At 43.9% G+C, this 72,089-nt stretch overlaps 2 protein-coding genes across 2 annotated transcripts; both read right to left on the bottom strand.

Moving 5' to 3' along the window:
- Positions 1–13,450: 13,450 nt before the first annotated feature.
- Positions 13,451–48,461, bottom strand: SCG5 (secretogranin V). The gene is made up of 5 exons (XM_066626719.1): positions 48,233–48,461; positions 34,385–34,534; positions 30,133–30,245; positions 24,575–24,628; positions 13,451–14,074 (listed from the first exon to the last, which is right to left on the bottom strand). Exons 1-5 carry the CDS (start codon positions 48,444–48,446, stop codon positions 13,907–13,909), a joined length of 699 nt encoding a protein of 232 aa, XP_066482816.1. The 5' UTR covers positions 48,447–48,461; the 3' UTR covers positions 13,451–13,906.
- Positions 48,462–61,285: 12,824 nt separating this feature from the next.
- ARHGAP11A (Rho GTPase activating protein 11A) lies at positions 61,286–70,755 on the bottom strand. Its single transcript, XM_066626718.1, has 8 exons — positions 70,596–70,755; positions 70,359–70,505; positions 68,918–68,992; positions 67,289–67,456; positions 66,848–66,977; positions 66,321–66,426; positions 65,515–65,662; positions 61,286–63,079 (listed from the first exon to the last, which is right to left on the bottom strand). Exons 1-8 carry the CDS (start codon positions 70,738–70,740, stop codon positions 61,620–61,622), a joined length of 2,379 nt encoding a protein of 792 aa, XP_066482815.1. The 5' UTR covers positions 70,741–70,755; the 3' UTR covers positions 61,286–61,619.
- Positions 70,756–72,089: the final 1,334 nt, after the last annotated feature.

The raw sequence follows: 72,089 nt of genomic DNA, 5'->3' as shown, positions 1-72,089 counted from the left end.
CGGCCTCTTCAAGATTCTCCCCAAGATTGGATGTCCACCCAGGCTCCTCAGCATCATCAGATCTTTCCACAAGGACATGAAGGGCACTGTTGTCTTCGATGGCTCCACATCAGACCCTTTTGACATCCGAAGCGGAGTGAAGCAGGGCTGTGTTCTTGCACCAACCTTGTTTGGGATTTTCTTCGCTGTCCTGCTGAAGCAGGCCTTTGGAACTGCAACAGAAGGCATCTATCTCCGGACCAGATCAGACAGAAAGCTCTTCAACCTCTCCAGACTGAGAGCAAAATCCAAAGTCCAGCTGAAATGTCTGCGTGACTTCCTCTTTGCCGACGATGCAGCTGTCACTACCCACTCTGCCAAAGATCTCCAGCAGCTCATGGATCGTTTTAGCAAGGCCTGCCAAGATTTTGGACTGACAATCAGCCTGAAGAAAACACAGGTCATGGTTCAGGATGTGGACTCACCTCCCTGCATTACAATCTCTGAGCATGAACTGGAGGTTGTCCATGACTTTGTGTACCTTGGCTCAACGATCTCCGACACTCATTCTCTCGATACCGAGCTAAACAAGCGCATCGGTAAAGCAGCTACCACGTTTTCCAGACTCACAAAGAGAGTCTGGTCCAACAAGAAGCTGACGGAACATACCAAGATCCAGGTCTACAGAGCTTGCGTCCTGAGTACACTTCTGTACTGCAGCGAGTCATGGACTCTCCGCTCACAACAGGAGAGGAAACTGAGCGCTTTCCACATGCGCTGCCTCCGACGCATCCTCGGCATCACCTGGCAGGACAAAGTTCCAAACAACACAGTCCTGGAACGTGCTGGAATCCCTAGCATGTATTCACTGCTGAAACAGAGACGCCTGTGTTGGCTTGGTCATGTCGTGAGAATGGATGATGGCCGGATCCCAAAGGATCTCCTCTATGGAGAACTCGTGCAAGGAAAGCGCCCTACAGGTAGACCACAGCTGCGATACAAGGACATCTGCAAGAGGGATCTGAAGGCCTTAGGGATGGACCTCAACAAGTGGGAAACCCTGGCCTCTGAGCGGCCCGCTTGGAGGCAGGCTGTGCAGCATGGCCTTTCCCAGTTTGAAGAGACACTTTGCCAACAGTCTGAGGCTAAGAGGCAAAGAAGGAAGGCCCATAGCCAGGGAGACAGACCAGGGACAGACTGCACTTGCTCCCGGTGTGGAAGGGATTGTCACTCCCGGATTGGCCTTTTCAGCCACACTAGACGCTGTGCCAGAACCACCTTTCAGAGCGCGATACCATAGTCTTTCGAGACTGAAGGTTGCCAATACAATTGAACTTTATTCCTAGATCCTAATGGGACAGAGAGATTTTTAAGTATAAGTGATAAAATACAAATGATGTAATAGGAGAGATAATATGTCTTATATTTAGCAAGGAGAGAGCAACTGTCCCTGTTCATCCCAGCATATTGTCACTTTTAGCAGCTTTTGCTAGTGCTTTTTTGGGGGGGATGGGACGTTGTGTCCCCATGGACCAGGAAACATCTTCTTGGCTATCTAGCCAAGAACAGTGGTCTCCCAGTAAGAACAATAGTTAATGGAATTGGGCAGGAGGTCTGGTCTAGAGGGTAGAGCCTCCATTTGCCTGAAGATAACATCCACAAGGTCGCCAGTTCGAGGCCACCGTGTGACCTTGAAGTAGCTGACAAGCTGAGCCGAGCTATTGCCATCTGGGAGGATGGAGGCCAGATCAGAATGAAACATCTGTATTTGTTGTGGCTGTTGAAAGAGAGAGCCTTCTTTCAATTGTAAAAATCCCTCCAGGGATTTAAATTAGCCTGCCTATGTAAACCGTCTTGAATAAAGACCAAGAAAGGCGGTATATAAATACCTGTATTATTATTATTATTATTAGAATTGGGAGGAGGGCTCAGCAGGTGAACTAACTGGTAAGGATTGCATCAGCTAGTTCTGGGCAGCATGGCAAGGGAGCCAAGTGCACTTTCCAAGGGCAGGATTCTCAAAGACCAACTCAGCAGGGACTGAGCCATGGCTTGTTTTCCTCAGAGGCACAGGGAAGGGAGCAAAGAAAAGAAAGGAAACCAAAAGGGAAAAACAAGAGTTATAGTACTGGACTGGGTGCCTAATGGCACAGTGGTTCTTGGTTGTTGAAGGGAGTGGGTTGCTTGATGTGGCACCAGTTGGCAACTCTCGGACAGGTGCCACAGCATTTTTCGGAATATTTTTGTGTGCTATGGTCCATGATGATTCCAATTTTTGCCTTAGTGGTCCGCAGCCTCCTAAAGTTTGGGAACCACTGTTTTAAACCATAGCAACTGACAACGTATTACATGTGCATAAAGAATATCGCTTATGCATTTTATATCCCACACCATCTAAACAACTCTCAGGACAAGTTTGACAATGTCATTGACCTGAAAAGATACTAGTGAATTCTAATGATTAGTTTTATTGTTTGCACATGATCACTGATTGTTATGTTTCCGTTTCAGGCCTGAGTCATGGCATTGAAAATAGGGTCTAGGCTCAGCTCTAGCGGGCCCTGGCTCAGACCAAAACCTTCTCCTTGTCCCTGTGGCTGAAATAATTAGTGCTTTCAATTTTAGGGAAATAAGTGGTTTGTTTTTTGTGAAATTGAATAAATTTTGGTCAAAAAAGTTGCATGCAATCTGGAACAAGTGTTCTTTGCCGTTGTATAAGCGATGACGCATTTGTTGTTTTGGTTTTGGACAGCCGCTATGTTGTATGTTCCCCTAAAATGGATTCAAGAACTAAGGTCATGTGCTACAGATTACTGTACTTTCCAAATGAGAGGTGCTACCTGGGTTTTGCCCTGTCACATGACAGGTATTCTCTCTATCAATGGACATGTAGCTGATTTTTCTCAGCGGGGAGATCATGGCATTTGTACCATGCATAAAGGCGCTCTTCCAAGCTCTTTACAAGCTATGTATGTATAAGTCCTGTTGTGTGAAAGGGAGGGGAATTTAAAAAATGCAGCCTTACCAGCTCAAAAGGTTATCAGCTTCCACTGCCTTTGCCTCTCACCTTGATTACTGATGTCATTTTGATATAGGTGTATTCAAATACTTTAGGTCTTATGGCGTGAGACTGAAGGGGGTGCATCACCATACCATTGATCTTCGGACCACTTCTGGCCAAGCTGCCTTGGTCCTCACCACGGATTGCGTTTTCACTGCTCGCATGTGGCGGCTGGGCCCGAAGCGGTCCAGAGATAGCAGAAGGGAGGCTGGCTTTTTGCATCTATATCAATGTGACAGCCCAGAAATTCCGAAGCATGATGTCATTACATCAGCCCTGAATGTCTGTAATGCCGAACTCATGTAGGTAAGTGCCACCACCCCAGGTGAGATCAGCGGTAGGGACACCTCTGATGTTCTATAATATACTACAGTATATTGTCAAAAATAAGTGTGTCCAGATCAAACTCTAGGATTTTGGATAGCTTTGGTTGGTGGATGGGTCATGATATATAGTCCAGCATAGAACTTGAAAGTGAGGGGTAGAGCATGGCTGGGACTAGGAAATCAAAGCATAAATGATCTCAAAATATATATATATATATTTAGTCTAAGCCAGTTTCACACATGGAACTCTTTAATAAGGCTAGATGACAAGAAGGCTGGTGGGCAGTTTACACGTAAATTCCCGTATATCTGTGTTGTACACACTTTGTCCTTGGTGCTGAGCAACTGAATATAATTAGGATCCCAATTCAGCAATTGCCAGGAATGTCACTGATGTTTTTCTGTGTGGTTTGGCATCTTTATGGAGAAGACATGCTCTATTAAACTTGGGAAGATTTACGGTGGATGTCCTTGAAAATTCAAATGGGACAATTCTGGGCTTTGTAGCGCCAAGTGAAGATAGGAGTTGTTGAAAGCATCACATTTCTGGCTTGCTATAACTACTACCCATCTGCAGTGGAGTAGCTAGAGGGCGTGTGCATACACCTCCATTTTGCTCCCCCTGCCCAGAATGGCTCCAAAGGGGGGGAGGGGCCCCTTGCACACCGCAGTGAGGTGCCCTGCAGAACTTAGCGCTTTGCACCCCCTCTAGCTATGCCACTGCCCTTCTGCAGAAGACAGCATGAAGACAGCTAGCCTCCAGAGGGCTCGCTGGAAATGTCGCCATTTATAACACGGATCTGACTTGCAGAGAAATGCCTATAGAGTTAATTCAGAAATCTACATTATGCGAATAATCACAGTACATACCTACCTTTCAGTTGTATTATTATCCCATAAAACTTCTTTAAGAAACCCGCCAACACTTTTACTATTTCTGGGAAGTACTACCGCAATTCTGTGGCCAAATCTTTTGTCTTTCTTCTTCCAAATGTTCTGTTTTCCTTCATATGATTTTTTTTCCCTATCAGAACTGCTCTCCTGGTCTGTCCTACTTTAGCTGAGGGCAATAGGAAGTTTACTTCTTGATCGCTGCCTCCGCTATAATATCTTGCAACGCAATTTCCACTTGTATTTTATTCCCTGACCGCATCCACATCAAGGATTGTTCTTCTTGCAAAGCCAAGCTGCTTAAAGCCAAGAATAGGGGAAAGACAGATATTTTATTTTCCACAGACAGTTGGATTGCCTGTTCGCATTTTTTTTTAGCAGTTGATGTATTTGATTGAAACAATGAACAACAACTTTAAAAACAATGTGAAAATCCACTTGATGGTAAGTGGAGATTTGTGAGCAGTTTGACCAAGATCCTGATTTTTGTAATGAGTCATGCTGCTTAAGGACTAAGAAGAACTTTTGACAAGCCATAATGTGTAATCAGTGTTTTGCCAAAGAACCTCAAAACCACTACCATTTGCTGGCAGAGGTCAGTTGCAGTGATGTAGCTAAGGGAGACAGGGGGGTACATTGCCCTGGATATTATGCCTTGAGTGTGTACCAACCCACTTCTCCCAGTGGTGGATCCTGAGGTGTCCAGGAGGAATTCTGAGGCTCGGGGAGGCTGTGTGCAACCCCAACCCCCAGGTCTCAGGAGCCCTCCTTTGAAAGGCACTTCCGTTTTTCACAAAAACCAGGAGTACCTTTATAAGGCCTCCAGGAGGCATTCTGAGAGTGGCTAAGTGGCGCCTCCAGGAGCCTCAGACCACCTCTCAGATGCTCCATGGGTGTTCTGGGCATCTGGCTTTGGTGGGGGGTATTAAAAAATTTTGTGCCCTCGGTTGCCAGATCCCTTAGCTACTGCACCAGTTAGTTGTACCATGGTATGAAGCATGAGAAAGACTAGGCCATCAAAGGCATATGCCCAAATGTGACACCTTGTAGTATGCCCTAAGCTTGGCCAAACATCCCTGAGCAGTCTGTAGAGGGTCGGCAGCACTGTTATTTCCTTACTACATTTTATCCTCAGGTAGCCCTGTGATCGTAAAGCACCTCCGGGAAACTGCAAGTGCTTTGTGCTTGCTTTTTTTTCTAATGTTCTAAACCTTGGGGAGACCTGCTTCCATTCACTTGCCTTCTCCACCACTCCTCATTCTGCCTGGATTCAGAAAGAAAGAGAGTGGAAGAGGAAATGTAGAGGAGAGTAGTGGACTAGTGGGTCGCTGAAGCTTTGATGAGGGACGGCCAAGGCGATTAGCATGCTGCTGGAGAAAAAGGGGTTGCACTAGGCTGTGTCCTTCCAGTGCCAGGAGGTCTTGGGCCAGCCTGGTGTTGTAGGCTCTCCAAAAGCTGGAGTACCTTTTCCCAAAGTGGGTGCAAGGAAAAACACTGGCCTGTTTTAGATTTCTAAAAAAGAAAAATAACAGTATATTTGACATTAGTGGCACCATTGCAAACGCAGGTTGAAATGAGTACGCCAGAAATTGTACAATGTTTGATGTTAAAGAAAAGTATGTGAAAAATGCTTTCCTTCAAATAACTACAGGGGCTCCAGCAATGGGGCGACTTGGGCAAGGGGGCAAGTTACTCATCTGAAGGGGTGCTTGCCCTCCCTCACCCTCCTCTGGCACCTCCTACTGTCTTTCAGTGCTCAGTGCACAAACAGCCCCAGGTTTTGGGAATCCAGAATAAACCAAGTGTCCCTACAAAATTGAGGGGGAAAGGGTAGCAGTGAGCGAATGGGAGCAAAAGTGGTTATGCAGGATAATGCTTTGTTTTGTTTTGATAAGGGATGGAGCCTAAGGGCCTGCCAAAACCTTTGTGGAGAGGGCTGCCAACTCTCCTGCTATTCCTGGAGGTGTTTTTTTTTTTTTTTTCCCAGCCTGATGCAATTTTGGAAATGTGCACATTTATTTATTTATATTTAAAGATTTATATCCTGCCGTTCCCCTTTACTGGAAAGGAACCAGGGCAGCTTACAACATCAGTTTAAAAAAGAAAAAAAACAAAACACGTTAACACAATCAATATAAAACACACAACAGTAAAACAGCCACATGCAAAGTCGTCAAGAAACTAACAGGCATCTGAAAAAATAGCAGAGAGCAAACACAGTATGGAATAAAAAAACTTTTAAGCATCCAACAGAAGTCTAGTAGGGAGAGTACAAGTCTTAATTCAATAGGGAGGGAGGTGCTACTACCGGGAATACCCTTCCTCTTGTCACCACCAAACAAACCTCAGAGACAGGTGGCACCCAGATTATGCTCCCCCCCCCATGACTTCAGGGGATGGGCCATCACATACGGAAGAAGGCACTCCTTGTGATACCTTGGCCATAAGCTAAAGGTCAAAACCAGCACTTTGAATTTGCCTGGAAGTGAATTGGCAGCCAGTGCAGATGGGCTTGAAGCTGCCCAACAGAGACAGGCTGCTTCACCACATGGGTCACCATTACTCTGAAGACCCTGTTAAATTCTCCAAGGCGGCTTTCAGTAGTCACCTGGAGATGGATGCGGTCAAGGAAGGAATTGCCAAGGAGCCACAAGATGACCGAGGGGCGTAGTGTATAGTGGTTAGCACTTGCGCATGCCTCCCTACTCTTCATTTCCCCCTTTTTACTGGGTCAGCAGTTGAACAAGGGAGGGAAACTGGTAATTCTGTCCACTTCTACCATATCTGGCTAAAGAGACAAAGCAGAGGAGCTGGGCACCCCGCCCTGGAAAGCACAGAACTCCAGTTGGCATCCTTCAGTCTTGGAAGACTATGGTATCGCACTAAGAATGGTGGTTCTGGAACAGAGTGTCCTCTCCAATGCACGAAGCCTGGGTAAAGTAGATATGGAGGATAGACTGTTACCCATGCAGCAAATCCCCCCTCTCCACGTCTCTGAAATGGTCCAATGGAAAGGCAGAAACCAATACGGTTGGTTCCAGTGGTGTTGCAAGAGTTGCCAGAACGTGACTGTGTTCAGCCATGAACTGCCTCAGGGACTCCAGCTCCGGATTTTGCCTCGAGGTTGACTCCTGAAGCCTTTTCCATAACTGGATGTAGCCACAAGGCAGTGGAGGTTTTGGATCAGAGTTTTCCTTCTCTCAGATAAGCTGCCTTCCCAGGCTGACGAGTCCCATCTACCCGGTGGCTGTTTAGTCACCTCTTACGACAAGTACAGCCAAACTGAGGGCCTATTCTTATCCCCAGCCCCCAGGGGAACCAGAACTCCAGAGGTTCTTATTTAAAAGCCGATTGCACTAGAAACCACAAGTGTTCAGACATGATAGCCCACTGAATTACTCATGCATATAGATGAGGCAGGCAAGGAGTCAAATACAACTAGTTTATTTAAAATGTAGAAGAGAAAGGAATTAAACCAAATGAGGAAAGGGGGGAATGGAGAAATGTACAACAAGCAGGCTGATGGAAAATTGGGTGGAAGAACCAACGGAAATACAGTACCTTGACCAAGCTGGATGCAGTAACTAGTAATACCCCAGCAGAGGGAGTCTGGATGCTACTCAAGAGCAAAGTGCACAAAAACCCAACGTCTTGCTAAGAAGTTTGCTGGCTGGCTTGGAAGAAAAATAGTAAACAAAGTTAATTCCCTAAACATACCTAGTTAGAAATGCAAGCCCTGTTGCTAGTTGCTTATGTTTGCCCCAGGAATCCCAGTTCCTGCACTTACTGGAGAATACGTGGGCATGCCTTCCATGATCCAGCATGGGTTCCAGCAGCAGACCTGGCAGAACAACACACCCAAGCATCTTTGTGCTTGATTTTAAGAAACCCAGGCAGCAACTGTTACCCTGCACATGCCTGATCTTGTCTGATCTTGGAAGCTAAGCAGGGTCAGGCCTGGTTAGTACTTGGATGGGAGACCACCTGGGAATATCGGGTGCTGTAGGCTTATACCATAGTCTTTCGAGACTGAAGGTTGCGAACCAGGCTTTATGAGGTCATAGCATTACCTGATTGGATTAGAGAAAAACTTCTGGTCACCTCTTTATCTAGATCACAGTGTTCTGGCACACCATATGGCTGGGAGGGATTCACACACACACACGCACCCCACTGACCCTACTAATAAATGACTGTTCCCCAAACCTCTGCAGCACACCTGCAAATCGTTTGTGGCTTGGGTGGCCCAATCAGCAGGCATGTGCCAGTCTCAGGAGGAACATGAGTCTCAGGAGAAGTGAGGACTCAGGAACTAGTTTGGACATGGAGAAGGAACAAGGTCACTGTTTGTTTGTTTGTTTGTTTATACCCTGTCTTTCTCCCCAAGGTCACTATTTTATTTATTTATTTATTTATTTATTTATTTATTTATTTATACCCTGTCTTTCTCCCCAAGGAGGGCTCCCTGCAAAATATATTGCCTTGCACCCCCTCTAGCTATGCTACTGCATACCAGATTGTGCCAGACTGGTTAAGTAGTTATGGAGAAAAAGCTGTGGAGTTGTCACTGGTTTGTTGTACAGCCTCAGCCAAGTCTCTTAAAGCACAGTTTTATAACAGTCAAATGAAGTGGCCTTGTTTTTGTTGGTGTGTCACTGGAGATGCAGTACATTTTTTTAAGAGTGGGAGATGACAGACTCTGCAAGAGCATCTGCTTACAATTTCTTTGTTCGTTTGACGGGGGGTGGGGGGTGGAATCTGTCATGAATACAGAAGGCTAGGTTAACAAGGAGAGTGATAATGATTTGTGGTAAGAAACAAAAATCACCCTTTTGTTGCCTCCCATTTAACAAATAAATCCAAATTTCATTGTACAGGGAATGCAGTGCCACTGATTTCCACCCTTGTTTTTCTTGGAAGGGAGGAGAGGATGAGGAAATAATATTGCAATAAAAATATCCATGTTTCTGTAGAAAGCAATTACTCTCTTTGTGGTGGAAAAATGATTTTGGTGAACCCAGCCTTTCAAGATTGGAACCACCTTTAGCCCTGCCTATTTCCCCTCGTGCCCCCCAAAAGCCGAGAACGAGATATTGCTGGCTGCGCATGAGCTTCAAAGTTCTGTCGGCTGTAATTGCTTATGTTTCTGCCATGGCATTTACTATCATTGAAGATTTGCAATGCTCCCATGTGTTCAACACATGGCCACCAGATAGTTCTAACGTGAGGAACCACATAGTCACTGGAAAGCAGTAACTGTCATAAATAAAACAAGCATGAGCAGTTACTACAGCCTTCCTTCTCATGGTGAATTAGGGGAAAGCGCAGGAATTTCAAGCTGATTCTTCAACTAATGTCAGAAAGCTTCAATATGGAAGGGCTGAGTACTTTTTCCAATGATTGCCAGAGATTCAAGAAAATGAACAGTGACTATTTTATTCCTGCGGGATTACAGAACAACTTCTTCTAGTCTCTCCAAGAAACAAATTTGTCTGGTCGCATTCCAAAGAGCTTGAGAACTGGAGGAATTGAAATAGTGCCTGCCTGGCACATGGGCTCCAAGTTTGATCTTCTACACTTTACATCTTCCATATCTGCCTACAATACTCGCTCCCTAAAGTTGGCAATCACTTATAAATAATTTGATGCAGATATAAAGAATGCTCATCAATTCTAAAGTTCAATCGCTTTGGCTTCACGGGTTCACAGTCTCCAGATTCTCTTGGCTGCATTGTTATGCCTTGGTTGTTGTACTGCAGTGATACCCAGGATAGTTCTTCATGCCATTCACAGTCCAATCCACTACAAAGCCTTCCACGATGATGCAGTGGCACCAGTGCAACATCCACTGGATCCCATGGGGGAGTTTTGGCCTCTGGAGGCCTCCTTGAGGTAACATTTGTTCCCTTGCCCTGGGGTAAGCCCCTGCGAGCCCAGTGGGTCAACATGAACCTGTGCCAGTGATATCACTGGCACAACTCTGCATTGACCCATGAAGTAAATCAAGTTTTGGAAGGGGGGTCAGGATTTGGCAGGTGCCACTGCTGCTGAATCTGCCTACTTCCTGGGCCTAATCCACCCTCCTCCCCATACTGTCACCACCATGTTCCTCCCACTGCCCATCCCATTCTGTCCTCCCCACCTCCTTTCAACCCCATATGCAGCCTTAAATGAGGCAGATTACAAATCCAATAAATAAAATAATAAAGAAGATATATTTCTCTCCAGGCAGTGCTCCCATGCAACTTGGATTCAGATAACTGGTGTTGTTGAAGAAAAAGCGACACAGCTTCTGCTGAGAAGCGTCTTTAAGAATGTAATGGGATAAGAGGACAGATCCTCTGATGGATTTGTAATGGGCTAAACCAGTGGTTCTCAAACTTTTAGCACCAGGACCCACTTTAGCACCAGGGCAGGAGGTCTGGTCTAGAGGGTTGAGCCTCCATTTGCCTGAAGATAACATCCAAAGGTTGCCAGTTCGAGGCCACCGGCACCGTGCGACCTTGAAGCAGCTGAGAAGCTGAGCCGAGCTATTCCATCTGCTCTGAGCGTGGGAGGATGGAGGCCAGAATGTTGCGACCAGATCAGAAAGAAACATCTGAATGTTGTGGTTTCTTGAAAGATAGAAACCTTCTTTCAAATTGTAAAAATCCCTACGGGGATTTAAATTGCCTGCCTATGTAAACTGCCTTGAATAAAGTCTAAGGAGAAATCCGAGGACCAAGAAAGGCGGTATAGAAATACCTGTATTATTATTATTATTATTATTATTATTATTTTAAATGAGAAGCTGTCAGGACTGACCAGAAGTGACATCATCAAGCAGGAAGAGTTTTGACAATCCTATCCACACTTACCCAGGAGTATTTACTATTTACGATCATTGTTCAAAGCATATACTTAGTGACCTGTTAAAAGTACAGATCTATAACGTTTCCCCAAATGCAGTCACATGCCATAGTAGCATCAAGTCTAATACATGAAAAATAAAATACTGAAATGAATGGGAACCCACCTGAAATTGGCTCGTGACCCACCTAGTGGGTCCCAACCTACAGTTTGAGAAACACTGGGCTAAACAACAGGAAGCTGAGGGTAGAGTAAATGAAGAGTTCTCCTAATGGAGGGATGTAGTAGGGTCCCTTCTCCCACCCCCCCTCCCAAGTATCTGTATTGGGACTTGTTCATATGTTAAGAGGAATCAGATGAAAAAGCAAGATTCATATCAAAGATAAAACAGGACTGATCAAGTTGGGTGGTTGGCAAAATGTTGGCACAGAGCTAAAAAACAAAAAAAGAAGGCAGGAAATAAAATGAAGTCCTTGAATGTGAATTATTGAATACTTTCCCCAATCCTTAATTACTCTTCCTGCCCAGAACATGGGGGAGGGTGTCTGGTTCCTTCAGTTCTACAAGGAGAGGGCGAGTCCTCGTAAATGCAGACATGTTACATTAGTCCTCATTCTAGGGTTGAGGATGTCACCATCATCCAATTGAATGAGGTCGGACCACCTGGGCATCCCATTCCATCACTTTACATAACCAGATGAGTTTGGCTGCCCAGTCAATTGGCACATGCCAAGCTCAACAGGAGGTTTGACTGGAATCCTTTGAAATAAATCCAGCCAAGAAGACAGAGAATCCACATAAGGCTCCTTTTGCAATAGTGCTGAATGCAGAAAGGACAAGGATCTCATTGCAGGAGGACATCTCAGCAGCCTTTAGGATGCTGAGACATCCTAAAAGCCTTTGAGAAAAAGAGGGTTAGAAGTGTCCAAAAGAAATGTAAGCCAAAAACAAGGGCGAATGCAAGGACTGTTACTGCCATAGCCTTCAGTGACACTCCTCAACTTGAGCTCTCCAGATGCAATACAGGAATAATACTTGCCTTTCAGGGTTGCTATAAGGATTACAAGACAACACATGTGAATGTTCTAAAGTAGCAAATAAAAGCTCAGGATCATTAATACATGGCAGTATAGCAAGGACTGTTTTCAGCTATGGAAATAAAAATACTGATTGCACTTGATCATGTGTAACCTGTGCACTTGAGGATAATGATAACGACTTCACAATATACGGAGGCGTGTTATCTTTTGTACATATATCTTGTACAAAGGCTTGTATTCTCATCTGCAAACAGAAGGAACTTCCATTCGCATAAGAGGTGGATTTTTGCCAGCCTACATTTAATTCTGTAGCCAACTGTGCCCTATGCAGTCCTGTTCTTGGGGGTCCCCCAATTCCCTGGAGTGGATTTCTGGTAGGCCCAGAAGGATGTTGTGTGGTGAAGATGGTGAGGATGTTTGCTTCCAGACCTTTGTCCTGCAAACACTCCTTAGGAAACAACTAATGTTGGCTCTAACAGAGGGATGTCAAACTTGTTTCATACAGAGGGCCAAAGTTCGCATTCATGGTACTTGCAGAGGGCCGGATGTGAAGCCATTAAGCGGCAAGTGACATCATTAAGCAGATGATAGCCAGAAATAAACACTTTGTTCACATGCAGAAACTAACATACATTGAAGAGAAAATGTGCAAATCTTCTTTTTTTTTCCTTCAAGATATGACAGAGCACAATTATCAAGCTGGGAGAACAAAATTATAACAGGGGCCTGCTAAATTGTTTCCAGGGGCCATATTTGGCCCACGGGCCTTATGTTTCACACCCTGCCTCTAACAGGATGCAGAATTTGTTTGACATGTCAGCCTTCGGACTGTCTCTGCGTGCTTGTGTGTCTGCAGACAAGTCTGGGTCACTGGAATACATATGAAACATCAAAATGTGGACCTTCAGTCATACCTGTTAATCCTGAAATGGGTTTTCTGCTGTATAAAGAAAATATGTGTACTTTATTATTGTTTACCAGAGCATGATAAGAGAGGCAGGTTTCACTTCAGAGGTAACGGAAAGTCAAAATCCTTCATAGTGCCATCTCCCATTCATAGCAAAATGTGTAGTTGCCCCCCAGAAATTAAGACAAGCCTTTTTCTCAAAAACGTCCTGAAACACACTGGTATCTCTGTGCAAATACTGAAGCTTATTTTCAGCGTTTATTAGAATAAACAGCAAATATCTGGACATTTAATATGAATTTGGCTATTTATGAATAAAACTTGGTAAAATAATTATTTCAGAAGTCAATTATACAACTAAAATAGCCATAATAGGAATTTTTTTAAAATCCTCCTCGTTCATGATGTTTCTGAAAAGTCATTTAACTTACATGGATGAATAAAATGATTTATTTTTAAAGACTTATCCAGGTCTAAAGCAAAAACAACAAGAAGAGCCTATTGCCACAACTTAACAGAAGCAGAACTGGGTTTTTGTATCTAGGAGGAAAATGCTGTAAATACTGCTGGTTTTCAGCAACCATTATATTAGTAATAACCATGCAGCCACAACGTGGACTTGAATCACTGATTATATATAAGCATTAGGGATTGAAAAGAAACCTTAGTGCAGAAAGTGAACATTTACAGCACAATCTTAACTAACGCTGGCGCAGAGGGGCCACAAGGCCGCCACCATATCCAGCGCTCATTAGGAGCAGGCTTGAGATCTCCTGGGGGTTGGTTCTTCTGGATGCAACGTTGGTGGGGCAATGCAAGCCTCCCTTCCAGCACTGCCTATTCACACGGTACTTTATGGCACATTTGCGACACCTATTGCCGGTGCAGGGACCGCTGCGCCAGCAGAGCGGGTAAGTAGGATTTCGTTATCAGCCTCTTTATCTTCATCTGAAAAATGTGGAACAGATTTCTTTGCCACAACGTTGTCCAGTCGCTGCCCTTGGAGATAAGGATTCAAACTCTGAAATGAGATTATTTTTATGAGGTAAGAATAGGAAAGAATCAATGGAAATGAGAAGGAACAGTACTCTGTAGCCAGGAGTTAGGGCAGTGGCTCCCAAACATTTTCGACTGGTAGCTCCCTTGATCTACTGGACCATTGTCTGCAGCTGCCCATTAGGGCTACAATCCTATACATTGGTGTTTCTCAAATTGTGGCTCGGGACCCACTAAGTGGGTCCCCATTCATTTCAATATTTTATTTTTAATATATTAGACTTGATGCTACCATGGCATGTGACTGCATTTGGGGAAATGTTACAGACAATCTTGTCTGATCTCGGAAGCTAAGCAAGGTCAGGCCTGGTTAGTACTTGGATGGGAGACCGCCTTGGAATACCGGGTGCTGTAGGCTTATACCATAGTCTTTCGAGACTGAAGGTTGCCAACCATTTATAGACCTGTACTTTTAGTAAGCTACTATGTATAATCTTTAATTACTATGCTACTAAGCTACTATGTATAATCTATGTATAATGTGTTGTCAGCAACACATTCTTCAACACAAAGCCCCAACATAGAGTCTCTTGGAGACATCCAAGATCAAAGCACTGGCACCAGCTCGACCTGATCCTCGCCAGACGCTCCAGCCTTCCCAGCATCAAGATCACACGCAGTTATCATGGTGCTGCCTGCGACACTGACCACTCCCTGGTGTGCAGCAGAGTGAAACTGCAAACAAAGCGACTGTATCACACGAAAAAGGAAGGAAGACCTCGCATTGATACCAGCAAGACCCGGGATCAGAGAAAAGTGGAGGAATTTGCACAAGCGCTTGAGGAATCTCTTCCAGGCCCGGCCGACGCAAACGCATCCAACAGATGGGAACATTTCAAGAATACCGTTTACAACACCGCCTTGTCCATATTCGGCAAGAAGACCAACAAGGTGGCAGACTGGTTTGAAGCCCACTCTGAGGAGTTGACACCAGTCATTGAGGAAAAGAGGAGAGCTCAAGCAGCATACAAGGCCTGTCCCAGTGAGCGCAACCTGCAGGTCCTCCGAACTGCTCGCAGCAAAGTCCAACAGACTGCCAGGAGATGTGCTAACGACTACTGGCTCCAGCTCTGTTCCGAGATACAGATAGCAGCTGACACGGGCAACATCAAGGGGATGTATGATGGTATCAAGCAGGCCCTAGGTCCAACACAGAAGAAAATTGCCCCTCTGAAGTCTGCCACAGGCGAGGTCATCCAGGATCGGGCGCAGCAGATGGACCGCTGGGTGCAGCACTACTCTGAGCTATATTCCAGAGAAAATGTAGTCACCGAAGAAGCACTGAACAACATTGAGTGCCTGCCTGTGCTGGAAGAGCTTGACAGTGAACCAACCCTAGAAGAACTTCACGTGGCCCTGGACTCCCTTGCCTTTGGCAAGGCACCTGGAAAAGACAGCATCCCTGCTGAAGTCCTAAAATGCTGCAAAGAGATCATCGTCACTGAGCTGCATGAAATCCTCTGTCTCTGCTGGAGAGAAGGTGGAGTACCTCAAGACATGAGGGATGCAAACATCATCACGCTGTACAAGAACAAAGGTGACAGGGGTGACTGCAACAACTACCGCGGCATCTCTCTCCTTAGCGTTGTAGGAAAGCTGTTTGCCCGAGTTGTACTAAAGAGGCTCCAGGTACTTGCAGAGAGCGTCTATCCAGAATCGCAGTGTGGATTCCGAGCCAACAGGTCCACCACTGATATGGTATTCTCCCTTAGACAACTGCAGGAGAAATGCAGGGAACAACGACAGCCACTCTTTATAGCCTTCATAGATCTCACAAAGGCTTTCGACCTGGTCAGCAGAGACGGCCTCTTCAAGATTCTCCCCAAGATTGGATGTCCACCCAGGCTCCTCAGCATCATCAGATCTTTCCACAATGACATGAAGGGCACTGTTGTCTTCGATGGCTCCACATCAGACCCTTTTGACATCCGAAGCGGAGTGAAGCAGGGCTGTGTTCTTGCACCAACCTTGTTTGGGATTTTCTTCGCTGTCCTGCTGAAGCAGGCCTTTGGAACTGCAACAGAAGGCATCTATCTCCGGACCAGATCTGACGGAAAGCTCTTCAACCTCTCCAGACTGAGAGCAAAATCCAAAGTCCAGCTGAAATGTCTGCGTGACTTCCTCTTTGCCGACGATGCAGCTGTCACTACCCACTCTGCCAAAGATCTCCAGCAGCTCATGGATCGTTTTAGCAAGGCCTGCCAAGATTTTGGACTGACAATCAGCCTGAAGAAAACACAGGTCATGGTTCAGGATGTGGACTCACCTCCCTGCATTACAATCTCTGAGCATGAACTGGAGGTTGTCCATGACTTTGTGTACCTTGGCTCAACGATCTCCGACACTCATTCTCTCGATACCGAGCTAAACAAGCGCATCGGTAAAGCAGCTACCACGTTTTCCAGACTCACAAAGAGAGTCTGGTCCAACAAGAAGCTGACGGAACATACCAAGATCCAGGTCTACAGAGCTTGCGTCCTGAGTACACTTCTGTACTGCAGCGAGTCATGGACTCTTCGCTTACAACAGGAGAGGAAACTGAGCGCTTTCCACATGCGCTGCCTCCGACGCATCCTCGGCATCACCTGGCAGGACAAAGTTCCAAACAACACAGTCCTGGAACGTGCTGGAATCCCTAGCATGTATTCACTGCTGAAACAGAGACGCCTGCGTTGGCTTGGTCATGTCGTGAGAATGGATGATGGCCGGATCCCAAAGGATCTCCTCTATGGAGAACTCGTGCAAGGAAAGCGCCCTACAGGTAGACCACAGCTGCGATACAAGGACATCTGCAAGAGGGATCTGAAGGCCTTAGGGATGGACCTCAACAAGTGGGAAACCCTGGCCTCTGAGCGGCCCGCTTGGAGGCAGGCTGTGCAGCATGGCCTTTCCCAGTTTGAAGAGACACTTTGCCAACAGTCTGAGGCTAAGAGGCAAAGAAGGAAGGCCCATAGCCAGGGAGACAGACCAGGGACAGACTGCACTTGCTCCCGGTGTGGAAGGGATTGTCACTCCCGGATTGGCCTTTTCAGCCACACTAGACGCTGTGCCAGAACCACCTTTCAGAGCGCGATACCATAGTCTTTCGAGACTGAAGGTTGCCAATATATGTATAATCTTTTAACAATATAGTAAATGGGACTTATTCCTGGGTAAGTGTGGGTAGGATTGCAGCCTAGGATTATTAAAAATTTTACTGCTGGATGATGTCACTTCCGGTTGCGACATCACTTCCAGTGGGTCCTGACAGATTCTCATTCTAAAAAGTGGGTTCCGGTGTTGAATGTGTGAGAACCACTGCTATACATTGTATAGGGCAGTGGGTTTTTTCAAAGATTTCACAGCTTGTTTCCATAGCTCTCCAGGACGCCACAGACAGTTTGGGAACCACTGTCTTATGTTAGGTTACAACTTATGCAACACAAATCACAACATACTATTAAAGCTTCACAAAAATGTAATTTTAGGTTATTACATGTTGTTAAGATGGAAACTGTGTAACATGATAAACTCAGGGCGCAATCCTAACCAACTTTCCAACACGTACTGCATGTGGCACGCACTGCATCCTGCAGTGGGGAGACAGTCAAGGGGGCCTCCTCAAGATAAGGGCATGTTTGTTACCTTACCTTGGGGTTGCACTGTGGCTAGGCCAGTGCTGGAAAGTTGGTTAGGATTGCAACCTCAGAGATCTAACTAGTAATAAAATATGCATATGCCATTTTACAAAACAACTGCATGTAAAATTTCCAGCGTACAAGTCTCATCACCAACTTGTTTATGCACAGAAGTCTCCAATTGCCTGTCATCCCTCATTTGCAACTCTACTTCAGCAGCATAAAACTGAAAGTGTATATACAAGATAGGTTCCAGTAAAGTAAATCATCCAACTTCCAGGCTCAAGGGGCAGACAAAGTCCTAATTACCAAGTCCTAAAATATCTCAGATTTTTCTCCTCTTCTTTTTTTTAATTAACCATAATACCAAATGTTACCAGAAGGCACCAATCATCTGTGTTCTTTTTAGAGCAAGTCACCCAGGAGAAGACAAGTGTCACCTATTCAGTTTCGTGCTCTTCTTAACGAATGTCTAACATATTTTCCTCTGCCTGTAAAAATGTGTATGTATACATCTAAAAAGAAACCTTCATTCTGAGCATGCCTGACATTTTTCCCCCACAGGGCAAAAAGGTGCACACAAAATATTTGATCTCATTCCAAAAGCCAGAATTTTCCTGCCCTAATGCCAGCCCGGAAAATGCCTCTCAGAAAGGGATGGGAGCAGTCCCATATGGTACTCATACATAATAGCAGAGGGCTATTGAAATGTTAACCTTTCCAGCTCTTCTCAAGTACTTTCTGGTAATTGGTTTGTTTTTTTTAAAATCTGGTCCCTCCAAGATAGGACACTGACAGTAAGAAATACTGTAGCAATCTCATTGAAAGCTTATAAAAGCTGCCTTCTACTATCAACTCTGTGAGATTAAATACTGTGAGTCATCAGAGCAGTATCTCTATAGAGGGGCACTGCCGCCCCCAGTAAGTAAACAAATCCTTTTTCACAGCAGCAGCACAATCCTGGGGCTGCCACTGCCCTGCCCTGTCCTGCAGCAACTTACAGAGGTCCCAACTCTCCCAGAGAATTTGAGAAACTGATTTATATAGATGTTTTTATTTTTAAGAGTGTTTAAAATATTTATTACAGTTGTCCTAGCTACAGCTTTTTGAGGCAGGTCACCATTTTCTCTATTTTACTGATAGCAGAGCCATTTACCCAGAATTGTATGATGAGTATGCCAGCTTTATTAGGGATGATCTAATGATCCTTTGCTAGCATTGATCTGAAGGAATGCAGGAGGCACGTCAAGCCTGAGACATGGGCTCATGTTATTTATTTCTCACATTTTTCTGCCACCCTTCCGCCATGGAGCTCAGGGTGATGTACATAGTTCCTCCCCAACTTTTGTCCCCACAACAACCCTGTGAGGTAGGTAAGGATGAGACGTGGTGACTCAGGAAACTTCATGGCTGAGCGGGGACTTGAACCTGGATTTTCCAGGTCTAAGTCCAGCTCCTGGACCACTACACACCCTGGCTCTCAATATGGTGGACACTATGATCCACCCTTGATTCACCCTGCCCTGGTCCCCACTCCAATTCACCCCCACTGCTGGCAGAATCCCCACCAGTGATCAGTCTACATGGAAGCACTGGCAGTGCTCAGCTATCTAGTCCTTGCACCAGTGGTAGCACTGTGCAGACAAACAGCTAGGCAAGGGCTATTTGGCCTATACCGAGTACCCTTTTTGTAAGCTTCCCAGGGGGGTATCCCCAGTTCAGCCTGACCACTCATGTGGTAGAATGACACAACCTCCTCAAGATGGTATAGGTCAGGGGTCTCTAAACTTTTCGGCTGAAGGGCCGCATCAAGTATCTGGCACAGTGTCGGGGGCTGGAAAAATAATTAAATATAAAATTTAAATAAATACATTAGAGATGGAACTTAGATGAATGAATAAACGGATGGGCTCAAATGTCCAGGACTTCTCCAAGCATAAACACAGCCCAAGAAATAAAGCACACACTTAAATGGACCCCCATTCCCCCACCCCACAAGCACAACTCCAGTTGTGTTTGGTCAACTGGGCCAGAGGCTCTCAGGGGATCAGAGGCTGGCCGCGGGCCGGATAGAGGCTCGCCGTAGGCCGCATCTGGCCCCCGGGCCGGGGTATAAAGACCCCTGGTATAGGTGATAGCTATGGTGTGATGCTCCAGCCTAATTGTGAAGACTGCTGTGTTTTCATCATAAAGGTCCCCTGAGTCAATCAGGACTAGGCTCTTTGTGATGAGGTGTTTTTTTCCAATGAGAATCTGGGTTTGGTCCAGAAACTGCCAGAGCAGTTGCTGTTTGGTTGCAAGGCAGCATCATGTTTGTGCTTGTGATGGACATGCCGTACTGTGACTTTGTTGCAGGGCTGAAGTAGCTCTTTCTCTTCATCATCTGGGGTTTCAGGTTGGTTTACCACTCCTGGGTAAGGGGAAAGCCTCAGTGAGGGAGGAGTCCTGGGCTGACTTAGGGGTCTCCCAGCAGGGTCTGTCCACACCTTACCTAAGGAGGAGGAACTGAACCTGTTCACTAGCATTCTCTTCTGAATGTAAGAACTAGCTTTTCGGTCTAGACCTGGGGATCATGAAGAAAGGTTGCCAGAAATTCTCAGATTCAGACCATAGGACTGTTCACACATGTAAGTGAATGGAGAACGGCCTGGTGGATAGAGCACCTAGCAGTCAATGACTCAGGGCTCAATCCTATCCAACTTTCCAGTGCTGGTGCAGTTGTGCCATTGGGGTGTACGCTGCATCCTGTGGTAGCGGGGTAGTCACTGGAGCCTTCTAAAGGTATGGGAACATGTGTTCCCTTACCACCAGGCTACATTATAGCTACACCAGAGTTGGAAAGTTGGGCCCTAACATCTCTCTCCCTGCGTCAACCTTTTAACTAGAAGTGAACAAGGAAAAGGCAGCTCACATTGCCACCATACAAATTTAGAGAGGCTAGCTGGAAGGAAGCCTCCTTAAGAAAACCTCCCCCAAATGAAAAGTAGCCCCCAATTCTGGGGAATTCCCTAAGAATCAAACAGCAGTGGCGAGTGTGTGGCAGTTTGTGACTGAAAAAATAACATATGAATTCAAAAGAAAGGAAGACCAGAAATCCTGGCTATCCACACATCCTCAGTGTTTTACTCTTTTCTCATTTGTGTAACAGGCTTGTAGCCCCACAACCAGGCACTCAATGAAGAAAGAGATATGGACTGATGAGCAGCCTCTCTCTTAGTCAGAGAACTGGGACGCAAAGGGTCCTCTGGTTTCTTTGCTGTCTCACATCAGTTCACATGGTCCTTGCAACATTATTGATCTGCTGCATTGTAAATGACAGCAACATGTTCTGCAAGATATACTATAGGAAGAAGGTTGCAAGAGGGGAGTAAGTGGCATCCAGTATCCCCTTTTGCTGAAATCAGAGAGAGCCATTACCCCAAAGCAGCGGTGCTTAAACCCCGGCCGGGAGGCCACATGCGGCCCTTGGGGGCTCCCAATCAGGCCCGCAGGGAGCCCCCAGTCTCCAATGAGCCTCTGGCCCTCCGGAGACTTGCTGGAGCCCGTGCCAGCCCAACAGAACTGCTCTCAGTGTGAGGATGACTGTTCGACCTTTCACCTGAGCTGTGGGATGAGGGCTTCCTCCACTACTTGCTGTTTCACGTCTGTGATGCAGCAGTGGCAGCAAAGGAAAGGTTGGCTACTGCAAGACCGTCATTCATTCACATAAGTTCCATCCCTAATAAATTCATTTATGTAAAATTATTCAAATTTTAAATGTAAATTAATTCTTTTATTCCCCTGGCCCCTGACACAGTGTCAGAGAGATGATGTGGCCCTCCTGCCAAAATGTTTGGACACCCCTGCCCCAAAGTGTCAACCTTAGACCTACAGCTTTCCTTGTCGATGTGGGGGATATGACATCATAGAAGCATGATGCCGGCCACGTTTTGGTCCCTTCTATGGCTACATCAGCCCTGCCATCGCTTCCTGTATCTGGAGGGACAAGCCCCATTTCACATCTCATGGCATGGGTTCTTTGGGAGTGCTTATGCACTTGGAAGACAACTCTCTGCAATGCTCAGCTCTGGTTCATTTCTGCTCATCAGTGAGTTGGAATTCTAACGCCTGTTATATCTTTGTATCCACTTGGTGCCAATCCCATTTGTCAGAAACATCTTTGGACTCACTCTGCTCTTTGAGCAGCATTTTGAGCAGGGGATGAAATCCGGAGCCTATCAAGAAGCCCACCATCTCAATTTCCTGATGCCCCAGTAGAAGATGCAGCTGGATGTCTGAAGCAGGTCCCCCAGAGGTGGGCTAAAGAAGATTTGCCATGAAGTCACGACCAACCACGTCATCAAATTTAGTATTAGAAAGAAGCATTTCAAAGGCTTCTGGGGTGCCCACTCCCTGAGTCAAACTCCCAGGAAGATCAGATCTGCCATTTGTCCAGCCTCCAAGCATCATTGAGGCACACCCAGAGCTGGTACCAGCTATTTTGTGCCCTATGCAAGGTTCACTACTTTTCTACACACAGTGTGTGTGTAAGCTGTGGATACTTTGAAGACTATTCAAAGACTAGGTAGGTGTCCTAGGTAGATGTTATAGGTGGTATATTGTCAGCAGATGCAGCCACAGTCATTACCCATGCACCCCCTAATTAACTAATAAATAAAAAACAAACAGTGGGGTTTTTTTTGTTTTAAATGATTACTGAATTTACAGTAAATGTTTGTGTTAAGGAAAAAAGCATATACAATGCTTGTTAATGTAGTCTTTAGATCAGCCATTTTCAACCTGTTTCACTGCACACTGACATTACACTAAAATTTTGAGGGCACACCATCAGTTTTTTGACAATTGACAAGTTACACCACACTGCCGGTGGGATGGGGGACTCACATCCCCAATGGACCTACAAATAAATTGCCCTGCCTCAAACTCCTGTGGCACACCGGTGAACCATTTATTGATGTGCCATTGCACAGCAGTTGAAAGTACACATTGAACAATTCCATCTGAATACAGCTAGCAGATTTACATGCCATAGTAATTTCCACTGTGCTATGAATGACTCCTTAATGTAGAGAAGGGGTGTCCAAACTTTTTGACAGGAGGGCCACATAATCTCTCTGACACTGTGTCAAGGAAAAAAAGAATTTACATTTAAAATTTAAATAAATTTACATAAATAAATACATTAAAGAGGAACTTATATGAATGCATGAAGGTCTTGCAATAGCTCAAGGTCTATAAAAGGCCTTGCACAAAGCAAGGCTGGTCTTTCCTTTGCTTCTGCTACTGCATCACAGACGTGAAACAGCAAGCAGTGGAGGAAGCCCTCATTCCACAGCTCACGCAAGAGGTCAAACAGTCACCCTTACGCTGAGAGCAGTTGCGTTGGGCCAGTGCAGGCTCCAACAAATCTCCAGAGGGCCAGAGGCTCATTGGAGACTGGGGGCTCCCTGAGGGCCGCACTGAGAGGCCTCGAGGGCTGCATGTGGCCCCAGGGCCGGGGTTTGGACACCCCTGGTGTACAGCATAGAAAACCCCTTAAGGTAGTGTAGGATTCCTTAGTGTAATGTAAAAAACTACAATTAAAGCTTTCTGGGAGCCCAGAATACCTACATAGAAAGGAGGCTGCCTGCTGCATCTCTGTATGATTCACAGCCTTGCAATCTTTCAATCAGCCTCTGTGGGCACTAAAAATGCTGCCAATATTCTGCACTGCTTGTGAATCAATTTCATCATGCCAGAGGCAGGAGAATTAAGAACATAAGAAGAGTCCAGCTGGATTAGGCCAAAGGCCCATCTGGTCCAACCTCCTGTATCTCACAGTGACCCACCAGATGCCTCGGGAGCACACAAGACAACAAGCGACCTGCATCCTGGTGCTACTCCCTTGCATCTGTCATTCTGAGGTAGCCTACTTCTAAAATCAGGATGTTGTACCCATCATGGCTTGTCACCTGTGTGAACATTTTCTTCCAGAAATCTGTCCAATCTCCTTGTGAAAGTAGACGTCATCACCACATCCTGTGGCAAGGAGTTCCACAGGCTAATTACACGCTGGGTAAAGAACTATTTTCTGTTCTCGGCTCTTACTCTCCCGACGCTCCATTTTAGTGGATGTCCCCTGGTTCTGGTGTTGTGTGAGAGGGAAAAGAACATCCCCCTCTCCACTGTATCCACCCCCTGCATAATTTTGTATGTCTCAATCATGTCTCCCCTCATGTGCCTTTTTTCTGTACTGAAGAGCCCCAAATGCTGTAGCCTTCCTCAGGGTGCCAACCATTTTCCTCATAAGGGAGGTGCCCCAACCCAGTAGTCATTTTGGTAACTTTTTTCTGCACCTTTTCTAATTCCACTATGTGGAGTTCCACAATTATCTTCCCCCAGAGGAGAAATGCATTGAGTAAGGACTCATGGAGAAATGTAATGGGGGGGGGGCTTCTTTGGAAGTTCTTATTCATATATTCTAAAGGCCAAACTACACATGGGCAGAGAGTAGGTGGGTTTTAATCCTGCCACCACCAGCCCCCCACATCCCCTCCCCCCCACTGTGGTCTGCAGGAACTCATGAATCCTGCTATGATTTACCCCAGGGGGGGGGGAAAATCTCTCACTGGGAGCAATGTACCTCAGCTAACAGAATTTTTGCAAACCACTGACTTACACCAATGGAATTCTGTAAAAGTTATACTGCTTATCACAAATATTCTCTAGGAGCAAAGAATAGGTCCAAGTTTTAAAACAGATATACTAGTAATAGCAATTCCAACAATCTCATTTTACTTTGCATTCCTGACTAATCCTACACTAAGGCAGGCATTAAAATGAAAAACAAATTGTGTTCAGAAAATTACCCTTTTCTTTCTTTTCGGTCCGCCCTTCATTTTCTCAAAGAGTAGGTTCTTATTCTGAAAGAAAGGGGGGGGGGAAGTACGGATCAAATTTTGTAACCGTTCTTTTCAAGCAAGACTTTGTGCCATGTAAATATTCGCATATGAATATTTTGGAACGAAGTTTAGGAGAGAATGTCATGTCGTTTGAGAGATAAACCACAAGAAAACACTTGAATTACTGCAGCTATTAATAAAATATTTTGCTATTCTTTAGGGATACTCAGTGTCATCAACCATTATAAGTACAGAAATATACAGTAATTGCAAGCTGCATGATGGTTTTAATCTTAACTGTCTCAATGAGGGGAAGAGTCAGAGTGGAAAAATAGCTCAATGGCAAAACACATGTTTTTGATTCTCATCGTCCCAGGTTCAGTCCACAGCATCTCTAACTACAGATATCTCAGATAGCAGAGATGGGGTAGATACCTGAGAGCGCCACTACCAGCCAGAGTAAAATTCTGTGGGCTTGATGGACCACATTCTTGATTCAGTATAAGAAAGATAGACACACCATTACACCTACAGTAGGCCCTCAGAATTCACTGGGGATCCATTCCAGGAACCCCCATGGATTCTGAGTTCTGCATACAGTGAAATCTGCAGGGGGAGTGCCTGTCGGCAAACCAGAAGTGCCTTTTAGAAGCCTCTGGGAAAAGTCACCTCCAGGAAATCTCTGAGGCCCTCCAGCAGCAGGCTTGGTACCCAAGTATATTTAAATCTGCTGATGCCAAACTTGTGGTGGTTGTCTGGGGCAAAACTGTTTGTTTGGTTTTAAATGAAGCAGTTTTTCTGGATAGCTTTCCATTCTTTAATTACGGATTATTCTTTAACACCTTTTAGAAATGTTTTTTATCTCAGCTCTATATTTTATTCAAGTTGTTAAGTACTCTCTGAGCAAAGAAATTCTGGTCACAATCCCTTCCTTTCGCTAAATGGAACCTAACGAGCTTTCTTTTAAAATTCTATTTGGTCTAGACATTTTTAATAGAGTGAAAATTTAAAAACTGCCAAAGTGTCTTGGCAGACAGAAGCATGGTATCAAAAGAGAGAGTGCGCGCACACATGACTGATCACTATGACCACAGGCTGTATAAGTGTTTCCACATATTACTATATTTCATAGATTAAGTGAGCTGAAAAAAAGGTCTGGAACGTCAGACACATGCTCAACAGATTGTGTTTCCACTGGGATTGTAGTGCAGGACCAAGAAAAAAAATGAAGAAAATATATTAGGAGGGAGGTATATTTTAAACTCTGTCTACTGAATGTGTTACAAAATAATGTTATAAAATAACTGAAGCAATAATGTCAGTAAGAGAGAGAGAGAGAGAGAGAGCATGTTTCAAAATAGTCACCTCTGAAATGAAACCTTGGTTGATGAGAAACAAAATGCTTTAAAGCCCATTTCTACTATTAAGCAGCGCCAGTCTCCTGAGTGCTGACCTGGCAATAGCTGTGGCAGATGTCCCATAATGCATGCTGTGGGGGCCGAGAGAGGAAAGGCGAAGATTGGGAGGCTGGCACCAGTCAGCACTGGGCCTCCGAGCCAATGGGACAAGCACTCGAAGCCCCCAGTAGTGAGATGAGTGGCAGTGCTGAGCGGCAGGGAGGTTTTCTGGGAGAGGGGGAAGGTGGGGAACAGGTGAAACTGGGCCAAAGGAAGGGAAGCCTGGGGTGATTCAGGCCTGGGAGGAGGTGGGGATGGCAGCAGAGGCTGCTGCCCAATCTTATCCCCACTTCTGGGCCTTGGAGCCCTACATGGGCTTCCTCATTTCTGCGCCAGCTAAGTAGCTGGCACAGATCCAAGTAGACGCATATGGGCTGCTGGGGCCTGACAAGGGCTAAGCCTCATTTTACTTGAAGAGCAGGAGATGACATCTGGCTGCCTCCTTGGTCCTGCGGGATACAGCAGCAGCCGTTTCAGTACTACAGAGCAGTGGCCAGCATAGGATTGGACTGTTGGAGAGTTAAAATATCTGTGCCAAATATTTATCTGTTTGGTATTTTTCATGTCAATTTAAACCCACAATTCACAAAACAGCTTTTGCCTGTCCTTAATCATTTCATCTGAGTTTTGCCACAGAGACAATGAAACAGAGATAGCATTAGCCAAGAAGAGACTTTTTTTTTACTACAGTAACTTGCACAAACCCGCATGGGGGAAAACTTCCGTTTAAACAGCAGAAGTATACATTATTTCCTCCAGGAAGCAGTACATTACTTACACTCTCTTACATTATGTTACCTGAACCTTCTTTTGTTTCAAGGTTTTTGGATTTTTTTATTTTTTTCAAAGCTGCACTGCAGTTAAAAGTTGGATTTTCAGGCAGAAGAAAAACTCAGCTCAACTGCTTTGGCTCAACAAAGATATTTTGTTTTGTCTGTCTGAGATTATTTTAGGACCATAACTAAAGTTTAAATATAATAGACAGTGCAGATAAGTTTACGAAATCGGATCTCAAACACTGTTCGTGCAAAAGACGTACAGCATATCCCATAAGTTACCCCAGAAGAACTCCAGCTTTGGTTGAGATTCTAAACATATTTTTGTACCTCTCCAAACGAAACAGGAATTAAGAGCACTAGGTACATCATAGGACTGGATTCGATGGACAAAATTGAGCTTCAGCCTACAAACACTCAAAATGAAAGTATAATCTGGAAAATACATATAGAAGTGCAAAGAGCACCTAAACTTCCATGAAAGGGAATGATATGAGAGTAGTTTAAAGTGCCTACAGGTGGGCCTGAGTTATCCATGGATTTCGTCATCCATGGTTCTGAACCCATGAATTTCTGTATCCACAGGAGTTCTGGGAAAGGAACTTCCATGGATAATGAGAGCCCCTATATTTAACAAACCAAAAGTTTGCAGATTTTGGATCAGCAATGATTCTTATCTGATGCATGAATGTACTTTCAAAATTGCTATTTCTGGCTTCAGGTAGCACCTGCAGCACTCCCACTATACACAAACCAGCCAGTTTGTGTTTCCATCTGCTCATTGACAGCTGTCAAAAGGGAAGCTAGGGCAAAAGAAAGGCAGACAGGCTAGCAGGAAAAAATGGTTTCATAACCCCCAGGGCTTTTAGCTCAGTATATGTTGTATTTATTCTGTCACTACTTTTTAGTGTTATTTCCAATTCCATTTTAAAAAATTTTTCATTCTTAGAACACAAGAAAAGCCCTACTGGATCAGACCAACGGCCTCTCCAGACCAGTACTGTGTTTCTCATGGTGGCCCACAAGCAGGACTGAAAGCATATTTCTCTCCTACCACTGCTGCCTGCAACTGGTATTCAGAAGCATGATGCTGCTGAACCCAGAGATAGCACATAGGTTATACCTGTACAAGTCATGATGGCTAATTATCTGCGGATTTTTTTTCACCCACAGTTTTATCTCAATGCAATAAGGACCCTTTAAATTGCAAGGAAAAACGTCCCTTTACTCAGTGGTTTAAAAGCAGCCTCACTTAACATTGTAGTGTGGGAGAGCAGCAGAAGGCAGGCAATCACTCTCTTTCCAAGCATTTAGAACAGCTCAGTTCTCTCCAAGACTCCCCCCAGTGCAAATGCAAAAATGCAAATCGGAAGTGATAATCACTTGCTCCAGGAGGAACTTGTGCTCTGGGTGAAGGGAGGGGTCACTTGCCTTGGAGTGAACTGAGCTGTTCTAAGAGCCTGGAGAGAAACTGATTGATTGCCTGCCTGCCACCACTCAGCCACATTACAATGGTAATCAGGTGTATTTTTAAACCACTAAGCAAAGAGACATTGTTTTTTAAAATGGATTTCATTTAGCACCCACAGGGGTTCTGGAAACAGAATTCTCACAGCCTACAGTCATTGATAGACTACACATTACTTTGTCCTCCATGTTATGTTGTAACAAATTTCCAGCATTTGGAATTTCTGACCTGCCCTAAGGTTTAAGAATCATGCAAGGGCAACTCTCTGATTAAGGTTATAAAATTAAAACTAGATCAGTGGTGACTGAGGAATCATTGTCTTGTAACTGCAGGAAGAACAAGCATTTCAGAGCAAATGCATTTATCAGTAATGAGCATGGAGAGCTTTTAGGTTGTCTTCAGCTAAACCAAAAGCTCACAGCAGCCTAGGAATGCAGCTTTTTAAATATTCCACAATCACAAATTAAAACCTATCATGGTTGGCAACATACATACAATCCTTTCATGGGCTGCACTGCTCGAAGTCATGTTCCAGCAGTTGCAGCCCAACTTATGGTGTCAAAAAACGTGATACTCGATGACAGGGGTCTCCAAACTTTTGGCCAGAGGGCCGCATCAAATACCTGGCATAGTGTTGAGGGCTGGGGGAAAAAAAATTTAAATATAAAATTTAAATAAATAAATTAGAGATGGAACTTAGATTAGCGAATAAATTAATGAATGGGCTCATTCACTCAATCTCTCTGGCCCTCAGAACAGCCTCCAGAAACAACCAGAGCACAGCTCTGCTCCGGTTCCATTGAATGGGCCAGAGGCTTTCAGGGGACAAGAGCCTGGCTGGGAGGTGGATAGAGGCTTGCTGCGAGCACATCTGGCCCCTGGGCCGGGGTTTGGAGACCCCTGCTCTATGGCATGCTGTTGCCGAAAATGGTGAGTCGCACCAGCCAGGAGCGTAGCCAGAGGGAGGGTGACATGGTAAATGCAGGTGCAGCAACCTGGGAGGTGCAGCAATTCCCTGTGTAAGCGGCACATCCCAGTTGCTGTCGGAGCCATTCGGGCAGCAACGACAATGCACATTGCCCTATGCATTGCCATTGCTGCTCCGAATGGCTCCAATGGTGACTGGGATAAGTCTCTTACACAGGAAGTAGCAGTGCCTGTTGTACTTACCATGCGGCTCCCCCTCTGGATATGCTAATAGTGCCAGCTGCACAGCAATGGGCTTCCTGGATCCCCCAGTGCCTGTGAGTGAGAAGAAGGGGAGGGCAGGGAGGAGGAGGAATGGGGCATTTTGTGGGAGGAACTGGGGGGGGCGTGCTGGGGAGGGAAGGGGTGGATCCAGGAGCAGTTGTGCATGCCAGGTCTGATCCCCTCTTGAAAATCTCTCCACCCCTTTTCCCTCTTCAGACACACACCAAAATGGGTGGCGTATGTTCGAGGAAACACATAGGCGGCCTGGTGACTTATGCAGAGGTAAGTAAAAATGATTTGTACTTACCTTCCACCTGCTTTCAGGTCCCTTCTTCCCCCCTACTCCACTAGCATACAGTGTATGCCTTCTTGGCATAGCTGCCTGACATAGTGTGGCAGAGGATAAGATAGAGCTCTCATTCATTCATGATTTTCAGCAGGTGTGGCCTGGTGGTTGAACAGGAGGCTGCTTGAAGAATGCTAAGCAAGTTGAGTTTTGGATGGGATACATAAGTAACAAGACATAATTTAGATCCAGAGATCTACAGCAAGCTTAGCAGTGTGGCCTTTTCTTGATAGCACATTCAACTAACTCAATAGTTATTTGGACATTTACAAAACAGACTTACGCACCCATTTGCCCAAGCTGGGAAAGTCATGTTCAGGATCAAAAAGGTGCTGATGAAGCTGGTATTCTTTGCTGAACTGTGCTGTATCTGGGGTGTTTTCAAGGCATCCATCGTCAACTGCAAAAACATTTTGGGAAACCTGAGAGACTGGACAGCTTGTAAAATATATATCAAGAAAACTACATCAAAAACATGTTGAATTAATTTTATTATAGTGGATATTCAAAGATAGCACAGGTGTCGTGGAAATAATGCTCTTAGAATATTTTGAATCAATTCCTATTACTCCTTTGAATAGAAACAAAATAAAATTAATTTCTTCACCAACATCTTCCTGCAGGGTTATAGGTTAGTGTACAAATGCAACCACCAATGCTGACATATTTAAGTATGTATATTTTGTATGTGTGCTAACGCTGCATTCTTCCTTCCACTTGCCCAAAGCAGGATCCAATCCCCAGTTTTTCTTCCCAGGATAAGTTGACCTCTTTGTGTACATGTGGACGCACACATTCATAGGTATTCGCTCCCTGGCCTGTATATGTTTGTACATATGCAGTGTTTGTACAACGTAGTGTTTGTACTTTACAGCATGTGCACAACATGTGCTCAAGATTAAATTAGATGAGAATGATTAAGATACATTCAAGGTTAGACCATATGTGTAGCTGGATGCAGCTGACTGAAAAAGTCAGCTAATGTAGGGAAAACATTATTTTGTTAGCTAGGGCATAACTACTGGATGTAGCACAGAATGCAATTTAGGGATTATTTCCACAACACTACTGTGAGGAGCCTGTGAAATTTAAAAATGAAATGCAACAAGATTCTTTTAGTCATGCTAGTGAAATTGATCTCTGAGTCAACAGTGGGTCAGCGAATCATATCTATAATTTTAGGATAATTAATTAGCTGGAAGTGGAATTCAGATATTTAGGAGGCACTTTCTTAACCTTACAACAAACTGAAAGCCACATAGATGGGAAAAGGCTTCAAAACCGCCCCACATCTGACCTCACGCCTTCCCTTGCTCTTTGTCAGTCCAATGTTTTGTATAAACAAAATGGTTGAATTAAGATGAAAAATGGATTGAATAGCTATATTAGCCACACCTCATCGCTTCCAGACTAATTCATGATTGTGAGAGCCATTGTGGACTCATGGCTTTTAGAGTATCTGAATCTGACAATTCTGCACGTGAACATAAGAAGAGCCCTGCTGGATCAGGCCAAAGGTCCATCTAGTCCAGCTTCCTGTACCTCAAGGTGGTCCACAAGACACATAATACACAAGATAACAAGAGACCTACATCCCATTAGCACTCCCTTGCTTCTGGCATTCTGAGGTGATCTACTTCTAAAACTAGGAAGTTGCACATGCTCATCAATGCTTATAACCTGTGATGGACTTTTCCTTGAGAAATCTGTCCAATCCCCTTTTAAAGGCTTCTAGGATAGACACCATCACAATGTCCTGTGGCAGGGAGTTCCACAAATTATATGCTGGGTAAAGGTGTTAGGAAACAGAGAAGTCTGGAAGCCAGTCCTGGAAAAAGAAGGAAGCCATGATCCACCAATCTCTATATTAATCCAAGGAAGGGTTGTGGCTACAAGAGGGGCCCCATTCGTGACTGGTTTAGGTGTCAAAGTGCTGGAATGAGGTCAGTACATCTTGCTGTGAAAACAGCAACTAAAAAAGCCATGTCTATCACCAAGCCAGTCCACAAACCTCACCAAGGAAATTCACTAATAAGTTTAACATGCAATATATTTTTATAGTCTCTACTTGGGCACAGATTGGAGGTTATATTTACATCTCTGAAAACCGCTTTCCTTAGATACTAGTAAGATATAAATCTGTGCTCAGAATGTATCCATAAAACAAGGAAGTTTTAAATGGACAGCAGCAGTTTCTAAGGAATGCTATCAATTTTCATATCTGGATGCATCATCTTTGTTGAACAACAACAATTCTTTTGGCTGTAGTTTTAAGTCAATGCAGAAAAAAAGGCTCCTTTTAAAAAACCATTCTACTGGAGTCATGATTCCAATCTTGACATCTTAACCACCAGCTGAAAGTATTGGGGTAAACAAAACAACAGAAGTAGTATATCTAAAGAAAAGAGAAATCCAAATTTATATTCAGGATGACAAAAGAGCTGTGGAACAAAGGAAGAATTCAATGCTATTTCTAGGGAAAAAAATTACACAATAGTTGTCTCTTGTTCTGCACACCACAATGGTGCATTACAAGAATGCAAGCCACTTGGAACATGTCAATTACATTTCCTGTCTTCTAGCTTTGCCTCAGACCCATGGTTACAATATCTGTGTGGGTGGAATGACAGAAGAATGACAGAAGAATGAGAAGGGCTACCCAATCCTATGCTCCCCCAAAACCACTCTGAGGGCACACAGGATATGGAAGGGGGAGCCCGACCAGTGGAAGAACCCAGATGCCAGCACAATTCCATGCTGATGGACTCTTATCATTGAGCAGGAGTACTCAGCTGGGTTGGAGATGCAGGCAGGACAAGGAGTGGCCAATGGCCAACATATCCTATACTGTGTCCAGACAGCCTCCTTTCCAATAGCAAAGCACAGGAAACACATCACAGTACATTAAAGCCCCTGACAGGGTCACCAGACTTTCAATGATAAGGTGTGTGGCACAGGCCTCAGTTCATGCACATTTAGAGCACACACTCAGGGGCATTTTGGTGAAAGACACAATGCAGAAAGAGCACTTTGCACACACAACCAGCTCTCCTCAGAATACAGTAGGTTTAGTACACTGTTAACATTCCCCTCCTCTGCTGCTTCATTACAGGTAACCTTCCCCAAGAGGACTCCACACACAAACACCTGGAACCTCCACTGCATTCCTCCAACACAAGGTGCAAGGACAGTGCACCCCACACAAGGGTGGGAATTCCATGCGTTAAAGTGTGAGTGCTGCATATATTTTTCATGCCTTGACTTCCCCTTCCGCCACCCTTCAGTACTGTCAAATGTGTTTCTGCTATAAACTACGCTGCTGAAACATACCTTTCCCCCCACAACAGCCAATAGCAGCAAGTGTAAGCTCCCTGTTGGTGAATGCTAGGTACTCCAACCATTGCTTCCGCTGGCTAAACACTCATTCTGTGCCTTTTTGTTTTTCAGGATCACAGCACTGATATGGGGCACAAAAGTTATTATCCACAGAGTTCACTACAGCCCCGCCATAGGGATAAGAGAGGTAATGCCCCAGGTACTACACTCCATCCACCAATAGGGTACCACTGAATGTGTGCACTCAATGAGCACCACTTGCATCTATAAATACTGGGTTGCATTCTGATCAAGAGAACATGTTCTACTGCTGTCTATTCTTTGCTACTTTCTCTGTGTTTCTCTTTGCTTTCCATAGGCAGCTGTCCCACAGGGGAAAGGGACCCCCCATGTGCCCAACTATGCAGACCACAAGGGAAGCCCACAGTGTGCCCGACAGCAGTGATCAGGCACTTTATGTCAGAAAGTGACTTTTTTATCAGGCATTTTATGACAGAATGCCAGATGCAAGGGAGGGCACCAGGATGAGGTTATCTGGTGTGCTCCCTGGGGCATTTGGTGGGCCGCTGTGAGATACAGGAAGCTGGACTAGATCCAGTGGGGCTGTTCTTATGTTCTTATGATCAGTGTAATTCCAGCTGTTCCTCTGTGAGGTTGCTAACCTACTCATTCTAGAAGGAACTGCCCTGCTTCCTGCTCAGTTAATCTCCCTCTAGTGCAGTGATTTTCAACCTTTTTTGTCTCAAGGCACACCATCAGTTTTCAGACAACTGACAAGGCACACCATGCTGTTGGTGGAGGAATCATATCCCCCAATGGTCCTATTAAAAAATGACTCTCTGCCAAACTCCTGCGGCACACCTGGGGACCATTCGTGGCACACCAGTGTGCCATGGCACAGTGGTTGAAAATGGCTGCTCTGGTGTGCAGGCTCCCTACTTGCGTGTTGTGTTCCTGTGTTAAGCAAAAACCTCTTCCTCTGTGTTAAGAAAATAAAACTACCAAAAAACAAAGATAATGGGCATGCCCCCCTTACAGAGAACTGTGGGTGAGTGAAACCACAAATACTGGAGCCATAGATAAGGGAGGGATGCCTGCAACTAGGTAATGATATAATTCCAGAGACGATTGCATTATCAGACTTGCAAAGCTTGTTGCACTTCTGTCCAAAAAGAAATCAAATTCACGAGTCCATCAGCTTACCTGTTCTTCCAACTGGGCAAGGGTTTGGAGGATCCGGGTAACCCTGATCTTCACTGAAATCTTTAGGTACATTGTCACCTGTTAACTCGGCTACAATATTGGGGATATTTCCATAAGGACCCAAATGCTGCAGACCTTCATGCGCACCACCTAATGAAGATGGAATAATTAAACACATCTTTTTGACAATGTAAGAAATGTTTTGCATTCTGTTTGCTAAAGAACAATAACTTAAGATGGTGATTTCTCTCTCTCCCCCCCCCCCCGCCCCAATAGCAAGAGGTGATTATGAGAGAATACATTACCTTCCTTTAGGTTTTCTTTGTATCATTCCTGTTCCATCTCCTCAGGAAACTTCTTACTCTGTTGTTGCCCTTTCCCTGCCATACCTGAACCTGGTAATATGCATTAAAACTGGCCTCAAATACCACCTCATTCCAGGAAGAATTGTTAGGAAGCGCAGAATTTTTACATCATAGGCACCCTAAGCTACCTTTATCAATCTGAGAAGGCTCCCTGAAGCTGGGGTAATTGTCTAGTCATCCTGATCAGGATTCTCATTTTTCTACTTAGGACCAAATTACGTGTAACATTAATTGCATCATAAGAGCTGACTTTTTTTTAATTTTTCTAAATTGCCATGGGAACCTGATCTGGATCCGGCAAAGTAGTGCACTTTGCCTTCGTCACAGTTCCAATCCAGATGGAGCCTCTGCCCCTGCTCCCTGCTGCCCTGCTTGTAAAAATGTACATTGGTGTCAAGGGCAAAGAGCAGCTTTAGGTGGGTGAGTGTGGTCTGGATCAGGACCGTGATGGAGATAAGGAGTTAATGCCCCTTTCCCCATGCAATGGTCCTGAACTGAGCTTCAAAAGCTGCTATTTAGAAGCTAAGCAGGGTCAGGCCTGGTTAGTACTTGGATGGGAGACCACCTAGGAATACCAGGTGCTGTAGGCTTATACCCATAGTCTTTTGAGACTGAAGGATGCCAACCAAGGGGGGTACAGAAGAAATTTAGAAAACGAAAACCATGCAGAGTTCAAAGTATACACATAATGTCAGATGTAGTTTAGTCCACAGGACCACAATTTAAGACCCAGTTCTATACGCTGATGAAGTAATGAACAGATGTTCATAGCCCACTTTAGAAATGGGCTATGTCAGATGCAAGGGAGGGCACCAGGATGCAGGTCTCTTGTTATCAGGTGTGCTCCCTGGGGCATTTGGTGGGGCCGCTGTTTGATAAAGGAAGCTGGACTAGATTGGCCTATGGTCTGATCCAGTGGGGCTGTTCTTATGTTACAGCAGTGCTTTGCAAACTTTTTAGAACTAGAGCCCACTTTTTGAAACAACACTCTATCAGAACCAGTGGCGTAGCTAGAAGGGGTGCAAAGCACTAAGTTTTGCAGTCATCTGGCTATGCCACTTATCAGCTATGCCACGTATCAGGACTCACCTAGCTTTACTAGACTTTAAAAAAGAAGATCTAGAAAGAAATAATATTTTTATTTACTTACAAGTGATATTTTTATTTATTAGCAGAAGACTTTATCCATTTCTCTTAATGAAGAAGCCCTAATGAATAGTCTTGAGGGTCTTACAGTACAATCCTATGCACGTTTACTCAGAAGTAAGTCCCACTTCATTCAGTGGGGCTTACTCCCAGGAAAGTATTATAGGATTGCAGCATAAGTTATGTGACCCACTTAGTCCACCTGCCCCCACTACCTGACATTGACAGACCTGAAAAAGAAACACACCAGATGAAATACCCTCAAAAATTTATCTCACTATATTTACACAAGCTTGAAAACTGCAGGAGCTCAGCAGTTTGCAGGGCAATTAGCAGCTATAAACAGCCTCAGGGCTTGAGGCAATTACTTATCTGATCCTTCCATCACCCTGTTTTCATTTGAAGCTCTCTGGGACCCACCAGAAATCAGGTCACGACCCTTCAAGTGGATCCTGACCAACAGTTTGAGAAACACTGGCTTAAGGTACAGCTTCATGAGTTGCAATTGTTTCAAGTTCACAGTGTCAGGAATGGTGACATTTTAATGATGCCTTACACCAGTGGTGCCCAAACCCCGGCCCGGGGGGCCACTTGCAGCCCTTGGGGGCTCCCAATCTGACCTGCGGGGAGCCCCGTCTCCAATGAGCCTCTAGTCCTCCAGAGACAAGTCTCCGGCCTGATGCAACTGCTCTCAGTGTGAAGACGACTGTTTGACCTCTCACCTGAGCTGTGGGACGAAGGCTCCTTCAACTACTTGCTGTTTCACGTCTGTAATGCAGCAGTGGCAGCAAAGGAAAGGCTGGCCTTGCTTTGTGCAAGGCCTTTTATAGGGCTTGACCTATTGCAAGACCTTCATTCATTCATATAAGTTCCATCTCTAATGAATTCATTTATGTGAATTTATTCAAATTTTAAATGTAGATTAATTCTTTTTTTCCAGGCCCCCAACACAGTGTCAGAGAGATGATGTGGCCCTCCCGCCAAAATGTTTGGACACCCCTGCCTTACAGTAACCCAGAATAGGTGGTAGCCTAGGTCAACTGCCATGCCAGCAATAACTACCAAGTGAGTCTTGCCACAGTAGCCTTGCCTGCACTGAACAGGCAGATGGGGCAAGCTGAGTTCCACTCCCCTATGAAACATCATAAATGTACTCTGGCCATGTTGGACCTAGCTATACTGGCACAACCCAACACACACAAAAATATTTACATAAGAACATAAGAACAGCCCCACTGGATCAGGCCATAGGTCGATCTAGTCCAGCTTCCTGTATCTCACAGGGGCCCACCAAATGCCCCAGGGAGCACACCAGATAACAAGAGACCTCATCCAGGTGCCCTCCCTTGCATCTGACATAGCCCATTTCTAAAATCAGGAGGTTGCGCATACACATCATGGCTTGTACCCCGTAATGGATTTTTCCTCCAGAAACTTGTCCAATCCCCTTTTAAAGGCGTCCAGGCCAGATGCCGTCACCACATCCTGTGGCAAGGAGTTCCACAGACCAACCACACGCTGAGTAAAGAAATATTTTCTCTTGTCTGTTCTAACTCTCCCAGCACTCAATTTTAGTGGATGTCCCCTGGTTCTGGTGTTATGTGAGAGTGTAAAGAGCATCTCCCTACCACTTTGTCCATCCCCTGCATAATTTTGTATGTCTCAATCATGTCCCCCCTCAGGTGTCTCTTTTCTAGGCTGAAGAGGCCCAAACGCCTCTTTGGTGGAATTTGGAAGCCTCTGAATGCTAGAAGAGACTTGTTTTCCCTTGCCCATGGACAAGATACTGCTGTAGAGACATCAGTGCAAATCAAAGTATATTCCATTACAGCTGTATGCAATTATATGTTTCAGGTTGTCAGCGATTTAGCAGGCACATTTGACTGCTTTCTTATTTATTAATCATTTAATCAACAGGACTATAAACATGTATTTATGCCCTCAGATTTAAAGACTGCTTTTCTACATACTTAGGAGATGATTAAGAAAAAATGTCAGAATGATAATTTTGCATTGGAACACGGACAACACACTTGATCATACCATAAATTTTCATCTGAATGACATTATTATTCTTTCCGCAAAACTGTAATTAAGTGTTGTGGGACAACAGCATCATGCAAGAAGACAAAGTTAGACATATCATTTAAAAATACCATTCGATGTGCAGTTTTGCAGAAATCGTATATTTGCTTTAGAAATTACATAAATCCAACCACAGGAAAAAGAGTCCAGATGTTTAGGAGCAAAGCTAATTATACATAAAACATCTTGTTTTGTGTATCTTTTATGCCTTTCACATGCAAACTGAGTTAAGAAAGGGTGGATCGTATTAATATAGGCATATGGCTAAGAGTATAGGTATTAGACTATCTGCCTGTTCTGAATGAGGTTGCCATCCCTCTGTAGGAGCAAGTTCAAAGTTGGGTATCCTGGATTCCTTGCTGCTCTTTGACAACAAGGTGGTGACAGTGGCTAGGGGGGCTTTCACCCATTTTGGATGGTGCACCAACTTTATCCCACCTGTGTCAATCAGAACTAGTAGCCTATGCATAAGTGATATCAAGATTGGATTACTGTAACACAACCTATGTGGGGCTGCCCTCAAGGACTGTCCAGAAACTGCCATTATTGCAGAACACAATGGCTCATGTGGTTGTGGGAACACAACAGTCCAACTCTGTCGAGCCACTGCTCCTATGGTAGCACAGGCTGCCAGTTCACTCCCAGGCGCAATTCACTGAGCTCGTTTTGACATTTAAATCCCAGACCAGTTCCACCTCCTCCAATACGTGATGACCTGTCTCCTGACGTCATCTGGGGTGGCCCCTCTTGCATGCCACTCACCACTGATGAAGGATAGGTTGGCGGCAGTGGTGGGGGCGCCTTCTCCATGGTGGTAAAATAACTTTGGAGCTCCCTCTAGAGTTAAGAACTGGCCCTTCCCTAGTAACCTTTTGAAAGACCTTACTTTTTCCATTAGCTTTCTTTTAATTTTTGCTAATTTTTGCTTTTACACATTTTATTCTAGTTATATTGTGGTTTGTTTTCTTTAATGTGCTCTGCGTATTTTACTGTGCTTTAGTACTTTTAATGAATTTTTATTGTATTTTATTTTATGAGCCCTATATGTAATTTTATTGTATTAAATGAGCCCTCTGTGTTGTGAGAATGGATGATGGCCGAATCCCAAAGGATCTCCTCTATGGAGAACTCGTGCAAGGAAAGCGCCCTACAGGTAGACCACAGCTGCGATACAAGGACATCTGCAAGAGGGATCTGAAGGCCTTAGGAGTGGACCTCAACAGGTGGGAAACCCTGGCCTGAGCGGCCCACTTGGAGGCAGGCTGTGCAGCATGGCCTTTCCCAGTTTGAAGAACAGTCTGAGGCAAAGAGGCAAAGAAGGAAGGCCCACAGCCAGGGAGACAGACCAGGGACAGACTGCACTTGCTCCCAGTGTGGAAGGGATTGTCACTCCCGAATTGGCCTTTTCAGCCACACTAGACGCTGTTCCAGAACCACCATTCAGAGCGCGATACCATAGTCTTTCGAGACTGAAGGTTGCCAACAACAATTGTGTTGCAAGTCACCTTGATCATCTTAGATCTTAATAGGAAAAGGTAGGATATAAAGCTTTTAAATAAATAAAATTCCGTATGAAAAGTAGTATGAAGCAAAGTTGACCTGCTGATCATAGTTCAGATTCCATAAGGAGAATTCTATATTTCACTTCTGCAAACCCATAGGCCTGGCCAAAGGTTCCCCCACTCAAGGACCTGAAACTATGTCACATGTTAGACCAGACCAGGAAGGAATCCAGCTGGAACGAGGAATTATATGAAAGACTAGAACTATTCAATTGTAAAAATCCCTACGGGGGTTTAGAACAGCCTGCCTATGTATTAAATCCCGCCTTGGATTAAAGTCTGAGGAGAAATCTGACGACCAAAGAAAGGCAGTATATAAATACCTGTATAAATAAATAGTTACCACCCCAATCACTGCCATCACTTATCTCAGTTGCTGTCATCTCTCCCATGGTTCCCCCACCAATCCCAATTAACATCACCCCTTTGCGCCTGCCTATAATCCCCAACTATCATAGCTCAGACCCCCATGGCCCCTTTCCTACAGTCCCACTTTCCTCCTTATTGTCATCCTCCTCTTTGTTCTCACTCCCTGCAATTTCAAAGGCAGAAAGGGAGGAAGTGGGGAGAGGAGCTGCTCTGGGCTACCAGTTTTAGCTTTTCTCCCTATGTCTCTCCCAGAGAGACAAGAACAGTGACATTGATGGCAGTGGTAACATCACCCTCATGCAATCACCACTGGGTAATAGGTGCTGGGATGCCCCTTGAACATACCATCAAGAACCCATGGTCTCACTGGGGTCCATAAAAGGGCTGGCTCTGTAAATAATCTACATCTCAGTTGGAGGATCGAATGCACAAACATGAGACATGACAATGATTGGAATTTGCATGGTTAGAGGCCATCCACCTCCAAGTCCCAGATTCTGGGAATGGATAACTTCATGCCATGCTTTTGAGATTTATGAATCACCTGGTCAGGGACAAGGAGCCATTAGATATTTGATTTTCTCTGTAAACCGCTTTGTGAACTTTTTGTTGAAAAGCGGTATATAAATACTGTTGTTGTTGGTCAGCTGCTTTTGAAACAGAATGCTAGATTAGATAGAATTTGATTTGCTCCAGCAAGGAAGTTCTTTGGTTATGCTCACTTATCCCAAACTTCTTCTTATCCTAAGTCACAAGCATGCCCATATACATATTGGATATTGGTAGTACTTTTATGTAAATAGCACTTCCATTTATCTATAAATAGCAGAAGTAGCCAGGATGAAGTAATTCACTTCTTTTTATCTTTGATGGGATAATGAGAAGCAGCCATTAGTGACCTACCAATAGCAGTTTGACAGATCAAAGAGAAACCATTCTTTATTCTGCAATGGACAATCCAGCATTAACTGCCAAAGATCATCAGGGGGCACACAGCAATTCAGAGTAACCCATGCTACACTGTCTCACTATGTTGAGAATACTGAATCTAGAGGAAATAAGCTTTCAAACAAACTTGGAAAAAAGGAGCATTGTAGACAGAGATAAAAATCAGATTCCCAATCTCTGATAAGCCCATATAGTGTAGCTTTCTCCAGTTGCGGTTCTTTTCACTTTGTTCATTGGGGGGGGGGGGGTCGGGGACGGAGGAAATCCTGTAATTTGCATAACTATTTCCTACTGAACAAATTCTGCACCCTACTAAACAAATGTTAACAAACTTATTTCAAAATTCCTAGAATTGCTTTTTCCAATTAAAAAGATAAAACTTCAAACTGTATGCCCATCTTTATAACAGAGACTGATGGCCCAGTAGAAGGCCTTGGGCAGTGGGTCTCGCATGGCAGTGTGACTGTTGCCAGTTGCAGACTTCCCCCTCCCCGCTCCTGGTGCAAAGGTGCGCAAAGCTGCCCCCCCCACCGCCCCCTCCACGCACAAAGCTGGCCCCTACCTCTAGAGTGTGACAGAGCCTCATGCAACTAGGGAAGCCTACTGAGGCTTCCCTATGATGTTAAACTGCAATTTTGGAAAACCAGAAGTGCAGTTTCTGACTGCATCAGAAGCTACAGTGAGGTGCGCAGACCCAGTGCCCAAGGTATCTGCCCCATTTGCCAGGCCCACTGCTGACATGCACACTGCAGCTGCCAGTGGAAATGGCAAGAGATTTCATGTGCCTTCCACATATAAACCAGCCTGCATCAGAGCAGGTAAGGTGCTGACAGGGCAGGCTGTGGGTGGTTTTGGGCAGCAAGAAGCAGAGAGGGCAGGGGGTAGAACTCGGTTCAAGGATGCTATCCCCATTTTTCCAGCCTGATATGCTGTTGCCTCTCCTTGGACTTGAGCCACCTAAATAGCTGGTGTGGGAGGATTCAGAGGCCCATTGGTAACTAAGGCTGCAAATCTATACACACTTTCCTGGAAGTAAGCCTCATTGAACACTATGGGACTTACTTCTGAGTAGACATTAATAGGATTGTGCTGTAAACTCTTTCAGACTCCATCAAATCAACTCTTGTACATTGTACAGACTTCTTTGCACCAGAGCTTTGCCCACTAAGAAAAAAATGCATCTCACAGTCTCCATATATAATCTATAATTTATTGTATGTATATAGTTAAAATTTCAAGAGCCTGCCAAAATTTCCCTGGACTACATACAAAGCAATATTTTATACCAGTGCACATTATTGTTTCCTTCAGTTTAGGATTTTCCCCCACCTGTTACTTCTTTGTTTCCCCCCAAAGGCGGAGTCAATAATCCCCCAATTTTAATGCTTTATTTTTGCATTTTTGAGTGATTTTATAGTGTTCGCAAATCATATTCCTTATAAACCTTCATGAATTGTTTATCTAGTAAAGGACCAGAGTGGAAGAAACAAAGTAGTGACTGGTATATTGCAGACAGCAATTCAAACACACCATTAATTCTGGCATTGTAGTTTCAACATTAGGCTAACTAGACACTGAAGCTCCAGAATCACAATAATGCAGCATAAATCGCAGCACTGACAACCAGGAAAGTTAACAGGAGACTGTCCTCTTGACACCAACAACCACTGCCAGGAAAAAATGCAAATGAAAGAAAAAAATGTCAAGGAAGAAAGGAACAGACTTTGTGCACTTGTGCAGGTAATCATTGTGGTGTCCTCAATACACTTACAAGATCTCCAACCTCACAGAATCTGTGAAGGTTGACAAACAATGTTCAGGAGCTGTTACTGCAGTTCTCCCAGTGTTGCCTGGCAGCCACTGTAGATTGCCAAGATGACATAAATTCCCTCCTCAGAGTCTATGTCGACTTGGACACTGGAGTCATAGTGCCCAACCCTCTCTCCTCCTGGTCCTGGGAAATCTGCTTGGACTCTCCTGGAAAAGAAGCAAGGAGGGCCAAATGGGTGCTACACCTAGCAGATGACTACTCTTTCTTCCTCGTTCTCTTTCAGAGTGGGAGTTACTAGGAAAGTGGTAGCTTCCAGTAGCATAGCTACAGGGTAGTGGCGCAGTAGAGTATTGCAAGTGCCTCCCACTCATCATCAGAGCCATTCTGGGCAGTGACAGCAACAGCGGTGCACTGCATGTTGAGTGGGAGGGGCTAGTTACATGGCACCTGCAATACTTACCATACTGACCACCCTGTAGCTCCGCTACTGCCATCACCCAAGACCAGGGGTCCCCAAACGTTTTGGCCAGAGGGCCGCATCAAATACCCGGCGTGGTGTGGAGGGCCGGAAAAAAATTTAAATATAAAATTTAAATAAATAAATTAGAGATAGATGAGTGAATAAATGAATGAATGGGCTCATTCATTCAACCTCTCTGGCCCTCAGAACACCCTCCATACACAATCAGAGCACAGTTCTGGTCATGTTCAGTTGAGTGGGCCAGAGGTTTTCAGGGGACAAGAGGTTGGCCGTGGGCTGGAAAGAGACTTGCTGTGGGCCACATCTGGCCCCCGGGCCGGGGTTTGGAGACCCCTGCCCAAGACTAATGAAAACACCCAGACAAGAGGTTGCCTTTGGAAAACGTCTTTTCCCCAAGTTAGAAAACAGGGCTGCCTGATATGAAAGGAAATATGAAATATGAAAGGAAAGTTAAAACAATAGCCATGACTGAGCAATCTGGGAAACATGACAACCTGCTCACTCTCCCTAGTAAACTGAGGCCAGACAAGGTAATCAGTAACATAAAAAGGAGTTTGTTAAAAGGCTGGATAAACAAGGCAAAATAAGAAAGGAGAGGGAAGGCAGATGATCAAAAGACATAAGGCACAGACCAAATGGAAAGCAGGGCTGTCCAAAAACAGGATTTGGGAAAGTTGGCACAAAGCTTAAAAGACTAGCAGAAAACAAAATAAAAACCCTGAACACAAGTTGGCATACGTTTTTCTATCCTCAGCTACTCATGCTGCTCAAGAGAAGGGGAAGGGGATCCAGCTGTTGAACTGAGGAATGCTGAACATTCGCCTTTCGCTAATGCACAGACATGGCACATCAATGAAAAAACAGAGCAGCTCTTTGTATGCACTTAAAACACCCCAATTTCTTGATTTCACAGGGGCATGCAAGGAGCATGGTAAAGGTTTTTGGTTTTGTTGTGCAGAAGTGGCGTACCTGAGAAGGCATGAGGTGGTATTTCAGGTTGTACCACCCCTGCTTTCAGAACAGCCTAAGTTCTAGGAATTTGTTCTTTTCAGCAAGGTTTGTAAGCTAGTAAACTCATCTAAGAAGCTTAAGCTCATTTGAAGTTTGGTTGGACAAAACAGCAGGGAAAAAAAACATACAATGAAAAACAAAGCCATACTGGTGGGAGTGAAGAGTAAGGTGTGCTTTTTGATTATCTCTGTGTCTAAGAGTTTGTGAAACACAATGCATCAGATCTGCTTTCTGCTTTTTGGAATTTTCATTCACAGGCTGGGCAACATAGCTTAATGTCAATCTCAAGCAGAAGCCTGGATATCCGAAAATGTAATTTTTATTTCAAATGCTGGATATATGTACTTAGCTGCTGAATTCAGCTCTATATGGTTTCACATTCCTGAGTTGCAAAAAATCAGCCACACCTTTTAAAGTACAGGTAGGGCCTCGGCATCCACAAGGGATCTGTTCTTGGACCCCTCGCTGATGCCGTGTGTCTGCCCACGGCCTCTGCGGGCTGTGAATTGCCCGCAGGTGTGAAAACCTCCTGCGGGCAGGAGGTCTGGTCTAGAGGGTAGAGCCTCCATTTGCCTGAAGATTAACATCCACAAGGTCGCCAGTTCGAGGCCAGCCACCCGTACCGTGCAACCTTGAAGCAGCTGGCAAGCTGCAGCTGAGCTGTTCCATCTGCTTGGAGCGTGGGAGGATGGAGGCCAGAATGTTAAACCAGATCGGAGTGTAACACCTTGAATGTAGTGGTTCTTGAAAGAAAGAACCTTCTTTCAATTTGTAAAAATCCCTGCGTAGATTTAATAAGCCTGCCTATGTAAACCGCCTTGAATAAAGTCTTGAATAAAGACCAAGAAAGGCGGTACATAAATACTGTATATTATTATTATTATTATTATTATTATTATTATTATAATATAAAAAACGCCACTTCCGGTTTCTTGAGAGAAACTGGACATGACTTTTTTTGCCATATAAGGCATTCTGAGGCTTGGGGAAGCCCCTGTAGGCCTTCCCCGGGCCTCAGAATGCCTAATATCACGAAAAAACATTCCCTTCAGAGGGCTGCGCTCTGGTCCCCTTCGGAGGGCTCAAGTTGAGTTGAATCTGGCTCAGTGTGGGTCCAGGAGACCCGTGTTAAGTCAGATTTGTGGATCAAAAATCCACAGATAAAGAGGCTCCACCTGTGTATGCTATAGCCATTTGTCCCAGTGGACCAATTAAAGGCTGAAGTTGTAAAACTAAAATGGCAATAGGTATGTATAGGCTGAAGTCATCAACAGTAGCCCATTTTCTGGGAAGACCCTGCAACTGCTAAGCTGATCACAATCAACAAAGCCTCATTTGAAAGCCCAAGGTGTACTGCTATAAACTTAACATCTTGCTTTCAGTCCTTCGAATAAAATTTTAAAATCTCTCTAAAGCCCCTTCCTTTCTGGTTGGCATCTGCACTATGAGATTAATGGTTGGTTTGTGTGCAATTTAGGAACATGAAATCAGGCTCCTAAAGTGTGCAACCTGTGATGCTTTGGTCTCAAGCTATCAAAAGCAAAGTTGTGCAAGGGAAATGCTTGACGAGGACAGACCCTTGATGGACTACCTTTTGGTTTCCAAATTCCTGTTAAGGATAATCTATTTAAAATAGTCACTCTTTGAATGTTTATACTGTACTTGCTTTCAAGTTTCTTTTTCCTTCATACCACTCTGCTGTAGATGATTAAAATGACACTAAACAAAACTGCACAGTCACATGAATAGAAAAATGCCGGAAGACTGTAAATAATCACGTCCTCAATTGTTTTGTTCTTTTAAGGAGTTATAGCAAATCTTCAAAAGATAGCCTGCCAACAGCAAATAAATTGTTGTTAACACAGAACTCTTGATTTGTATCACTAACAGCTTGGACATTATTCCATTACACTCTTGCAAAATGCTTTTAGCTTCTGCTTAGCCACTAACATACAGTGCACCATCTGCTGATTGAAGAATATAAATACGCTTAAGAGGATTCCTAGAACTTACATCCTGCACTTAACAGCCACCTAATGTCTGAGCAAGGAACAGCAAAGCATTTGTCAAGTTGGTCTATTGAATTATCTTTATAACTAAGTCTGCACTATCAACAATGACTGAGGGTCCAACATCCCAGTGCAGATGCAGCTAACATGGCATGCGGGGGGGGGGGGCAGTCACGGAACACTCCTTGAGGTAAGGGAATGTTTGTTCCCTTACCTTGGGGCTGCATTGGCAATGAAAAATTGGACAGGACTGGGCAGAAATCCTATACACACTTACCTTGGAATAAGCCCCATTGAACACAATGGAACTTACTTCTGAGTAGTAATGCACAGGATTGTACTGTGAATCATACAAACCTAGAGAGAGCTAATATGGTGTAGAGTTTAATGTACAGAAACTTTCTTTTGACCAGAAAGACTGGAGTTCAAATCCCACTCAGCCGTGAAACGCACTGAGTGATACTGGGCCAGACAGTCTACTCTAACTGAAGTTACAGAATAGCCTGAAGTTTTAAGTTCCTTTAAGCCATCCTAAGCTGGGATACAAATGATGTGCACTGTTCGACACCTGTTTACTCAGAAATAAGTTCCACTGTTTTCAGTAAGCATGCACAGAATCACAGCTTTTATGTCTGTAGAATCTGAGGATAAATATGATCATGTCAAACCTCTTCTAGTTTATCTCTATATGTCTACTTATAAATACAAACAAACACTAATATTTTTTTCTATGCTGCTTTTTACCTACAGAAGCACTCCTGTGGGTGAGATAGTCTCTTTGCCTTTTGCGTCAGGTGTCATATAACTCCATGCAAAATCTAAGTCCCGTACAGGTTAAGAATAGGTTAGGTTACAGGTGTCCAAACTCCAGTTCTTGCTGGCCAAAAGTAATCACACCTGTGTAAAAATGCTAATGTAGCCATCCATAACATGGACATCTGTAAAAGGAGCCAGTGGATACAGTAAGAGGATGATTCTTGGGTGTCAAAGCAATTAGAACACAGAAGGATTCCTTTGGTCTTAATTGTTAATGACATTAATTATTTCAAATATAAAATTTAGACTGTAGTATTGTATCTGTGTTTGCTTTTAAAAGAGTGAAGATGGCAGGGCCCACCTCTTCTTCATTACAGTATTTGATGTTACCTGGCACCTTGCAAAATGTCAGCCCTCCCTTGTGACCCATCAGCCTTGGCCATGCTTCCTTTTGTCCTCGCCCTCCTTTCTGTCCCCAGGAATCCCCAGATTTTCAATGTTATCTAGCTGTTGCTTTTCCCCATTGCCATATAGCAAGGGATTACTATTTTCAAAGGCACTGGATTGTCTTCAGGCAAACCCCACTGTTTATTTTGCAAATATCTTCATATCTGCTTCAAAGCCCCGAATTAGCATGTTCAAAGTCAGAGGTTTGTAAATCAAATGTCTATACGTCAAGGACCTTCGGTGCACATTTATCACATTACATGCAACCAGTGGTGTAGCTAGAGCGGGTGCAAAGCACTAAGTTTTGCAGGGAGCCTCACCGCGGTGTGCAAGCAGCCCCTCCCTCTCTCCTTTGGAGCCATTCCAGGTGGTGGGAGCAAAACAGAGACAAATGCCTCCAGGTGGTGCTCCCAACAGCTGGAATGGCTCAGAGGGAGAGTGGCCACTTGTGCACTGTGCCAAGACTCCCTGCGAAACTTAGTGCTTTGCACTCCCTTTAGCTATGCCACTGCATGCAACAGAGTAAGTTTTAACCAAAGTATTATTTTTTAAAATAAACTGACTTTTGTTATTATGTACTAAGTTGGGCTCTGTTCTTTAAGATGTATGAAAAGTGGCTTCAGACCAATTCGAAATATTATAGCTGACACATGGAGGCTGATAGAAAGGTTTCCACATGACAATAGTTCAGTGGGACTGAAAGCATGCTTAGGGCTTTAGTACCAAAGCAGGAACAACTGCATTAAATAAATGTTGCAAAAAATGTCTGGCACCAATTTGCAGAAATTTTTCAGTTTCTCTGGTTGTTTTATCATCTGATTTGAATTCATACCTGAGGAACAGCAAAAGAATTAAATTAATTTATTAAAATCTAACAATGGCAGCAATAAATATTCACCTTCAATGTTCTGTGGTCCTACGAGATTCATCGCTTGGTGTGCTGGATACTCAACTCTGGGTCTGGCAATGCCCAGTTGTTCCATCACTCCATGCAGAAGTCTTTGGATGTCCGCTTCAGAAACTCTGTCTGGGGTCCTGGGATTGTGACTGAAAGCCAAAGCTAGTCTAATGGCCAGAAGTAGTAACACATTGCAAAGCAAGGTTGTGTTCATGGTGCCAACAGTCTATTTTTAACAACCCTGTACAGAGAAATAAATGAATTAAAACTAGAAATCCCACAGACCCTCTTTTTAAAAATTGGAACAGTTCAGCTTCTATAGGAAGTGGTCTCTGACCCTAATAGTAGTAATGGTTATTATCTTGAGGAACGAAATGACTGAATGAATATCTGACATATGAAGCTGATTTAGACAGAGTCAACCTATTAGTCCCCAGGCTCAGTAGTGGCTACATTGATGAAATGGCTCTCCAAGGTATTCGAATGGAGTTCCTCTGAGTCAGTGGTTCTCAAGCTTTAGGAGCCTGCGGACCACTGAGGCAAAAATTGGAATTGTTGTGGACCACATGCAATGCCAGCTGTGGGGGTTCTGTTCTCTAATGCCAGCTGTGGGCAGCCCATGGGGAAGCATCTCCCAAGTGAGCCCTCCCTCACGGACCACCAGAGAGGGAAGAGAATGGACCACCTGCATCCAGCACTTCAGTGCTGGCTGTGGAGAGTTCGTTCTCTGCCCTCTCAGGTGGTCCATGAGGGAGTGCTTGCTCAGCAAGACACTGGAAGTGATCAAAGGTGATTTTATTCCTGAGACCTCACAGACCACTTCTCATGATCTTGCAGACCACCTGTGGTTCACAGGTTGGGAACCAGTGCTCTGGTCTTACCTGGAAATGCCAGGGACAAACCTGGCCTTCTGCATACTGAGCACAGACTACAGCTTGGGGAGCAGAGTTCTCCCAAAACCTGGCCTGGAATTCAACTCCAGACAGGACCAGCCCTATCACGAAGAAGGTGAAGTGTGCTACTTCAGGTGGAAGAAAGTGGTTCGGTTCTCAGGGGCAGCGTGGCAACCCACCCAGCATTCCTCCAATAGGTGGGCGGAAGGTAAAAAGGCACTTCTCTTTCTTTCCTAATAAGGAAGGAAGGAAGGAAGGAAGGAAGGGAAGGACGGCAGGAAGTGAAATTTGAAAGGAATGACAGTACTGGGGGAGTGATTGAACAGAAAAAAAAATTCAAAAGGGAAAAAATAGCAGTGCCATTTAATGCTCTGCTTCAGGAATCAAAATGTCATGGGCAACACTGGGCCCAGAACCTTTATTCTGCATTGTATTCCATTAAACTGCACAGGTTTCCTCTACCATGATTTCAAATTTTGACATCCACGAGCTTTCAATTGCGTCAGAATGAAATTGTATAATGATGTTCTGCACTCTGTAGTCATGGAATCGATTTGGAAAGGGCAAAGTGGTCACGACTGAGAGTCAGCCTTGCCTGGAGAACAAAACAATTGCATTTTTAAGATACGCAGTGTATTTCATTCAGAAACCACTGACGTCTCACACTCTGAGCATAAGACAAGTGTGCACATTTTTCTCTCTCTCCGTTTATCCCAAATGAATCAGGTTCTAGTTATTCCCAGTCAGGAGCCTCCAAAATTTCAGCTTCCAAAACCCAACAGCCACCCACTGCCATTCCTCCAAAAACAACATTCATATTTCCACATTCTTTTGAACAATTCTTCCAGCCCAATGCGACACATTTTTCACTCTGAGTCAACTCAGTGCAAGTCGATGGAATGTGGTCCAAAACAGTGGTGGACCCAAACATCATTATACATTATACTAAGGTTTGTGTTACCCAATATGGGAGGCCAGTGCATCACACCCCCCCCCCATCATGGACCTCCTTCCATGCAGTGGCAGAGCAATGCCCCGGGCAGTGGGTGAGATTATGCCCCATCACCTGTCCCTGCTGGTTTTTTGGATATAACTTTTGATAGAATAAAGATATTTCAATGCAATTTGTTTCACTGTCTGTGACCGGCATGAAATCACATATCAAATGACATATAACGTAATGGTATTATTTGAAAATACAAAGATTTTAAAAATTTTGGCCAGCAGTAGTGTCACCCACATCCCATGCATATCACCCAGTGCAGTCCATACACCCCTAGCAACGCAACTGGTATCAAACCAGCAGGCACCAAATTCTAGCCCAGATGTCCATTTTCTTACAGCTGCAAGCCGAGAAGACTGGGCTTAGTATACACCTGGCGTCTGCAGAATTAAAAGGTTGGTGATGTCCCTGGATGATAAGGACATAAGAAAAGCCCAGCTGGAGCAGGCAAAAAGCCCACCTAGTCCAGCTTCCTGCATCTCACAGTGGCCCATCAGATGCCTCAGGGAGAACACAAGGCAAAAGGAGACCTGCGTCCCGGTGCCCTCCCTCACATCTGGCCTTCTGAGCTAGCCTACCTCTAAAATCAGGAGTTTTCACATACCCACCATGGCTTGTAACCTGTGTAGAGATATAAAGGCCTGGAAAAAAACGGAAAAATTTTCCCCGAAAAATTGGAAAAATTGAAAAAAAGAAAAAATTGATGATGGAATGTTTTATTTTAACATGATGAATAAAATATTTTAAGACAAGCTGTTCAAATATTTTCCAAATCATTTCTAAAAAAATATGTATGGTATCAGATTATTCTAATTTCTGTGCACTGAGGACAAGCAAGTCCTAGGTCACAGACTGAACTCTCCAATGCAAGAACAAGATGCGTTTCTTTCTTTTGGAGGTGCTGCTATCTTCACAAGAAAAGAAAAAGGTTTCAGTTCTGTTTTTGCATGTGGGTGGGTATGTTTGGTTCTGTTCTGTCCTCTTCATTAGGCCTCAAAGCATTGGAAGAAAATACAGAGCAATAAAAAGGACCTGAAAGTATATACTTAATTTAAAAAGGTAAGAGTTTACGTTTAGCTGATTCCAGAAAACTGAATCATTTAGCTACATTAGTTTATCTTTATAACCTTTGTGTAACTAATGGTTTAATTACTACTAATCTAGTTCTTTACTTCCCCTACCCACAACCATAGATTAGTGTTTTCTTGCAAACTAGCCATTAAATTGTTTTTATTTCCTACTCCCCTCAGGAAATTGGTGAGACCAACATCTAACATATGGAGGCATTTTCACATTACAAGTTCTTCTGAGAAGAAAAATGTGATTTGCAAATATTGTCAGATGAAATATGCATTTCCAAATGCTACCAGGATGACAAAACACATTATTGTATGTAACAAGTGTCCTGTAGATATTAAAAAATCCTTCATGGATCTAAGCGAAGAGAACCAGAATGATGAAAATGCACATAGATTTTCCTCAGCGTTTTCGTTCTAGAAGTCCTCTTTCTACTCCATCTGTAACATCAGCAGCAACACAAAGTGTTGTCCCATCAGTAGCATCTTCAATTAAACAGATACTGAAGACAGCTGCATCCAAAAATTATTCAATAACTTCATTTGTAGACAAGATGATACCTGAAGTTCAGGAAAAAATTGATGAAGCTCTTGCAAGAGCAATAAATTCTTCTGGAACACCATTTTCAACAACTGAAAATACATACTGGCAGGAAGCTTTGAAATTACTAAGATCATCATGCCATTTGCCCAGCAGACATTATTTGAGCAAGCCTCTTTTGGAGTCGGCATAGGAATGTGTAATGGAATCTATGCAAGGAAAAATTAATGAAGTACTGTGTCTTGCACTACTTACAGACGGATAAATATGAGAGAAGGAATTATAAATTTTGTTATAACACCTCAACCAGTTTTTTACAAAAGCATTGAAATAGGAGAGAACAGACATACTGCAGAGTATATCAGCTGTAAAACGTGAAGTCCTACAGAAAATTGGGAGTGGTAAAGTATTTGCTTTGCTGACTGACAATGCCAGCAATATGAAAGCAGCATGGGAGATCATAATGGAGAAGTATCCACATATTCCTGCAACAGGATGTGCACCTCATGGGCTCAGCTCACTTCTTAATATGAAACTGGACACCCTTCAAATGATCTATAGACAAGCAAAAAGTCATAAAACATGTAAAAGGTACTCATATTGTAGCTGCAGTTTTCAAGAAGAAGCAAGTAGAAAAAAATGCAGAGAATAAAAGTGACACTGAAGCACTGTAGTAAAATTCAGTGGGCTGGAGTGGTGATCTCCTTTGAAAGTTTACTAAAAAACAAAGAAGCTCTTCAAGAAACAGTAATAGTTGAAGATATTAAAGTACCCAGGAGTGTGAGAAACACTGTTCTTGATCAGGAGGTCTTCTGGGTTCACCTGCAAAATTCCCTGAAGAATCTAAAGCCAACTGCTGCAGCAATCACTGCATCTGAGATAGTGCACTTATGTCAGAAATTTCTTGTTTAATGACCAAGATAAAAACAACTGTTTTGAAAATCTCAGTATATCTCCACTTACAACTATAGAAGAAAGTAAAGTGAAAGATTTTATCTTAAAAAGGGAAGAATTTTGTTGCCATCCAATTCATTCTGCTGCAAATCTGCTGGACCCAAGATTCAAAGGAGGAAATATAAGTGATAATAGCACTGTTACTGCATTTGACTGGATTACAAAACAAGCATCACATTTAGGACTTGATATTGGGAAGGTACTTTCAAATGTTACAGAATATAGAACATCTTCAGGGACTTGGTCTAGGAATGCAATCTGGGATTCTGCCAAACATATTCCTCCTGCAACATGGTGGCAAGGTCTTTGTACAACACAGCCTCTGAGTCCTCTTGCTTCTTGCCTTCTTCAGATTCCTCCATCTTCTGCAGCATGTGAAAGAATCTGGTCTATGTTTGGAAACACTCACACTAAATCAAGAAATAAACTGACATGTGAAAGGGTAGAGAAGCTTGTTTCAATCCAGGCAAACCTTCAGTTTTTAGAAGTCCATAATAACTGTGATAATGACAGACACAACAGAGTAGCTGCAGAAGCAAAGACTGTCAGCCCAGTCCTGAGCTCCCAGGCTTGGCAGTACCGAAAACGGCTGCCGCCGAATCCTGCACCTCCCGCACTACCGTGGGAGGCTCCTCAGGAGAAGGGGACATTCGTCCCCTTCCCCTGAGTAAGGTAAGCAGCCCCGCAATGGAAAAGGCACTCGTGAAGGGCACGCAGCCCTCCACGAGCACTCTGGATCCTGCGGAGCTCAGCTCTGCGGATCCTCCTCCCGCCAGCCCCCCCGGCACGCCTCCTCACCGCCCCCGCCGGCCTCCCCCCTCCCTGGAACGCCTCCTCCACGCCCCCGGCCATGCTCCCACCTCCCGTTCTGCTGCTCTGCGGTCCGGGAGACCGCTGAGCCATGGAACCTGGGCGACTGCCCGGCGCTAGCCTAGCACCAGTGGGAGCCTGGGGGTGAGCCCCGCAAACGTGCCTTACAGCACGTTTGCAACTGTGGTCGGCGGCAGGGCTCAGTGCCACCGACCACAGCATTGTGCTCTGAAACTGATGCTGATAATTACAGCTCAGAAAATGATTCTGATTAAATTTCATGCCCATTCAAGGAAACATAGTCCCACTCCCTTCTATACACTTCCCCCCCTCTTCAATTCTTTTTATGAGAATGGGTGTTTTTTTTATTTTTATTTAATACTGTGGAGAGGAAATATGAATAATTGTTACTTCTGGATTTTTAAGAATTGTTTTGTGGAGGTTTTCTTGTCTGTTCCACATAAACTAGTAAACAGTTCAGGAGATTGTTGCTCCATTTGTTACAATTACATATAAATATTATTTAAAAAGTAAATTCTGTTTATAATAATTGTTTGGAGACACTGTATTTTTAATATGCTAGTTGTGATAATTTTATGCCAAGTCAAATTGTCCATAGTCATATTTTATGTTCCTAAAGTAACAGAATGACTTTCAATCTGGAAAAGAAAGAAAAAAAGTGCTAAAGTAGCATTTTTTCAATTTTTCCAAAAATTTCCATTTTTTTCTGAAAAATTCAAAATTTCCAGAAATTTTACATCTCTAAACCTGTGATGGACTTCTCCTCTATAAATTTGTCCAAATCCCTTCTAAAGGAATCCAGGCCAGATGCCATCACCACATCCTGTGGCAAGGAGTTCTGCAGATTCTTTACAGGCTGGGTAAAGAGATATTTTCTTTTGTCTGTCCTTACACTCCCAACACTCAATGTTAGTGGATGTCCCCTGGTTCTGGAGTTGTGTGACAGGGAGAAGAACATCCCTCTATCCATCACCATCACCGCATCCTGTGGCAAAAAGTCCCACAGACTAATGACACACTGGGTAAAAAAAATTTCTTTTCTTTGGCCAAACTTTCCCGATGCTCAGTGTTAATGGATGCCCCCTGGTTCAGGCGCTATGTGGGCATGAGAAGAACACCTCTCTATCCACTGTATGCATCACCACATCCTGTGGCAAGGAGTCCCACAGACTACTGACGCGCTGCATAAAGAAATATTTTCTTGTGTCTATCCTAACCCTTCTGATACTCAAAGTAAGTGCACGCCCCCGGGGTCTGATATTTCATGGGAAGGAAAACAACATCCCTCTATCTATCAGTCACCTCCAGGAACCCCTGCTAACTGGGTAAGAGGCACTTTTTAAGTGGGTGCTCTTCTTTTTTTTAGCGGGGGGGGAGAGCAACTGGCCCTCTTCACCACAGCACTGTCTTTTCTGGGGGCTGTCTGCTGATGCTCTTCTGCATCTTTTTAGATTGTGAGCCCTTTTGGGACAGGGAGCCATTAGTTTTTGTTTGATTTTCTCTAAACCGCTTTGTGAACTTTCTGTTGAAAAGTGGCATATAAATGCTGTTAATCATCATCCCCATCACCACATCCTGTGGCATGGAGTCCCACAGACTAACGACATGCTGGGTAAAGAAATATTTTCTGGTGTCTGTCCTAACTCTCAACATGGTGGCTGTCCCCTGGTTCTGGTGTTGTGTGTGAGCGGGAAGAACATCCCTCTATCCATCACCACATCCTGTGGCAAGGAGTCCCACCGACTAACGACATGCTGGGTAAAGAAATATTTTCTGGTGCCTATCCTAACTCTCAACGTCGTGGACGCGCCCTGGTCCTGGTGTAGTGTGTGAGGGAGAAGAACATCCCCCTACCCACTTTCTCCCCCCCCCGCACTGTTTTTCCCCTGCCCCAGGGTACCTACCCCTTCTCCAGGTCAAGGCTTGGGAGGCGAGCTCCTCTTCTGCCAGTGGCTTCTCCTGCCCTGCAAGCAAACAAAGCGAGCTCTCCATCAGCCCCTGCCCGCCACAGAGCTGAGGGGTGGGGGTGCCCGGGCCTGCTGGCTTTGGCTTGGAGAGCTCCTCTCTCCCACGTCACCTCCATGACGCAGCCAGAGCATCCCTCGGCTCCCTCCCTGCCTTGGAGCGCGAGGCCAGCAAGGGGGGGGGCGCACAGGGTGTCTCCCCGCCACCACCGCCCCTCTCCCTCTGCTGCAGCTGCCCCGTCCCCCTCCAGCCTGCCCAAACAGACCCCCCTCCCCAGAGCCGCCGCGCAGGGCGCTCACCGGGGCTGCGCGCTCTCCAGGTGGCTCGGCGCGCGCACAGGGGCCGCCAGCGTCGCTCTGCTCGGCGGGGCGCGTGCACGGCGCGCTGAGTCACGCGCGGCGGGGGGGGCGAGAGGGGAGCGCTCTTGGCCCCCAGCGGCAGCAGGTGCATCAGCGGCCGGGGTCGGCGCGCGCGCAGGGAGGCCGGTCGCAGAGGCCAGGCTGGCTGCACCTGCACAGTGGCGTAGCCAGATGGGGGGTACAGCACTAAGGCAGCAAGCCTAGCCACGCTTTCCTGGGAGTAAGCTCCATTGACTGCAATCGGACTTACTCCTGAGTGGATAGGCATAGGCTTGGGCTCGAAGGCTTGCAGGGAGCCTCACCATGGCATGCAAGGAGCCCCATTTGGAGTCCAACTTAGTGCTTTGCCCCCTCTAGCTACGCCACTGTGGCCAGAGCTGGATTTTGCCAATCCACGCAACTCCCTAAGAAGAGCCCTACTGCTGGATCAGGCCAAAGGGGGCCCATCCAGTCCAGCTTGCTGCATCTCACCAGTTGCCTCCGGGAGCACACAAGACCACAAAAGGCCTGCAACCTGGTGCCCTCCCTTGCTTCTGGCATGCATGTTATAAGAACATAAGAAAAGCCCCGTTGGATAATGCCAAAGACCCATCCAGGCCACCCTCCTGCATTTCTCAGTGGACCACCAGATGCCTCAGGGTCAGGGAGCACACATGCCCTCCCTTGCACCTAGCCTTCTGAGGTAGTCTCCTTCTAAAACATACAACCTACCAATCATGGCTTCTATCCTGTGGTGGACTGTTCCTCCAGAAATCTGTCCAACCCCCTTTAAAAGGCACCCAGGCCAGACACCATCACCCCACATCCTGTGGCAAGGAGTTCCACAGAAGAATTACATATTGGGTAAAGAATATTTGTCTGTCCTAAGTCTCCCAACACTCAATTTTAATGAATTTCTCCTGGTTCTGATGTTGTGTGAGAGGGAAAAGAGCATCTCTCTATCCACTCTGTCCATCCTCAGCATAATTTTGTATGTCACAATCATGTCCCCCCTTGGGCACCTTTTTTTCCAGAATGAAGAGCCCCAGGGTCCAATCCTATTCAACTTTCCAGCGGCAGTGTAGCTGCAGTGCAGCCCCAAGGCAAGGAAACAAATGTTCCCTTACCTTGTGGAGGCCTCCATAACTACCATCCCCACTGACACAACTACAGCACACACCCCATTGACACGACTGCACCAGGGCTGGAAAGTTGAATAGGATTTGGCCCCTAAACATTGTAGCCTTAAAGGCATCCAGGCCAGATGCCATTACCACATCCTATGGCAAGGTGTTCCACAGATTAATTACACACTGGACAAAGAAATATATTTTCTTTTGTCTGTCCTAACTCTCCAGACACTCAATTTTAGTGGATATGCCCTGGTTCTGGTGTTGTGTGAGAAGAAAATGTCCCCACACTCCACCCCCTTTGCCAGATTGACAAAATCACTATTACCTATACAATGGTTCCCAAACTGTGAGTTGGGACCCACTGGTGGGTCGCAACCTGATTTTTGGTGGGTCACCAAAGGTTGATGGAAAGATCAGATAACTAATTGCCTCGAGCTTGGAAGCTATTCAGAAATCAGATTCAGTAGCTGCTAATTACACTGCAAACAGCTCAGCTCCTGCAGTTTACAAGATAGCTGCTAATTACCCTGCAAGGAGGTGAGTTCCTGCTGTTTGCAAAGATATGTATAGGGAGATAAATGTTTGAGTGTTTTTTTTCTGGTTATTATTACTTATAAATAAAAAAAAGTTTCTTTCTATAGATCCTTTCTTAAAAGTCTGGTAAACTTAGGTGGTCCGGATAGAGTGCCGTTTTAAAATGTGAGTCCTGGTGCTAGAAGTTTTGGGAACCACTGACCTATTAGCTTGAGTTTACCTTACATATAGATCGCTAGGAACAGAACCCCTCAATCTGTATTTCTAGTGGTGGTTGTGGGGTTGGAAATTAGTTGGAAACTATAGCAGACCCCACCACCACACAGGACAAACACTAATGAAGAAGAAGGCTGTGGTGTTGGAAACTCCAGGTTTAAATCTCTGCTCAGCCATGAAGCTTTCTGAGTGACCTTTTGCCAGTCACTCTCTCTCTCTCTCTCTCTCTCAGCCTGACCTATCTCACAGGGTTGTTGTGAAGACAAATGGAGGGGAGGAATGATTTTTCTCTGTAAACCGCTTTGTGAACTTTTAGTTGAAAAGCGGTATATAAATACTGTTAATAATAATAATGTACACTTTCCTGAGCTCCTTGGAGGAAGGTCAGTATAAAAATGGGTAATAAATAAACTAACATTTCTTTTAATAGTTCAGAGATAGAGTCCCATACATACCCCCAAAGGGTACGTGGATACCCTCAATTAAGAATCCCTGGACTAAATATAGTGACTAGCATGAATGTCACCTAGTGGTGGATAGCTGAGTGCAGAGATTGGGATACCACTCATCCCCATCCATCTCCCCAATCATCCTCACCTATGCCCCTTCAGCTTAGAACTGCCTCCCACCCCATCTACCTGCTGCTTCCTCACTCACTTCTTTAAACACAGCCCTCTTTCAGCCTTTGGCATCATGGCTTGGTGCCCCTTCCTTACTTATAAGTTGATCTATTGTCCCTGTTCACCCTGCTTCCATCTCCTCCCTGCCTTACGTCACTATCTAGATTGCAGGCTCTTTAGGGCAGTGACCTGTATTTTCATTTCCAAAACACCAGGCACATGGGTGGTGCTATATCAATGCTAGAAAATTTGTTCAGAATATTTCCACCAACCACCTCCAACAGTTTAAAAGCAAGACCCATTGATGCCATACAGACACTAAACTGGCAGCAAAATAAGCGGCACACAATCTTTTAAAATTTCACATTTATTTCTCTGAGTAGTGGATCACCTCCATGATCATCCATCATCCTAGGTTTCAGACTGTACCTCTGGACTTGAGTCTATGTAAAGTTCTATTTTGCATAAGGGTTTACAAAGGAAGTACACCAATAAGAGCATTTAGATCTATAAATAATAAGACAGACCCATCCACTCAAGGCAGTTATCAAATCTTCTTAAAACTACAACAGAAAAATATTTCACATTAAAATAAGATGGGTGTAACTCCCCCCTGACCTCTTATGCATGATAGTTGCATAAACTTTCCAGGAGTCACGTACTGAATTCAGGGCAAGATGGTGTGCAATTTGTGAGTGTACTACAGTTCACCAGAAAGGAGTTTAAGGGTCAAAATCTACTACAGGTCAGGAATGAAAAAGTTGGCTGTGGACTTCTCTCTTCCTCCTAGCCACCATTTGCTCCTGAAGATGAAGTAGAATGGCCAATCTTGTGGGGTGCAGGTCAGTAGTCTTTCCAGACACCCTCTGTTAGCTTCTCCCACCAGTGAAATCAGCTGTTCTTTTTTCTCTTGATTCAACAATATGCTGATCCCTAGCAAGTTCATTTATCAGCTGTAGTGGATACATCAGAAAGACAAGCAGGCATAGAGGATTGCCTCAGAATATACCTTTGGACTGGAACCAATGTAAAGCTCTGTCTTGGGTAAGGGTTTACAAAGTGGGTTTCCCCCACTCCCTGCCACCTTTCTCCCAAGTTTTTATTCTTTTCCCACATCTCTGCCTGGTAGAATGTACCTCTCACTTTAACATACAATCTCTTGCATTTTCAAAAGGGATCACAAGTTTTCAAACACCTCATTTGCTCCTCTGGACCTATTAAGTTTTTTTCTCAAAGGATTCTGGCAGCTTTTGTTAAGAGTCCTTAATCACAGCTTCTTTTCTTAGCACAAATTCAAAAATATGCCCACTTAGGGTGCAATTCTAACCCCTTATGTCAGTGCTTTCCAGCACTGACATAAGGGCAATTCAGCTCTGAGGTAAGGGAACAAATATTTCCTTTCTTTGAGGAGGCCTCCATGAGTGACATCCAACTGCAGGATACAGTACGTGTCCCATTGGCACAGCTATGCCAGTGCTGGAAAGTACTAACATAAGGGGTTAGGATTGCACCCTTAGTTGTGTACTGGGGTGTTTAAAAATGGTTTTATTTTTTTCTGCAGATTTTGTGATTTGAAAAAATGAAAAAGGTGGAAAGCAGTGTGTTTTTATTCAAAGTTCTCATTTTTATTAGTTTTAAACATTTTAAAAATGTATTTTTTGGAAATTTTCAGAAATTCTAATTTCTGAAAAATATCTTAAACATCAAAATGCAGTGTTTTGTGTTATGTGCTTTGGTTAAACACCTCCACTTATAACATGTTCATAATGCTTGCCATGTGTAGACTGCAGTCTTCTATGGATTTCTATAATGCACTGGTCAGAATTCTACAGCTTGTTCCTATTGGGGTTTAGAGAGCCTAGTGCTCTTGGCTAATCTGTACTGGCTTCCTACCTGCTTCTAAGCTCAAATTCAAAATGTTAAATATGTTTAAAACTAAACAAGGTTTGACTCTGAATACCTAAAGGAACCTCCTCCTCTTATATGCTCCTCCCTGGTTCTTGCAATTACCAAATGCTTCTCTGCTATGTTGTCTTGATTTGATCCATTAAAGCTTAGGCCAGGGCTTTCTTGGTAGTAGCAGCTGCTTTGTAGATCTTCCTTCCTAGAAAGTTTCACTTAGCTTCTTGAAAGTAAATGGTATTTTATGCATTAGTCAAATACCCTAGTAAAGGAATGGATTTTCATCTGAAGGAATATAGCTGTCTGCATTTTTCTCTCTCAGATGTAAAATCAGTAAACTTAGAGTAGGTCACCTGCTCCACAAACACAGTTACAGAAATAAATTAAAAATTGCTTTTATTTCAAAGAGACATCATGGTTCTGCACTATCACAAATTAAAGTACACTGAGAAAACAAAAATCAATTTCAAGTTTAAATAACGATTACAACAGAAATAGTTTCAGTACTAAAGCGGACCAATTTAAATATCTGTTTGTGCAAATGAACAGTATGGCTTTATACAGTATGTTTTATTTTAATGACATAATCAGCATATTTTATTCTTTTTAAATCATGTAATTTGCTATATCACATTACTTAAGAAAAGACCTGCAAGCTCTTTTGGTCAAAAACAGATACATGACTACATAAGAAAATCATGTACATCCACCAGAAATGGGACAGTTTACCATGTATCTACAATCTACCATGTATCCTCCTACAAGCCTCTGTATGTAATTCTGCATACAATATAGTCTCCAACCTAGAAAAATGGTTACTTCTGCCTAACATTTTATCAGGTCGCCCTTTGTTAATTACAGCACCAAAGCTGGGCATAAGCCTCACATAGATACTTCAGTGTTGCAAAATTCAAGCCTGTGCATCAAGACCTCCTAGAATAAGCAGTGCCTTAACTGTGCTATAAAGGGCTTCACTCCCCCCCCCCCACACACATACAATTAACCTTTAGTTCTCTACAAGATCACCTAGAAACTGATTTCTTAAATTTTCGTTAACAGCCCATGGAATTAGTAAACTGTCCCTGATAAAATCCAGTAAAATATAAAAACAAATACTGCTTAGAAGCCACAAGAGAAGTTACCCACAAGAATGTACTTGTTCAAGTTTCAGTCATTTTACAATTTCCACTAAATTAAAAAAGACCCACTTAAAAAAGAAATAAAATTTTACTCTTTTTTTTTTTTTTAAAGTAACAGACTGAAGTAGTTTTAGACAAGTCAACAGGCTTTGACTGCAAGCCTTAACATGCATACCTGGATGCAAGATAATTGAAATCCATAGCAGGTCTGAGTAAACCTGGCTAGGACAGGTCTGTTACACCTAAAAGTCAACAGGTTTAATGGCTGGAAATAGTTTTGCTGTGGCTATTGGATTCTTTGGAGAGCCTCTGTACCGAGTCTTTTTCTCTACCAACAGCTTCCTGACAGCACATCTATCAGGGGTGGCAACTGAACTGCTTAGGCTTGTGTTCAATTTTACCAGAGTTTTTGACATATCATGATTAGTTCGGTCCTCAAGAACAGACTTAGATTGGTTAGTAGTAATTGATCTCACTTTGCAAGTTGTACCAGGCCTTCCAGCTTGCTCCAGTGGATGTGGCAATTGTGGGTAGGAAATGGAAGACTGAGCGAGCTGGTCATGTGAAGTTGTAGCTGTACTGGAGACACCTTCTGCACAAGACAGTGCAGTTTCATAACTCAATGATTTCTCAAGTGATAAACAGCTATCACCTGGTTTTATTAGTTTACAAGCAGCGGACTGCTTGTTAGCCTCCAAGAGAGAATTCATCCTCCTGACAGACTGGCGGACGGGGGTACGCTGAAACTTGGGAGGTGGTTTGGTTTTGGCTGCAGAACACTGATCGTTTAATGAAAGTGCGTTGAACCAATGTATGTGATCGGCAACCTTTCCTGGAGGTGAGGATTTTTCATGAGTTTCCATGTGTAGGTACTGGTTGCTGCTTCCATCTTCATCTTTTTGCAATTTAGAGAGAAACTGTCTTGTTTCAAGAATTTCTTTAGTCTCTCTCCCCAAATTACACTTTCTCAATTTTTTATTTTCGATAATTTTTGGGGGGGTGGATTGCCGATTCAATTCCAGTGTCTCCGTGGATATTCGGATACCCGGACAGGGCATCCCAGGCAGCTGGCTTTCTAATACTAGCCCATCACTTTCATTTAACTCAAGGATCAAACTATTTGTGTCAGTAGTAATTGGGAAGAGGGATCCTTCCATCGAATTGACTTGATCTGTATTTGACAGATGTTTGTCAATGACATGAGCTTTATTAGCAGAGCTAGTAAGCACAGTCTTCTGCTCTACCATTGTCATTTTCTGGGCTGGAGCTGCAGAGAGCTGCCGCTCTAGACTGAGTCCTGAAATGCACGCTGTTTCACGTGTTAGATTCAATTTTGAAGGCTCGGTTTCCAATAAATTATGAAGGTTGCTTCCGGATTCAGAAAATGCTCTCTTAATTTTCAACAATGTGTCTGTGGTCAAATTGCTTTCATCCTCACAAAAAGACATTTGCTCTCTATTGCTATTCTGTTCAGTAGTTCCGTCAACAGGCCTGCACTTAGCAGGGATGATTGCTGGTTTTGTGGTTGTAAGAGCAGGTTCTGAAGAACAAGTTTCAAGTTTTGCCATTAAAGGAGTACCGTTGTTATATGTCTCCTGAGATTCTGTGGCAGAGCAGCCAGTCCAGGATATTCGGTAGCTCGCTTCATTAGAAGAGTTTGCCATTTGCAAATTCTCCTCAGACTTGCTGATGTTTTTAGAACCTTTAAAGAAAAAAAACAGTATTTTCAATCTGAACAGAAAATTGTAATGTTGTACCTTAAAACAAACATTAATGCCACAGTCACATAACAGCACTGTAACTAGGCATCCTCCTGGTTGCCTGCAGAGAACATACAGTAGGTTGCCTCCAGGAAAGAAATAGCCCCACCTCCAAGAGACCATGCAAGGGTAGCAGCTGGCAACACTCTGGCATTTCAACCAGACTTGGGAACCTGTGGTACACTGTGACCTTTACCACCAGTGTTTTCCTGATACTACCTCTGTCCAGTGGTACCACTTCACATTTTAGGATAAACCTTAAGGGTTCTCAATGCAAGATTCAAAGGCCAAACCACAGTATTTACTGTGGTTACCTTTTTTATTTTTTAAAAGCACCACGTAAGAGAAATTGGTGCTCCTAAACGGAAATACTGGGGGAGGGGGAGGCCATGGAGTGCCTCACCCTACCTCTTAATTGGCATGCCCCCCAAAAAAGTTAAGGTAGGCCAACATTGGGGGGGACCATAACATGCTGCTAGGTAGGATGCTATGGCTGCTCATTCTGCACTCCTTGAGAGCACCCATGTATCAGCCCAGGTACCAGGTCATTTCAGATCTTTCTTCAGCTTTTGGCTTCAAGGGCAGACACAAGAGTTAACCTAAGCATTCAGCCTCAAGAATGACTTGAGATCAGAAGTCTTGAGATCAGAAGGCAAAGAGAACCGCATGGGAACAGCCAAAAGGGCAGTTATGGTAGATGGGAGAAGGACCAGGCAAGCAAGAGACCACCGCCTGACTTACTAGCAAGGCAATCATGCTGCAGGCACAATGTCCAGCCTTCAAATACTGCAGGATGAACTCGTTTCCTAGGCACTGACACCAAATGTAGTGCTCTTGGAAACCTATGACATACCTAAAGGAGGCGCAGGGCTCTCCTTATGAATTCCAGAAAGGGAAGAGTCTGAAAGTCCAAGTCAAACATGCACGCTCAATTTCCAAAAGGTTATCTATGGTTTCCTGTTCTGTTTAAGCCATTTCTGCCCAACGCTGCATATATGCAATAGGGACCAAATGTGTACACCTGTGGGCTGGGCAAAAATGATTTAACAGAAGGTTAACCCAGGTTAAGGAAGAAAATCATTATATTGATTCAAGCCTAAACAGTTAAAAGCCTCCTGCAAAGTTCTGTCTGCTTAGGTGTGAAGTGAGGTAAATTTGAATTTCCCCATGCACACCACAAGTACTCATTAATTGTCACTGTATGTATCTTGTATACTTTTATGCTCTACATAGAATTGTCACAAATTAAGGGTGCAATCCTATCCTGTGCTGGAACAGGCAAGCCAAGAGGCTTGCGCTGTATCCAGCACAGGATAGGGACCATAAGCAACTCAGCCAGAGGTAAGGGGAAACTTTCCCCCCTTACCTATGGGTAAGCCACCCTGGCCCCAATGGGTCTCCTCGGACTTGCGCCACCTCCTGGGGTAACAAGTCCAAGGAGAGTAAAGCGGCTTGAAGCTGCTCTGTGCTCTTTGGGAACAGGAGTTGGGATCCAGCATAACTGATGGGTCCCAGCCCCGCCTCCCACTCCCCACCCTCTAGGAAGACCAAGAGTTAAAATGGTTTTAATGGAAGACCAAGAGTTTTAATAAAGTCTGAAATAAAAGGAATTAAACACAATGGGGGAAAGAAATATGGATAGTAAAAGGATAAGCAGGCTGATGGAAAATGCTTGAAAAGTTTGGCTGGAAAGCACAATGTAAAGTTTTGATCAAATAGCTACAGTAACAAGGAAGGCCTAAGCAGATGGAGCTGGAATGCTACTCAAAAGACACAGTTCCAGTGGCCTCCCTCTTGCATCACACAGGACAAACAGATGAAAACAAATTAAGTCCCTGAATTTCCAGCTAGAAATTGTTCCTTAAAACTCAGGTACTTGCAGTGCCCAAGCTATCCTCACTCCCTACACTTGCTGGAGAGCAAATTGTTGTTGACAAATTGGAGAGCAAACTGTGGTCTGGCATCAAGTTAAGCAACTGGAGGAGTTGAACCTACGTGGTTCCTGCATCTCACCTCTTTACCTAGGTAGACAGGTATGGCTGCCCAGTGGTAGATGCCTGCCAATCCTGGAGGAGAGGTAGTTATTACAGACAGGAAGGAGGACTCCAATCTACAAAGATATGTGCTTGCTAGTAATGGAGGTTCAGACAGACAAAGGACAAAGGCAGAAGAATGCTCTAGCAGTTTTTTAGGCTGTTGGACTTGCACAGGACCTTCTGAAGAGCTAAGCATCCAAAACAATAAGCAAAAAATAAGGGAAAACACAGGGCATTCATCAAGCTCACATTCCTTCTCCTTAAGATTCGGATTATTTTTTCAATTTTGAACCAGACATAGCTAACAAGTTTTGATATTTTCAATAATAAACCACAGTTACCTTTCTTGGTTATAGTTTTGCCAACATGTGGGCTTAACAACACAACTGTCTGTACTGAAGCTACTCCATTTTCCATGTCCGTTTGACTTGCAAGTCGACGACCAATGGTTTCAGTTCTGTTGGTAGCTGGATGTTCCACAGCAGCATTCTTTTTGGATTTAATTAGAAACACACACGCGCGCGCACACACACACACACACACACACACACACACACACACACACACACACACACACACATTAATACTTTGTGCTGACTCTACAAATGCTATAGCACTTTTATACTTTAAGAAAGAATTAAACAAACTGCCTCACATTTGTTTTAGGAATGCAACTGTCAGCTTGGCTTTGTCCTTTTCATTCCTATACTGCAGGGGTCTCTAAACTTTTTGGCCGAAGGGCCGCATCAAATATCTGGCATGGTGTTGAGGGCCAGAAAAAGAAATTAAATATAAAATTTAAATAAATACATTAGAGATGGAACTTGGATGAATGACTGAAATGAATGAATGAATGGGCTCAAATGTCCAGGATTTCTCCATGCACCAACATAGCCCAAGAAATAAAACACACACACACTTTCCCCCACACAAGTGGGGGAAAACGGAGTCATGCGACTATATCGTTTCCAAATTCTACCCTCACCAAGCCACACCACATATTGCCTGCATGAAGTTTCAGTTATAGCAATAATTAGAAAATAAATCAGCTAAAAGTGCCTGAAGACTAAAAGTAACTACCACAGAACAGATTTCTGCTATGACGTGAAATAAGGAGCATGGCGGAGGGGGGGAACATTCAGAGTACCTCTTTGTTGCTCTTTCCTAGGAGGAATTTTAATCGCAGTGACCTGCGCACCATCTCTTTCCGACTAATCTTCGGAGAGAAGCAACCCATTTTCCCAGATTCAACCCTGAAAGAAAAGAGAAATAAACTGAGTGCACCTTGTTCCGAAGTCTTGATATTCCAATTCAAAACCCAGATACATTGCATATAATAAGAGTCCCTTAAGAATAAACAGTTATATACTACAAAAAATATATTGAGAAAATTTAGTAATATGAAACACACTACAGTATTAAATGATCACATTAAATTATTTCTAAAATGAGTATGACAATGCATCAATAAAAACCAAGAGTAATCTATGAACCATAAGATCATCTCACTTTCAAAGAAATAAGCCACAGAACTTGAGTCACACATCATATTTCATTTAGAATTGTGAAGATCAAAACCTTGTACAGCAACCAGGTGACATTAAATGGCACAAAGTATTTGGTAGCATTTTTGCCCTTTTCTACTGCAACTGTCTGTGTTTGGGCAAATCTCACCTTTGCACTTTCTTGCTGGCAATCCTTTTGCTTCTTCGACTTCCTATACTTTGCTTGTCACTAGTGATAGAGGTAGACAGTAAGCTCTGAGATGCCTCAAGAGAGGCACAAGGGCTTGCTTCAAACTGAGCTGCAGGGTAATAGAGAATTGGTTAATTGTATCAGTTGTGAATTGCAAAGTAATTTCTTTAAGAACTTGTTCTTCCCTATTCATGGACCTCAGTCTTCTATTCATTCAAAGTAGTATAATTTGGCCAAAGCAGGAAAAACCTTGTGAGCACCAATATATAGCAGTAAGTATTGTGAGGTCATAGAAAGAATGTACATATTTTTATGCAGCTCCCTTCACTGGCAATAGTTCTACATTGCTACAAGGCCAAAGAGAATGATTGTCAATCAAGAGTAATGAAATGGGAAAAGTTGAATGAATGATCACACTACCTGATGCAGGTGTTGAACTAATGTTAAAGACACTACTTGGTAGCAATTCAAGAGCTAAGTTATGCCTGAGAGAGCGCCTTTTCTTGTTAGAGAAGCCTTGAACAGAATCAGCTGGATATTTGCGCTTCGTACTTGGAGTAACAAGCACTGGAGTCACCGACGAAAAAACTGTAAAGGAAGTAATAGCTGCGATAAAAGCCTTAAAACAAAACACTAAACTTATGAAGTTGAAAATAACAAAGACTTACATTTGCTGCAGCAGAAAAGGTCCAGCACTCAATTATATTAATATGGGAACACAAAAGGGATTAATTGGAAGTTAAAGTAGTACACCCAGGAAAAAAGACAAGAAAGCTTTAAAGGGAACAATGGATTTTCTATGGGTAGAAATGGAAACACCAGAAATTTTGGAAAAATTGAAACAGGTATCATGAAACCCATTCTTTCTCAATGAAGAGTTAAATAGTTTTAATTATTAGACAGTTGTTTTGCTGCCCTACAAAAGTATGACAGGCTGCAAGTCATAATACTTTTGCAGATGAATAAATTCAGAGGTTGCTACAACCTGGTGTATCAATGTATCAACTCAACTATTTTGCAATCTCTTCTCTGACATCAAATAAGGACCAAGGAATTACAGAATGTAAATTCCATGATCCACAATTACGTTTTGTAAGAACTTGAGGATGTTAAGTACTGAAATGACATCTTGCTGGTGCAGATTGTCAGGTGGTCTTGGAGCCTTTCACTGGAAGCAGCTATTGTCATTTCTGAGTATAGCCAAGTCTAAGTTCTTAATGCCTTTCTGTAAGAATTGTTGTAACTAGTTTGAGTTACATTGTTCATAGTTTTTTCAGTCGCTATATTTTTGTGTTACATTATTTGGCTATTTACATGAACACAGGACATTGGCTTCGCTGTAGCTTCTTCACAATACACACAGATTTCTTTTGCATCTGCATTATCGTTAACAGTATTTATATATTAACAGTATTTATATACCGCTTATAAATTATATTTATACCACATTAAAAAAACCTGTTTTCACATTGCTGCCTAAATCTTTTAGTTTCAATGTTAAGTGCACTTACCTGGGAGCAAACCCGCTGAATGCCTCAGGACTTCTCAGCAGAAGTGCATAGCATTGCGCTGTCTGTATGATCAACTAAGCACATACAGAACATTTCAATTTTTCCCAAATTTCCATTTCCACAGCTTACCTTGTCTTTTTTTCACAAAACGACGTTTCCAAAATTTCCAGAACCTTTTCATCTCTCTTTGCAGATGATATATGTTTAAGCCCATGCACTCTTTTCAATATAAAGAAAGAGAAGGGCAATGTTTCTGAAGCAGCACACACCCAAGCTTAGACAGCTTCTCTACCAGCTAACAAAGCTGAATATTACATCACCCAAGCTTTAGTATGCAGCAACAAAAAAAAGAGCCCAGTTTCCATCTTTAAGAATGCAGGCTATTACTATCAATACAGCAGCAAATCAATTGCAAGTTAATTGCAAGCAAGTCAGTATTACAGCCCTGCTTGGCATCTTCCACATGCTGTTCAGTCCAGTCTTGCACACAAGTCTTGGGCTCAAGGTACGTGGTGCCATGCAAATGCACAATACCTACCACTTCTGTCTTTCTGGGGTGTAGTGGAAGGTGTTCTGTTAGATTTAAGTTTATTCAGAGCCCCACTAACAATATCTGTAATCGAAGAGACACCAAGTAATCAGGCCTTCAAATAGAAAACTTTGATTGCAATCATATGCACACTTACCTGAGAGTAAGCCCCACTGACTATAATGGGAGTCACTTCCAAGTAAACATGCATAGGATGGCAGTGTCCCATTTCTAAAGACAAACCATGATTTTTATTCTTTAAGAAGTCAAAAAGACAGCTTCTTAACAGTGTACCAATTTTGTTCTCTTTACCCAACATCAACTGTTAAAATACTGCTATTCATATCTCATTTGTATGAACAGAATAAGTGACTGATCAGAATGACCCTTAGAAAACAGCTACCTCAGCAAAATGAAATCCCAGCTGTGGCGATGAAGCTTTGGTAAACCTCACAAGGTGTGCGTGTATTGCACAAGCACAACTTTTTAAGTTCAAGGGTCCACCATCTGCACATATATTTATGCAAGCTTCAGGGAATGAAAAATTATAGAAGAAGGAACATTAGAACACCTAAGCTCTATGCAGATGTTGTAACAACTGTGGACAATTACAGTACCAAATGGGACCGTGCCAGAGAGCTGCCACCTCATATGCTCCATAGTGCCCCTCCCCACTCTCCCAGGAAAAGCAGTTGTCTTAAGAGGCAAATGCTGTCTCTGGGCAGAGCGTGGTTGGCAGAGCTATGGGCAGTGCCATTGTGGGGACAGGGCTCATAAATGTACTCATGGACACTCTATAAATGTGGATTTTCCCCAGGTAACAACATCCTAGTTATTTGTTTTTTAAATTTTTAGGAGAGAAACACAAGTGCCTGCCACCCATTTTGAAAAGCTTCCTTTGCCAAATCTTGTGAAAGTGCAGCTGGAGGATCCAATGCTATAATCCAAAGTTATCTTCGGCATGCGCTCTCCCATCTCACCCTACCCAGCAGCATTGGTCAGAGGGATATCTGGAATGCAATGGGTTAAACTGACCACATAAAAAGTGTTAAAATGTTATTTTAATCATACCAAGACCATGTGCATAAGTGATGAACTAATCTGAAGTTATTCTCATTTTAAAAGTAGAACACGAATTGGTCAACAATTACTTGGGGAGAACCCAGAAACATTTAGAACTATTTGGGTGTTTTGGATTTGTCCAACTATTTCTCATACTACTGTTAGAATTCATACCAGAGATCACTCTGGAGAGAGGCCAAAGAGTCTCTTTAACAAATTTAAATAATCTATTATTCCAATATTCACAACATATTAAAATGAAACATTCCTGTCTTTTTTTCTTGCTACTCCATATATACGCCATTTTACAGTATTTTTGCTGCAATATCTCCACAAATCAAAGTAAAGCTCGATAAGAAGCAGGCAGTTACAGTGAAAGTGTGCCCACCTCCTAAGCTCCGCCTTCTTCTCCTCTTGCTTTCTCCAGGAGTTTCACCTTCACTTTCATCACAGTCTTTCGGTACAGGGGTAGAAACAGGATCATCAATACCAAGCATTGCAGGCATCTTGTCCAGGATGTATTTTGGTATGTTCCCTGAATTAGGAAAAGATTATTGTGTGTTATACAAGGAATGGTACAGCTTCACAAAAAAATACAGTTCATGACACCCAAATATAATCATACCTATATCTTCTGCATGATCAATTAGTGTCTGCACAACTGCAGCCTGCAAACGGAGTTTTTTGTCTGTTTGAACAGATATCTTGTCGGGCTCACTTGACTGCAAGAGATTTGGGGCAAAAATGACAGCCAGGTTGCTGCTGTCCATTTTGTTCTCAGTGGACCTGAAAAACAAAAATAGAGCCAGGTCACAAACACGCTGCCTGGAGTTATAACTGCAAGATTTGGATATCTGAAGCTACATTCCCACTGACCATGCATAATGGAAATGCACAAGAACCCTTGAGGAGATAGGGTGTCCTGTCTACAGTGGCCCCTTGTTCTGGCAGGCAAGCAAGGGGTTAACACCAGGGCCTCAGAGTACAATGAGTGTGCTGCACAGCTGCAGCCACTTGGGGGCAAAAAGGCCTCCAGGTCAGTGTTAAAAGCAGCACCTGCAGGAAGGAAAAGGTGTGGGTAGTTGAAGGAGGAAAGAGAAAGAACAAAACAGATTAATGGACTGAGGAGCTAGCTGACTAATGGACAGACAGGTGAATGGACTTCTGAGGATTGCTGGAACAGAGACTATTGGAAACACTGGAGATTGGTGTGTGGCTGCCACTCCCAAGACCTGCTGAGGACCAAGTTGGCTGGAGAAGCTGCTGGCAGGACAGGAGAGGGGAGGAAGGAGGACCTCAGCAGGTTGAACAGGCAAGCTATCCTGGTGGTGGGGCCCAGCAGTGCAGAACTAGGGCCACTGTTGGGGAACAAAGGGGAGCTAATTAGCTTAAAGTGGGCACAGGTTCTCTAGGTGAAGTTTGGATCAGGAATTTGGCAAAACACCATGGTGACCATAGTGGCTTACAGAAGATCAAAGAAATCATTAAAACAGAAGAAGGTTTCTTTTGGGGGGAGGAGAAGGAAATATGGCTGGCTTGCTTCTTGTCATTTATCAGCTGGTGTTTCTATTTGCCACTGTGGGGGAGGGGTACAGTCAGAGTGGCAACAGGTGGAAGGTGTCCTTTGCCTTACTGGCTTTCCTTTCTTGTTTGTCTCCTCATTGTTCACTAGCAGCTGTAGAAACACTTGACAGCATCCATACTAACTTCCACAAAAGCACAAAATCCTATGTTCTCAAGTAGCTCATACCTTAGGCAAAGAGGAAATGTGAAAAAATAAGCTTTTTCTAGAAACAGAAGAATTCCAGAAGATATGATCAAGAACTGATAGGTTCATAGAAATGTAACCAGAGAGATGAGGGCATTAAGAAAATGTATGCACACTTCTCTTGTGAGGAGCATAAGAGAGACAATAGCGTGTCTTCACCTACTTCTCCAAGGAGAAAAGCTCCACCTCCAGGGGTTGTAAAGATCAACTGATTTGCCTTAAATTTTGTTGGAGAATTATGTCATCAGTGCAAAATGGGAAAGCTCTCCTGCACGAAGCACTGATGTAAAGAAAAAGAGGACAGTGTATGGTTTTTACCACTTCATAATATATTCAGGTATTTGTTGCAAA

Source organism: Tiliqua scincoides, chromosome 1, assembly GCF_035046505.1.
Source record: "Tiliqua scincoides isolate rTilSci1 chromosome 1, rTilSci1.hap2, whole genome shotgun sequence".
NCBI lineage: Eukaryota > Metazoa > Chordata > Lepidosauria > Squamata > Scincidae > Tiliqua > Tiliqua scincoides.
This window is presented reverse-complemented; position numbering and strand designations above follow the sequence as displayed.

Bases quoted from the DNA above. Each gene is read 5' to 3' on its own strand.
- ARHGAP11A (XM_066626718.1), bottom strand. From the start codon at position 70,740: ATGGACAGCAGCAACCTGGCTGTCATTTTTGCCCCAAATCTCTTGCAG. The intron at 70,506-70,595 runs GTATGATTATAT...TTCCTAATTCAG, and splicing joins TGATCATGCAGAAGATATAG to GGAACATACCAAAATACATC. The intron at 67,457-68,917 runs GTAGGTATTGTG...CTTCCTTTACAG, and splicing joins ACCCCAGAAAGACAGAAGTG to TTTTTTCGTCGGTGACTCCA.
- SCG5 (XM_066626719.1), bottom strand. From the start codon at position 48,446: ATGAACACAACCTTGCTTTGCAATGTGTTACTACTTCTGGCCATTAGA. The intron at 30,246-34,384 runs GTAAGCTGATGG...ATGTTTTTGCAG, and splicing joins TTGCCCAGTTGGAAGAACAG to TTGACGATGGATGCCTTGAA. The intron at 24,629-30,132 runs GTGCGTAAGTCT...CCTTTCTTTCAG, and splicing joins TTCCCAGCTTGGGCAAATGG to AATAAGAACCTACTCTTTGA.